This window comes from Echiichthys vipera (genome assembly GCF_963691815.1).
Source record: "Echiichthys vipera genome assembly, chromosome: 4".
In the NCBI taxonomy this organism is placed as follows: Eukaryota; Metazoa; Chordata; class Actinopteri; order Perciformes; family Trachinidae; genus Echiichthys; species Echiichthys vipera.
The window spans coordinates 15869845-15941709 of record NC_139829.1 but is presented as its reverse complement, the minus strand read 5'-3'; the positions used below and the strand labels follow the sequence as shown (position 1 = coordinate 15941709).

At 42.0% G+C, this 71865-nt stretch overlaps 4 protein-coding genes across 5 annotated transcripts; all 4 read left to right on the top strand.

Annotated features, from left to right (window-relative positions):
• The first annotated feature begins 7298 nt into the window (after positions 1 to 7298).
• Positions 7299 to 15070, top strand: znf131 (zinc finger protein 131). Of its 2 annotated transcripts, none has more exons than XM_083912720.1 (9): positions 7299 to 7393; positions 9731 to 9872; positions 9965 to 10066; positions 10340 to 10484; positions 10667 to 10775; positions 11831 to 11992; positions 12161 to 12536; positions 12695 to 12825; positions 14007 to 15070. In XM_083912720.1, exons 2-9 carry the CDS (start codon positions 9749 to 9751, stop codon positions 14514 to 14516), a joined length of 1659 nt encoding a protein of 552 aa, XP_083768846.1. In that variant the 5' UTR covers positions 7299 to 7393; positions 9731 to 9748; the 3' UTR covers positions 14517 to 15070. The 2 variants fall into 2 exon arrangements, with proteins under 2 accessions (XP_083768846.1, XP_083768847.1); XM_083912721.1 differs by lacking the exon at positions 7299 to 7393 and adding an exon at positions 7566 to 7626.
• Positions 15071 to 24178: 9108 nt separating this feature from the next.
• Positions 24179 to 28376, top strand: nim1ka (NIM1 serine/threonine protein kinase a; the record flags this gene model as incomplete). The annotated part of the gene is made up of 5 exons (XM_083911872.1): positions 24179 to 24489; positions 24673 to 24785; positions 26301 to 26422; positions 26565 to 26711; positions 27618 to 28376. 5 exons carry the CDS (start codon positions 24179 to 24181, stop codon positions 28374 to 28376), a joined length of 1452 nt encoding a protein of 483 aa, XP_083767998.1.
• Positions 28377 to 29949: 1573 nt separating this feature from the next.
• creb3l3l (cAMP responsive element binding protein 3-like 3 like) lies at positions 29950 to 36282 on the top strand. The gene is made up of 10 exons (XM_083912506.1): positions 29950 to 30065; positions 31745 to 31885; positions 31993 to 32386; positions 32625 to 32725; positions 32904 to 32996; positions 33331 to 33437; positions 33735 to 33803; positions 33921 to 34005; positions 34115 to 34208; positions 34720 to 36282. The coding sequence occupies exons 2-10, from the start codon at positions 31745 to 31747 to the stop codon at positions 35124 to 35126; spliced, it is 1491 nt and encodes a 496-aa protein (XP_083768632.1). The 5' UTR covers positions 29950 to 30065; the 3' UTR covers positions 35127 to 36282.
• A 2473-nt stretch (positions 36283 to 38755) lies between these two features.
• gadd45ga (growth arrest and DNA-damage-inducible, gamma a) lies at positions 38756 to 40355 on the top strand. The gene is made up of 4 exons (XM_083913201.1): positions 38756 to 38879; positions 38990 to 39091; positions 39198 to 39408; positions 39572 to 40355. The coding sequence occupies exons 1-4, from the start codon at positions 38827 to 38829 to the stop codon at positions 39683 to 39685; spliced, it is 480 nt and encodes a 159-aa protein (XP_083769327.1). The 5' UTR covers positions 38756 to 38826; the 3' UTR covers positions 39686 to 40355.
• Positions 40356 to 71865: the final 31510 nt, after the last annotated feature.

The following is a 71865-nucleotide window of genomic DNA, read 5'->3' as shown; positions in this document are numbered from 1 at the left end:
AAAGGGTCTGCACAAACACAGATAAACAGTATGCACAAGTGAGATGATTTAAGCATTCCTAAGAAAGTAGAATCATACAGTTTAATAAATATGGACAATAAATTTAGGGAAATATATTAAGAGAGCACTATATACTATACATGGGAGATCAAGTGAGCAAATGATTAAAGTCCAGGGCAGGCAAAAACAAAAAAGAAGTCCAAATACAAAAGAAGAAGAATTTTGCTCAACAAGCAGCAGGGTTGGATACAATGATGGACGTCATTTTGTAGAGATTTAGGAGGAATGAAAAATTACTAAAAGGCAGTGACTTCATAAAAAAGCGAATTCAAAGCTTCAGGTGCTTTATTATTATTAATTCTAGAGACACATTTGAATTCTTGTTTAAACTTGTCCCCCAGTTTTGTGTAATTATTGCACGATACTGCATTAAGTGGACAGTAATGTGACATCTGCAGTTTGCTGGCAACAGTTTCAAAGTCCAGTCAGGCTGGTTTTTCTGCAGATATAGGCCATTCAGTTTGGGACAGTGAGACCACTGTTATAAGATAACTGAGGTCAAAGGCTGGTTTTGACTAGGCCAGCAAATGTCAGTCACATGGTTTAACAAAGAAAAAATATTAATTTTATTTGATGGGAATATTTAAGTTATTATCTGAAACTATGGTGTACAGTACATGGGATGGATATAATAAAAAATCATATTAATATTTGAGACAATAGTTAGGACAAGTGGAACAATTAACTTCCTGTTGTTTATGTTGCCATGAACCCACTTGAGCCACACATGACAAAGTTAGTTGACTTGCTATTCTTTAACATTTGGGAACGTACCCTGCTGCCTGAATACACAAGCAGCTTTAGATACATTGCATATGGCAAATAACACCCCCCCCCCCCCAAAAAAAAAAAAAGTACAAGGAAACATACAAACAGCATAAAAACACATGTTGTTCAGTAGAAAACATGCACCAGAGTAATTGTTGGTATCAGTATCTATAAACAGCACCCAATCAGTGCAGTGACATGCAGTGACTGTGGTCTGGTGTCTGCTGATACAGCAGATCATGACATTTGACCTGCCAGGACTAGCTTTCTATGATCCGTGTTACTCATTTACAGTGTCTGGCACTGTAACATCGTTCTCTTTATCAGGGCACACTGACCTGCATAAGAATGCCAGTTTCAAGAGATCTGAATTGATAATATTAAACTCCAAATACTAACATTGAGAAGAACATAGTAGGCCCAACCCCTGCCCTTCATTTTCATTCATTCATGACATCAACATTTGCACCTACCTTTATTAGGGCCAGAGCACTGACAACATCATTTTTGGCTCATGCTTGGGTGTGGCAAAATGGCTTGATAGCGCTCCCTACCACACACACACACACACACACACACACACACACACACACACACACACACACACACACACACACACACACACTCACACACACACACACACACACACATACACACACACATACATATATATATATATACTACTGCCACTACTGCCTCGGAGCTTCGTTCTTTTCTTGGTTTCGCCAGTTATTATTGGCCGTTTGTGGAGGGATTCGCCAAGCTAGCAGCTCCTCTGCATAGGGCTGTGGCTGAGTGTGGTGGTACCAAGACCTCCAAGAAGACTGATCAGCCGCTTTCCGGGTGCTGGACTGATGAGTGCAACAAGAACTTTGAAACACTGAAAGCTATGCTTACCACTGCGCCGATGTGGGATTATGCAGACTTCTCTCTTCCCATCATTCTGGAGGTTGATGCAAGCCATGGTTCGCTTAGGCTACGGAAGAAAGTAAGGCTTTATCATGGAAAAAGTGTGTGTGCAACAAGAACAGTGGATAACAGGAAATAGAGGCTGATAAGAGCACATGCTGCCAAGTGAATAAAAGGACTATTTATGGGCATGTTTTGATGACGCACTGGACACACAAACACACTTTTGAGAGCCTGGGAAGTGATGGCCAATAAAAGGAGTGTATATATGAAATCATGGGGCGTGTAAACTTTGTCAACACACACACATAGGTATAAAGTGAGAGACTGGAAGGAGACATTTTGGGACTTGTGTGACGGAGGTGTAGCGAGAGCTTCTGTCAATCTGTGTTAATAATATATAATAATAATAATTCCCCCTTGATGGCTGAGACGGTCTCTGCTGACTCATTTCTAGATCTTTCTATTTTTATAATACATGGTTCTGCAATATGGCGCAGTTCTTTATTAGAATCATGCTGGCAAGACGAGACCAATAGCTTACATTGACTGGGGCCTGCGACCCACAGAGAGAAACATGGTGAATTACAGCTCAATCAAACTTGAGTTCTTGGCCCTTAAGTGGGCTATGACAGAGAAATTCAGAGAGTACTTGTTGGGTCATAAATGTGTTGTGTACACTGATAACAACCACCTCTGCTAAGCTAGTTGCTACTGAGTAGAGGTGGGCAGCCCAACTAGCTTCTTTTGATTTTGAGATAAAGTACCGATCTGGAAAAGGTTGCATCAATGCCGATACTTTCTCGTCAGCACCCATCTAGTCGTTGCGGTGACGCGTCCAGCTACAGCCATGCCGAAGTCTTTACAGCAAGCTTTGGGGTTGGGAAAGGCAGAGGCCACTCAAGCTGCCATTGCAGCCATGCAGCAGCACACTCCATCTAAACTTTGTCTCTCTCAGCAGGTTCCTGTATCATAACCCTGGAAACTTCATAATACAGGAACTGTTAGTGTTTTGGAGGAGGACGCAGCGTCCTAGTCATGAGGAATGGGCACAGCTCTCCCGGGCAACGCTGGTATTGCTGCAGCAGTGGGACCGCCTGCTTGAGAGGGATGGTGTCCTGTATGGAAGGGTGTTTTAACCGGATGGCCCTAAAGCCATGTTCCAGCTGTTGTTGTCAACTTCATTGAGAAGTGACGTTCTGACTCAAGTGCACCAGGAGCATGGTCACAAGGGGGTGGAGTAAACACTGGTGCTCCTTCAGTCCTGACGCTTTTGGCCTGGTATGTCCTCTGATGTAGCTCGTTGGTGTCAGAAATGTGAAAGTTGTAAATTGGCCAATGACATCCACCCAAAGGTGCACGGATTCATGTGACATGTCTTAGCTTCTCGCCCTTACCAAATCCTTGCCATTGACTATACTACTCTGGAGCCAGCCCAGAATTGTGTTTAGAACGTCTTGGTGCTCACTGATGTTTTTACTAAGTACACCATGGCTGTCCCTAACGGGGACCAGCGTGAGGCCACTGTAGGCTTTTGGGTGTCAGAGTGGTTTTACAAGTTTGGTGTCCCCGCTCGTTTGCATTCTGACCAGCTCTCTTCAACAGTTGTTTAACTTGTATGGTATCGTTAAGGTCAGACAGGTCGACCGCACTATGCTGAAGGCAGTCGTAGGAGTGGACTCACCTGGTCATGCCTCTTTCCATAACTCGTCACCCATTAAAGAATCACCCCCAGAAGAGGTGCTTTCATTTGAGTATGACTTTTTAGTCCTTGACCAACAACCTTCTGTGGCCAGTTCGGCCATGCCAAAGTGCCTTCATTTATTCCAGCGTCGGGAGCATCCTCATGTCCTCCTTTGCTCACTTGCCGTGATTCCAGCCACACGGGCCCACGCCGAACTCCACGTCAAACGGCTGGTCAGCCCTCAAATGTGCATCGTCTTCCACAGCCTGCTGGAAATGTACATGCGGCCAACACTTCTACTTCTGTGTCCAACTCAGTGTCTGTTTTGTTTAGACCTTGGAGGTAGGTTGTTGTGTTAGCCTTATTTTGTCGATCGTCAGGACGGGGTAGAATGTAGCAGCATAGATGTGCCTTCCATGTCCTTTAGGGTCATTGCTTATGTTTTGAGGTGGGCTGGTATAAAAAGCTGTCATCCTCCGCCGACTCGTCCTTTTGAGCTCCTGTCACTGGTCACATTTCTGGGTCTAGGCTTGTCTGGTCCAACAGGTATGGACGCAACACTGCTTCACCACATTGGTCGCCGGGTTCTCGGTGTGCTCACAGTATTTGTCTTGTCTTGTAGGGCGACTGCTTGTGCGCTGTTCCAGGTTCCCCATATGTGCTGTGGTGTATTTCTGGTTGGGTAAGTGACCTCTCTTTTGGTGATTTGTCTGCCGACGTTTTGTCGCCACGCTGCTTTGCCACGCTGCTTTGCCACGCTGCTTTTGCCACGCTGCTTTTGCCACGCTGCTTTGCCACGCTGCTTTTGCCACGCTGCTTTGCCACGCTGCTTTTGCAACCCTGCTTTTGCCACGCTGCTTTTGCCACGCTGCTTTTGCCACTCTGCTTTTGCCACGCAGCTTTTGCCACGCTGCTTTGCCCCGCTGCTTTGCCACGCTGCTTTGCCACGCTGCTTTTGCCACGCTGCTTTTGTCACGCTGCTTTTGCCACGCTGCTTTGCCACGCTGCTTTGCCACGCTGCTTTTGCAACCCTGCTTTTGCCACGCTGCTTTTGCCACGCTGCTTTGCCACGCTGCTTTTGCCACGCTGCTTTTGCCACGCTGCTTTTGCCACGCTGCTTTTGCCACGCTGCTTTTGCCACGCTGCTTTGCCACGCTGCTTTGACGCACACTGCCCCCGAGTTGCTTCACAGGGGGGGGGGGGGGGGGGGGGGGTGGGCTGTGATGTCTTAACCAGGGCCTACCCCCCCCCCCCCAATGTGTGAATGGGGGTCTGTTAAAGTGTGTTTTGGTTATTTCATTAGTTTTTGTCATTATTTTGGTTTGATTATTTATTCATTTTTATTTAGTTTATGTAATTATTTAGGTTGAATTTTGTTTGTTTTCTTTCGTTTGTTCCTAGTGTGAATGGTAAAAATATTATTTTTAATAAAATTGTAATGTCTTTTATAACATTTAAACCACGTCTCATGACTGATTAATGAGTGAACTTACCTGTGTGCCTGTGTTGTTGGCTGATTTTTCTTTTTTTTGGTCAGATTATTTATTTTAGTATCTTCCCTCTCTCCCTGCCTCGCCACATACAGTTAAAATTGTAGACATGAGAGCAGGTTAAAGAGATTTTTTTTTACTTCTGCTGTGCCCTCTCCCCTCTGTCAGTTGAGACCTGCACTCTGGGTCTGAACAGTCCACTCAAATGTAAAAAGCTGAGAAAGGTGTTTTTCCTAAGGCTTTAAAGAAGGCTGAATATCTTTAAAAGTTTTAATGGGATTTAAAAGTTGAACTGTACTTAGAATGAAGAATATTTTAGAGTTGGAATGGGGTTTCTATGTGTGTATGAATGAATGGTTATCTGTTGAATGTGCATGAAAATGCAGGGCTCCCAAGTTTTGAAGTGAGTTCAGAGTGGGATTTTACCAGCGGCAGCTGGGATTTGGTTGAGGTGGGGATGGATGTCTGACAAATGACGCATAAATTCATCCAAACAAAAATATTTATTGACATCAGATTAAACTTTGTGAGCATTTTACTGCATATGTGTGGGTGTGTGTGTTATGTTAGTGCATGTGTGCGTGTGTGTCTTATTTTAGTGCGTGTGTCTATGTGTGTGTTGTTTATTGTATGTGTTTGTGGCTTGCTTTGAGGCCTTTAGGACAGGGGTTGGTGGCTCCCACTTGAAGCATTGTGGTTCCAAACCAGCCATTTTCACTGTCATGATTGATGACAGAGTGTCATCAAGTGCCAAACTGTTCCTTGTTTTGGTCTTGTTTTGTCCAACCATGGAGAACACCCTCTCAGCGTCCACGTTTGAATGTGGGAGCACAAGCACTAATGCAGCTATCTTTGACAGCCTCGCAAACTGCCTCAAACCGGCCACCTTTGAAAAAAAGAAACCGAGAGTGTCTATTACTCGAATGCTTAGCTTTTATTATTTCATATTAATTATATATGTCATGTGGTGTAAACTATTTCTTACCTTGCTCTTTGTTGAAGTAGTTCCTGAAATCTAAAAAAAAGCACCATGTGTGAAGAATAAATTAAGGATTTGTTTTGTGACCATGATCAAAACTGAACTTAATACTTAAAGTATTAAATATGTGAAATCCTGGAAAATGTGGAAACCCTTGCCTGTCTACAAAGTATAGGGTGTCTTCCACCCCACACTCAGCCCTCTGCTGGACATAAACAAATCTTGCATGCCTCAGAAGGGCCTCATTGAAGGGGAGGTTCTTGAGCCCATACTCCACTGCCCTGACCAGAAACGCTTGTGCTGCCTGCTAGAATAGCTCCACCTCCAGAGCTGTGATGTCTCCAGCCTCAAGGAACCTGTTGAGGGTACCTCTAGTTGTAAAGCCAACATATAGCTTTTCTCCTACCAGACAGAAAACAGAAAGATATAAAGATAATTAAGTACACAAAACAATATCCCAGAAACAAAATCTGATTTTATTCACTAAATGCATAAGGGTAGACACAAAGGTATTTGACTTTGCAATCGTCATTTTAATGCAAGACTAGACAGACATACAGTGAGGGCACAGATTATGCAAGATATGCACAATAAGTGCAAGTGATTCCTCTGTAAGCATTCCATTTTACACATAGACTACATATACATTTTATGGCTTTTCCATCACATCAGATATATCACCCAACTCATATCAACAGTCTTCCCAAAAAGTATTTGAGGTCAATGAGACATTTATCTCCTAATATGAGACTTAATAGTATTACCTGGTAGTTGGTTTTGTGGGTCTTGGTAGGCGATGTCGTGGACTTCTCGGCCCTGGAGTGCTGATGGCTTCATGAACCTTGCACACAGCTTTTTGATGAACTTTGTCACCTGCAAAATTGGGGTGTAATAAAAACGTACATGGATTAAAGAAAAGGGGACTTATCAGCAAATCAAAAATAAGCAGACATATTAGACATTTTAAATGTATGTAATCTTTAATATTCCGCCCATAGACCGTGATGTTGTATGCTGAAAAATGCTGAATATTTCTGAATATCTGAATGGTATGAATAAGAAAAGACATTACAGGAAGATCCTAATGAGCTGAACATTTTAATGTTTGAATGAAGTTTCTAGGTCGAATACTGTTCAAGGAGTTGAGTGGCAAAAATGGCGGAAGAATAATAATAAATACGTAGAATAACATAGGTTGTGAAAGATTTCATCATTCACACATATTCAATCTATGGACACTTTCTTCCGTTTTGGTAGTTATACGTTTGCTTGATTCCATGATTCATAGCAGTTGACAAGAAGAAGATGTAAACGGTGACTTGCGGCTGCTGTCACTAAGCAACGCTACTCGGCGTCCTTGACTTCGCAAGGGTTTATGGGAATTTGAGTCCCGAGGGTTTAACGGCCGCCCTTTTCTGGAGCAACGAGAGAAGAACAACGCTACATGTGTCGAGGGAAATATATCATAAACCAACTTTCTGAAGCAGCGTAGCCAAACTCGGGGTACGTATACGGGCGTGTTGTAACGTTTATTTTGACTCACGGCGGATATAATTAGGACATCTGTCTGAGAAAAGTGTATTTTAATGCGCGGTTTGATGACGTAATGTTGATTGTCAAACGCGAAATGGCGAGCATGCTAGGAGGCCCGTTACCTACGACACTCTGGGGTTGTACCATGTTTATTTTCTTTATGTCACAGTATCGAGACGATTACATTGGTTTATCACGTCCTGGTAAGTTCGGCGTTGGCAGCATATATGTATCAGATATGTAAAATAATTTATTTTGTTCTGTTAGGGGCAGGATTGTATGTTTGCTATTTAAGCTAACATGGAGCCAGAGTACCGCAAGGCTAATGGAAGGAGGCTCGGATACCAAAACACTTGTCTGAGCTTTGGGGTATGACACATGCGCAGTAACATCTGGTCTGCAATTGCCGAGAGGCGCAATATCCTAGGCAAGGCAAGGCAGCATTATTTGTATAGCACTTTTCATACACAAGGCAGACTCAAAGTGCTTCACAGCACAACATGTCATGAATTAAAAAGCATTACAGAAAGACAAAGAGAATTAAAATATAGACAATAATAAAAAGTTTTCAGTCTAATTTTAAAAGTGGTCAGAGTGGGTGAAAGTCTTACATCTTCAGGAAGTTTATTCCAGCTGTTTGTTGCATAATGACTGAAAGATGCTTTCCCTTGATTTGAGTTTACTCTGTGACCCACTAACAGATTGGCCTCAGAGGATCTTAGTGATCTAGAAGGCTTATGTAGTGGGAGCAGATCAGTGATATACCTCGGCCCTAGACCATGTAGTGATTTATATGTGAGCAGGAGGATTTTGAAATCAATTCTCTGATGTACAGGAAGCCAGTGTAATGATTTAAGAATTGGTGTAATGTGCTCACATTTTTTGGTCTTTGTTAGAACTCTAGCAGTAGCGTTCTGAACAAGCTGTAGCTGCCTGACAGTTTTTTTGGGAAGACCTGCAAGGAGACCGTTACAGTGGTCTAGCCTACTGGTTATGAAGGCATGGACAAGTTTTTCTAAGTCTTGAGCTGACATGAGCCCTCTAAGTCTTGTTACATTTTTAAGGTGATAGTAGGCCGATTTTGTTGTGTTGATTTGATGTGACTGTCGAAATGTAAATCAGAATCCATAATAACCCCAAGATTTCTGGCTTTATTTGAGGTTTTCAGGGACAGTGATTGAAGGTGTTGGATGACTTTAAACCTTTCCTTCTTAGCACCAAAAACAATCCTAGAACAATTAAAAGTATTATGTGTGAGTTGTGACCTTGTTCTGGAAAGTAATCATACAAGGTTTGTAGAGCACACATGGTTAAAACTGTCCTTAACTGCATTTGTATGATTAATAAAGATGTAAAAAAAATGAAAGAAAGGAACAGCCCAAGCGCACCCAAAGAGCACCTGAGAAGGACAAACCAATAGCGAAGCACATACGATGTGGAAACCTCCAATAGCGCCGCCACAGTTCCACTGCGCAAGTGTCATACCCCAAAGCGCAGACCTTTTTTGGTGTCCCAGCCTTCTATCATTTGCCTTGTTTCTCACGGGCCCTCGCATTGACTTCCTCTTTCCGTGCAATGTTGTTGTTGCCCAGTTGTAGCCTTTTCTAACTTTGAACCGCAGATAATTAAACTTCCTTCAACGTAGTACAATTAAATTATATTCCTCCTTCGTTGTTCAGATGCAGGTATGCTCTGAAACTTTAATAGTGTGCAAAGGCTTAACATTCTTGACTAATCATTCAAAAGTTGCATGTAAAGCGACATGTTTACAAAATAAAGTGGAACCAGAGAGAGAGTATGTCATGTGATGTAAGGGTGGTGTAAATGCAGAGTGGGAATATATATGAAAAGGCAATAGTTGTCTCACTGTATATCACAATGTGAGGTTCAAAAGAGGTTACAGATGCACTCACCAAGGTCATGGACTTGTCCTGGGCTGACATCACTGCTGTCATGACAAGGCTGCAGTCTCACAAACTATTTCATCTGAGTGGGTCTGATCAGGGAGAATATCACTGTAGACATCATGTAGATGTATATGACAGTTAAGATATGGAGTCATTAACAGACTACCCAAGAATATTTGTCATTACTTTTATTTTCAGTTTCATTTATCACCACTAAATGACTGCAGGTGTGATGTGTGTTTAAAAAATAATGTTGACAGCCTTTTTGAGTAAGCTGTTTTTATAGCGTTTACAGTTGTCAATGGAGAAAACCATGACCGGGAATCCATGTCAATCAAAGTGACACGTTTCTCAAAAAATAACTGTTAATTGCATGTCCATCTTCCTCTGTTCTGTGCAGAGAAGGATAAGGCCAATAATGGCGGTGGAGGTGAAGTTGGAGGAAGGCAATGAGTACCCAGCGCATTACAAAGTCATGATGGACAAACTTAATGAACAACGACAGTTGGACCAGTTCACAGACATTACCTTGATTGTGGATGGTATGTAGGCCTACATTATTGGTCATCTTTATGATATCTTAGTGACATTCCAAAGCAATGCTTCTTATGTCCTTGTCTCTTGTCTCCTGCAGGACACCAGTTCAGAGCCCATAAAGCAGTGTTGGCAGCATGCAGTCAGTTTTTCCATAGGTTCTTCCAAGATTTTACCCAGGAGCCACTGGTTGAGATAGAAGGTATTCTGTGTTTAAATTTAATTTTTAAGTAAAAAAAATAAGTAATCAGACAGCTCTTCAGATAGAGGAAATACAACAAGACTGTAAACCTTTTATTTGCAAGTGAAAACAATGTGAATGTTAAGATTACCCCTAAACTGTCTGTTCAGAAAGCTAATTTTTAGATGAATTGAGTAATTCCTGTAATATTCCAAATATCTCTAGCCCCTCTTTATTACTGTGTAACATGAAACAGCTTTCATTCAACACTGCTGCTTTATCATACTTTAACAGGAGTGAGTAACACAGCCTTTCGCCAGCTGATGGAGTTCACATACACAGCTACACTGGTTGTAGTTGGAGAAGAGGAGGCCTATGATGTCTGGAAGGCAGCTGAATACCTCCAGATGCAGGAAGCCATCAAAGCGCTCAACATTAAGTGAGTTTTGCCTCTAGTTGACCTGTCACCTATCACTGCTGTTGAAGCTTAAATTGTGTCATGATCAGAATTTGAATGAAGTCAGATGCAGTGATGAAAATGTTTTATGAGCCAGCATTTGTCTCAGGACTTCTTCGTGTAAACATTGTTACCTCTGATCATTGAAATACCTTCTCTTGTAGGATAAATGAGAATCCCTCGCTGTCAGCAAAGAGCAAAGGCAAAAAGAGGAAAATTGCTGAGACATCGAATGTGATTACAGAAACACTACCTTCAGTGGAAGGGGAACCGGTCAGTATGTTCATGCTACTCACACTCGTAGAAATATAGTTCCTTGCAAAGTAGTGGAATAAATAGCTGATATTTCAGTGTGTTTTTTTTAACCACCAAGATTAGTTCTTGGTGCTACAACTAGTTAAAGATGTATTGTGTAACATCCCTGAAATTATGGTAAATGTAAATTCCAACTTCTGAGACAGAGCTACATTTAGCCTTAAGTTAGTGACAATAGTAGCGTATATTCAGCCAGCACATATCCCACCACAGTAATATAAAGTTTGCTGATCTGGAGGGGATGCGGTGCGGTCCAGGATCAGACCCCTGGAGCTTGGGTTTGAGTCTGGCTGAAGTTGAATTGCTACCCCGGCTAACTAAAGGTCTCCGCTCCGTCTGCAGAACTGTTATCCGCTCTTCTCCCAGCAAAGGAGTCTCTCAGTGTATAGTAGTGAGTCTCTTAGTGTATAATAATATAATACCTTATCCCTGGATGCTAGATGAGACACTGACATGTAACATTTATTGTGGTTTTAGCTGGCTAATGTTAGCTTGCTTTCTAACAAGCACATAATGCTAGCTAGCTAACATAGCAAAATGCTGTCTAACTAATTTATCCAGACTCCCAGGGCTGATCAGGCTGCTTTTGTCAGCTTACCATTTGCAAATTACTTAATTGGTTAACATTATGAATCAATCAACATCAAATCCATGCAGCGTAGTGCTTGCTCACTAGTCAGTCAGCTACCATCCCAAAATACAAATATATCCAATTCTGTGAGAAACAATGCAGTCATTTCATTAGAATGGCATAACATGAATTATTAGTACTAAACGTAACATGAACAAAACATTTAAGACAACGTCTATGAACATTATTTCTACCTGAGTCAAATGAAGTAAATTTTCATCAGTAATCGTGGTGGACAATAAAGACAACAACTTCCATGATCCCACGCTACATCATGACATCTTCAGAACATCTGTCTTTTATTAATTTGATAGAGACCCCAAACAGCAGAAATCTACATATTGTAAATTTAACAGGACTGAATGTTGTCAATGTTCGCCAGGTGGAGATTGAGGTGATGGATGAAGGGGCCATTAAGCTGGAGGAGACTGAACTGGAGGAGGTGGTCAATGCAGCAAAGAATGCTCAGGAGTCAGATGACTCTGCTTTGGCTCTTCTTGCTGACATAACCAGCAAATATCAACATGGGGAACCTACTGTACAGGTCAGTAAAAAGGGAGGAATAGAAGTTTATTGACTTGTTTGTACAGATCTTCATTGAAGCCAAGTTTCGTGTTCTTTTGGTCCATTGATTGTTAAATTGTGTATATTCAATACAAGTTGTAGATGTTAAAGCATTAACTCTGCGTTTACCTGTGTTTGTCCTTGGCAGGAGGTGGTGTATCAGGAGGAAACGGTGACTGCCTCCAAAGTGCTAGAGAATGTCGAGGTCGTGGAGGTCCAGATTTCCCAAGTGGACAACATGTTCCGCTGCAACAAGTGTGATCGTAGCTTCAAATTGTACTACCACCTCAAACAGCACTTGAAAACACACCTGGGCTTGCTGGAAAAACCCCATGTGTGCAACTACTGTGGGAAGGCCTACACAAGGGAGGGTGCCTTGAAGCAGCACATCACCACATTTCATTTTGATGCAGAAGAGCTGTCTCGAAACCAGAAACCCCAGAAGAAAGTGCATGTTTGTGAATACTGTAAAAAGCACTTTGACCACTTCGGCCACTTTAAGGAACACTTACGGAAGCACACTGGTGAGAATTTAAAAAAATTAAGCTGGTTGTGTTCAGTTTCTTAATTTGCAAATTACTCATGATTTATTATATTGTCATTATTATATATTGTTGACTTATTTTGTTGTTGCAAATATTGCATTGAATTGCACGCTTGGCTTTATATGTCTTTTCTGTAGGGGAAAAACCTTATGAGTGTCCAGATTGCCATGAGCATTTTGCAAGGAACAGCACACTGAAGTGCCATATGGCAGCCTGTCAGAATGGGGCCGGGGCCAAAAAGGGACGCAAGAAACTCTATGAATGCCAGGTACAGTTAGTCAAGTCCACCAAGCACACGCCTGTCAGTGCAGTGTCTACAGTAGAAAAAATATTTTTCAAATTATGTAAATGATTTTACTCACTTCATGCAGACCTTATTCCAAGACAGACAGCTGTGAAGAGAGATGTATTGAGCAGTGTACTAATAATGTAAGCATAGATGCATTTCATACAGTTAAGAGTGTGGTGGTTTACCTTAAGAAACAAATTCCTGAAGACCTTTCATGACACTGTGGTGGCATCAGCCATTTTACATGTAGTGGCATCAGCCATTTTAGTTGTAGTTGTCTGCTGGGGGAGCATATATATATATATTACATTACATTACATTACACTACACACCTTCTCACAGTCCTTGTGGTCGTAGGCCTCCTCTTCACCAGAGGCACATAGCAGGGTTTGAGGTGAACCAGGTTATGATCTGACCAGCCCAGAAGGAGGAGAGAAGAGGAGATGTATGCATCCTTAATGTTAGCATACATCAGGTCCAGAGTCCTCTCCTTTCTGGTAGGACAGCTCACGTACTGTTGGAAGGTCGGCAGAACTCGATCCAAGGTGACGAGAGCTCCTTTAGCGACAGGCTGCGTCACCTAAAGCGGTGACGGAGCGTTATCGCAGATCTTTCCTTCCTGCAGCTGTCAGACTGTACAATCAGCACTGCTCCCAGTAGATCACACACACCAAAAACAATAATTATAAATAATGACAATTTCAATCATAATGTGCAATACTTTTATTTTTTCTCTGTGCCTTAGTGAAAGAATAAAATACTTAAAAACTATGTATATATTGTTCCTGTTATTCTTATGTTTTTTATATTTCCCTGTGTTTATATTGTTCATAGTTTTTTCTTTATTTTTTTCTACAATTTATTGTTTGCTTCCTCTAAGTGTGCTATCCACGTTGCTGCTGTGAATAAGAGATTTCCCGTCTGTGGGACTAAAAGGAATATTGTATCTGAAATGATTTCTCAGTAAAGTGTCTCCTCCTAATGTAAATAATTGAATATTTGTTAAATTAATTATTTTTTGATTTCGGACTGCTGCTCTGACAAAACAGGACAGTTGATGACCTCACCTTGGGCTCAAGGATATTGTGACTGACATTTGTCACTGTTATACACCCCACAATTCCAATATGACCTATTTTCTTCTCCCCCTCCTCCATCAGGTCTGTAGCAGTGTATTCAACATTTGGGACCAGTTCAAAGACCATCTTGTGAGCCACACAGGTGTCAAGCCCAACCACTGCACCATGTGTGACATGTGGTTCACACACCCGAAAGAACTAAAGTCCCACCTCAAAGACGTCCATTCCATTGAGGACAAGTCAACTGAAGAACTGGTCGTCACTGACTCTCCCACCGCCATCGCAACTCAGAGCCTAGAAGGAGCCGAAACTGTCCTGCTGGATGATGGAATCCAGGTGGAACACGTCACAGTGGAGCCTGTGGACATGATGGAGATGGAGGAGACTGCAACAGTAGTGGTGGAGGACGGAGGGGTGGCAGAGATGTGTGAGGAGGACATGGAAAGATTAAAGCAGGCAGGGGTGCAGATCCAGGTGGTGCATGTGACCACGACTGAAGTTGAAGGGCAACAGGTGGTGAACTCTCAGGTAGTAGAGATGGAGGGTGAGATGGTGAGCATTGAAGAGGCAGTACAAGCAGTGGATTTATGAGAATATGAAAAGGACTTCGTCTTAAAGGGCCTGCAGGACACTCTCAGCTCTGAACGGCTGCTTTATCCTGTAGCTGACTTTTTTTCCATAAAGAGCACTGCATGTGGGATACAGCATGTCGCCTCAAAATATGTCCTACTCTTTGGATTCTGAGTTATTGACAGAGTTACAAAGATATAATGTCCTGCTAATGATCCTGTATTTATTTTAAATTAGTTGGCCACCATATCACATATTCTCAATGACCTTTCGGCGCTTCGTCAATCAGTTTTCATGTGTTGTGTTTGTGTCCTTATTTTACCTCAGATTTTTAATATTTTAGTTTTGGTCACTTGCCAAGACAATTTGACAATTAATGAAATTAAACAAGTATGGTGCTGATGTTCCCCAGTGCCAATGCTACAGTTTTATTCAAGCTTTTTTTTCATATATACCTTTTGGTATTTTTGCAGGAAAAACTCATATGGAATAAAAATAGTTTCCAGAATGGGCTACAAGCCTTACATCCATCTACTGAGAGATTACTTTCAAATCAACTCAGTCAGGGGGTAGATTAGCGCAATATAGCCAAAAATCTTGTATACTGATATACAGTTGGGCAAAATAGTATTTGGTCAGCCAACGATTTTGCAAGTCTCCCACTTAAAATGACAGGAGGTCTGTAATTTTCATCATAGGTACACTTTAACTGCGAGACACAGAATATTAAGCAAAAAACAAAATCCTGGAAATCACATTGTAGGTTGTTTTTTTTAAGAATTTACTTGTAAACTATGGTGGAAAATAAGTATTTGGTCAATAAAAAAGTGCAACTCTATACTTTTTAACATAAACTTTGTTGGTAATGACAGAAGTCAAACGTTTAATGTAGTTCTCCACCAGGTTTGCACACACTAGGTGGTATTTTGGCCCATTCCTCCATGCATATCTCCTCTAAAGCAGTGATGTTTTGGGGCTTTCACTGGGCAACACAGACTTTCATCTCCCTCCACACTTTTTTTTTATGGGGTTGAGGTCTGAAGACTGGCTAGGCCACTCCAGGACTTTGAAATGCTTCTTACGGAGCCACTCCTCCGTTGCCCGGGTGGTGTGTTTGGGGTCATTGTCATGCTGGAAGACCCAGCCACGTTTCATCTTCAATGCTCTCACTGATGGAAGGAGGTTTTGGCTCAAAATATCACGATACATGGGCCCCATTCATTCTTTCCTTAACACAGATCCTGTCCCCTTTGCAGAAAAACAGCCCCAAAGCATGATGTTTCCACCCCCATGCTTCACAGTAGGTTTGGTGTTCTTGGGATGCAACTCACCACATGACATTCTCCCAATCCTCTTCTGGATCGTCCATATGCTCTGGCAAACTTCAGACGGGCCTGGACATGTACTGGCTTAAGCAGGGGGACACATCTGGCACTGCAGGATTTGATTCCCTGTCGGCGTTGTGTGATGATAGCCTTTGTTACTTTGGTCCCAGCTCTCTGCAGGTCCTTCACCAGGTCCCCCTGTGTAGTTCTGGGATTTTTGCTCACTGTTCTCATCATTTTGACCCCAAGGGATGAGAGCTTGCGTGGAGCCCCATTTTCTAATAATTGCTCCCACAGTTGATGTATTCACACCAAGCTGCTTGCCATTGTAGATTCACTCTTCCCAGCCTGGTGCAGGTCTACAATTTAGTTCCTGGTGTCCTTCGACAGCTCTTTGGTCTTGGCCACGGTGGACTTTGGTGTCTGACTGTTTGAGGGTGTGGACAGGTGTCTTTTATACAGATAACAAGTTCAAACAGGGGCCATTAATACAGGTAATATGTGGAGGACAGAAGAGCTTCTTAAAGAAGGAGTTACAGGTCTGTGAGAGCTAGAGATCTTGCTTGTTTGTTGGCGACCAAATTTTCCACCATAAATTAAAAATAAATTCTTTAAAAAGCTTACAATGTGACTTCCAGGATTTCACTTCAACTGCAAGAGGTAACCTGACTCTCGCCAGATGAATTTCGTTCCGCCTTGCTTCACTCATCCATCTGGGATCGCTCGACTGGGAAGCGATTTCAGGAGGCCGGGCCTTGCATATGATTGGATTAACCACTTGTCCGTCATCTTTATTGACTATTTGCTATTTCAACCACTAAACCAACACTAAACAACCACCAAGCGATCATAATGAACTATTGCCCCGCTCTAGTATAGATACATTTAGAAATGCTGTTGAGTTTATTATACCTTCGCAATTACCCCCCTTTCTTAAACCTGCTGCTGTTCCTTAGGTGGCTGATTACAATATATGTCAATGTTGTGTTTACAGCCTGTTTCCACTGCCCCAAGTGGATAAAAAAATTAATGTAGTTTTGAGAAAGTTGGTTTAATGCATTAATGTAATTGTGTAATGCTCATAAACCCTACATTTAATATGTACAAACCAAAGCAGTCAAGCTACAATTCTCTACAACATTATGAGCATGCCAGCTACTAGTCTTCCTGCAATGTGTACGGCATATGTGCATATAATCCCAACTTTGAAATGCCTGTGATTGTCAAGAATCTGCATTTCATAAATGTACATTATGATCCATATTTGATCAGGTAAAGTGAACTTTAATTCTTGAACTTCCATCAGCCGAATAACACCAAGGAACACATGAAATATATATATTTTCCCTTGAGGCAGACACGGAAAAGCTTGTAAAGTAGACTTCTGTATGTTTTTGGTCAATTCGAGGAGGTTTTTGGCGTATTGAACCTCGTGTGTATATATTAAAATGAACGGTCACACACACACAAGAGAATGGTGAGCTTGAGACATGAACACTGAATGTTCTCCTGTCGGTCCCCTGACCCTACCTTGAACCTCTGCTGTGCTAATAGCCTGGAAGGTGACTATGGTGCGTGACACAGGTCAGGTTACCTGAGTCCCGCCGCCTCATCTGCACTGGACAGCTCCCGTGGTACTGAACTAAAGTGAGCCTGCGGCTTGAGCTGTAATTCTTGCGTCTGATTGGATAAGAGATGCACGGTGGACTCCTCAGTCCGTCGCCAATTGGTCGTTTCATTTGCCAGACAAGGCGGATTTCCTTCACAACAGACTGAACCGGGGGAACAGCTGCTGCAGAACCAGTGCGCGCAGTGACACCTGGCACCGGAGAAAGATGATTTTACAGCAAGGTCCGTAAAGCTTGTTGTCGCCACGGGCCCCATGAAGATATCCACCCAAGTAAGACTCGGTTCGAAGATGTAACATCGCAGGTGTTCTTGTGCTGATAGGATTACGGAGAGAAACGCGCCGGCTCATAGAGAGTGGCCTGCTGTGAGGAGGGGTTAACTGTTGACTGTCATTGAACACCGATAGACAAATCACTAAATGCACTGCTGGTTGATTTATGCCAAAGCGGGTTTGTGTTTGGAAAGTTTTCGCAAAAAAAAAAGAAGAAAAATTCTAACAGCATCACTATGACAAAATATATGGCGACTCAGCAGAAGGCTACCTTGAAAAACAATCTCTGAAGGTGAGCTCGTATCATATGGACCGAGAATAATTCATTTTTTATATTGCGTGGTATATTTTTAATCATAGGTAAGTCATATATTGCACTTGTTATTTTATATGTATACATGTTTTTGTTTTAATTCAATGCATCACTTCTAAAAATGAAAAAAAAAAGGATCACAATTCATCATCTGTTATGCACGCACATGACACACGTAATCAACTTTGTGGAACCACCGTGACTGATTAACTCCTGCGGTTTTAAACAGTGTTCATTGAGGCAATCGAAAAAAGGAAGCGTTTAGCTCTAACACCCTTTGCACTCTGATGGAGGGGTATATGCAGTCAGAAGGCTATACACATCATAGTTTGACTGATGCAATAACATTTGTCTTTAGTAGGCCCATAGTTTGATCAACAAGGATTTACACAAACAAATTAAGATTAGAAGTAAAAGATTAAAACAATGTTTTCAAAGAAAGAAGGAAAGGACACAGCCTGAAACTAGAACTGTTTATAGTTATACACACTGACTGACTGATTTATTTGCATGTTAGGCTTTTTGTGTTTGCTATTTGCAAAGAGAGAGAGGAGGTTTGAATGACTCAACAGCCAGATTTGGATCACAATTGCATTGCATGTCTTATCGAACTGAGACATCGAAATGCTCCATATTGACTCTTTAACTACATGGTCTGTGTCTTTTGGGCGATACTTCAAAATTAAGCAGGTAAGCTTTAATGTATTGCATTACAAAAGTAAAGTTTTCCCCATTTTCCTCTCAGTGTCGTAAAACTGGAGTTAAAGCTGAATATTTTTCCATATATTTGAAGCAAATATAGCCCTTGTTGGGGTCTGTTAACCTCCGCCTGAATGTAATTTGTTCTTAATTGTCATCCGTTTGATGGTCAATCAGTCAGAGCACATGAAACATTGTGCTTCATGTGTTCTTACTTTGATGCAAACCTCTTTGAAGCGATGGCAGTGAATAAAATGCAAAGTCAGATGGTTCTGAGCAGGAATAAGTAATTGACCAAATAGATTTGGATTTGAACCACCAGGATTTACAGTGTCTAACTTAATTATGTTATTGTGCTCCATACATACAGTGTCATGGTAACTTTGTTAAGGCCTCAGAGACGTCTCTGGATCTCTCTTGCTCCCTCTCCAAGATGTACTGGGAGCTGTACAGTATAGCAGTGGTTATCAAACGTTTTTCTCACAAGCCACATCATTACATATGATTCTATGTGAATGACCATAAATAAGATCATTTTAAAGCACACCTGGCCAGCTCTCAAGGCACATAAGTGTGCCATGGCACACAGTTTACTGCAGTATTGCACAGATTCTGTATTGTCAGGGAATAACAAATAAAGTGTGTACTATTTTTTAATAAAACCATATATAAATAAAATATGTCATGCTACATAAAAAGATCAAAGTAAAACAAAATAATCATATCATTGCATAGTATGCTAAGTGCTTTAGTTTTAGTGCATGTGTGCGTGTTTGTGCGTGTGTGTGTGTTTGTGTGTTTGTGTGTGTCAGGGGGAAGGGAAATAGAGGTCAGTCTGTGCTTTTCGGAAATGTGGAAATATTTGCCCCATTGACTCCAGAGAGGCCTGCCTCTCTGTTCCTATAGGGCCCGTAGTCTTCATTGTCACAGCTCTTTCACTCCTGAGCTCTTTATTCTTGTCAGCCGTGCGTCTCAATTAACACACTGGGGAGCTTTGTACGGATAGTGCTCGCTGACTGTGCGCATACACTTGTGTGAATGCACTTGCATGCTTTTGCAAACGGTGTGTGAATGTGTTTGTTGGCGTGTGCGTCATCTTTGTGCCTGAATGCATTACGGCAGTGAAAAAGAGAGGATGTGAGGGAGTGGACGTAAAGTGAATGGGATGGAAAGTAGGGGGCTGTTTTAGAGAAGAGACAAAACAGAAAGGGCAAAATATTTTAACAGATAGACGTTTTGTAGCTTGTGATGTGAGGAGCAATCTGTACTCTTACCCTGTCTAACTATAGGCAGATGGGCGTTAAGGAAACATTGTCTCAGTTTTGATCCACAGCTGCTGTTGATGGGCTCTCGTGTTATCCGTTGTTGGAGTGTGTGAAGAGGCTGCTGATGCTAGCAGTGTGGTCAGCAGCAGAGTGCACCAGGGAAAATGGGACAAATTATTGACTGCCTGGTGAGAAGGGACCTATACTTGGCAAAGCCGATTGTGCTTGTTGGTGAAGGGCTGGCTGTTTGCAGACTCATCAGCCTGTTTGTGGTAAGCACTATGCTGTTATTGAATGAGTTTGGATGGTACATCTTTCTGTAATTCAAACTTGAAACAGGAAACGTGAGGACTGGATACATCCATCTGCTGTCAGCTGCTTATACAGGGTCATGTCATGGTACAGTAGCAGCAGGCTGAGCAAGGTCGCTCTCCCCAGCAACGTTTTACAGCTCCTCCTTTGGGATCTTGAAGTGATCCCAAGCCAGATGAGATCTAAAATCTCCTCAGCATGTTCCGGGTATACCCCAGGGTCTCCTACCAAGCATATCTCTAAGGGTGATCCCAGCCACCCCACGGAGGAAACTTGTTTCGGCTGTTTGTAGCCGCAATCTCCTTCTCTCTAACTTTATCCAAATCTCATGACTTTAGATGCCTTTTTAAATTTTAGGAACACCTCTTTAATATAGGCTTGCTTGTTCTCTTAACCAATAAAGATTGCTTATTTGGTTACCGAAAAATATTTTAAACAGAGTACATACAGTACTGTATAATTAAAATTACTTTAAAAACACCAATCAATTTCAACTCTATGGTTTCTAATTTTATCACTTGTGCTCTCTTGTGCTCTGTCTTTGTCGTGCGTGTTGGTGTGTGTATAAATCCATCAGTTTGCACACACACATTATTAACAAGGGTACTCAGAGGCTCAATGCAGCATAACAATAACATTGCACTGTGTGCTCTCTTTCTTGACACACAGTGCCAGTTAATGCCTAATCCTAAAAAAAAGACAAACAAACACGCTCAGCCAGTGTTCATCACCAAGCAACCAGGTAGTTATGTTATCCAGTGGAAGCAAAGAAAAAAGCAATCTGGGTATCTATTACTCTGGACCCTCTGTGGAGATGCTCTCCACTTTAAGTAATTATCAGTACATCCAGTTAGTTATTTACAATGGCGAATGTGTCTCACTCTCTATTATAGACGTTTAAGAAAGTAATCATGAAATATGATATTTTGGAGGAAAAAAGACGACAATTGCAGGATGTGCAACAGCAAACAAGTGTCTGATAAGCTGTTTGACATTGTACTTTCTATATTCCGAGACATAATGGATCCTTATTCAGTAAATTGACTATTAAGTAAATATTAATTTTTAATTGAAAAATACAATTTCCTGATGGTCATTTTGACCCAAAACTCTTATTGCTTTGCTCTCATTATTGAATTTTTTATCTCATGCATGATTTACTTTTATTTACATATATAAAAGCTTTGTGCTGTAAAATGGAGGCCTCTCCTTTCTTAGCAAATCTTTTTAGGCTACCTGAGATCAATGCTTAGATATTCATGGCCCGATGGCAGGAAGGTGTTTGAAGGCTGGGAGACTGCAGGCCTAACAAAAGAGAATCGCTTTGATTTAGTGTGGCTTTAATATAGATGCATTCATCTTAATATAGAGATGGATGAGAGAACACCTCCCAAAGCGCCAAGTTAACCCTTTCCTTCCTCCCTTCCATTCCATGTCAAAACTTCCCCAGATGAGCTTTTAGCTATATCTTTGTAGAATGCATCACATTTAATTTATTGAAATGTATGTTTATTGTGTCGTCCCTTTCGAATGAACAAATTATTAACTTTGCAGTGTAACTTCATTACCCCAGAAAATTAGGCATTTTTGTCCCACACCAACAAGCTGAAATAACCTCTTAACTGCAACAACCATCTTTGCTATTATGTGGATGTGCCACAAGTTACCATACAAAGCTTTTTAGGATAAGGTGTTATTCTGTATTTTCCTTATAAACAAGTCCGTCTCTGATTTACTCCAGCTTCTCTATCAGTAGACACACTCAGGATCAAGCCCATTTGTTCCTGTGGAGATCTAGGTTATATATCAAAAGTTACAGGAATAAAAGAAGTAATTGGTGCATCTGTTTGGGACAATTTTCAGCCACGGCTAAATACATATTGACCATGTTCATCATAATGGAAAACGCATGCCAGTGTGATGGTGTTTTTAATAGATTTTGGACAATGAAGTAAACATCTTTATCTGGCTACAATACCACAGGCAGTTAGTGTTGGTAGGGGTAATTGATTCATTAGTTTTGAGCTTTTCATAAGTTTTGTTTATAAAATATAATATTGAATATTGCCAGTGTTATCCTTTAATGCAACATTAGACAGTTCAATTGCCACGTGTTCAAACAGTGACTGCAGATTAAGACTGGTCCAGGCTGGATTGTAGTTGGGGTCAAGTTTACTGTTTGTTTGCATCCACTTACTGTGGTATTTTCAATTCAGGTGTCAGGTTGAATGTTAAACAAAGGACTTGGTTGCATGCCATTATTCTGCATTACAAATAGGAGATCACCTAAAAAAGAATACTTACTAAAATACTAGGTACTTCAGACCACTCCAGTTGTGTTCAGATCACAGGGTTTAAACTCATATAATTCAGTGTCATAGATTGAAGTTGGACTCAGTTTGGCCAAATATTGTGGTGATAAAAAATATGAGTACACCATATTTAATTTTGCTGATTTGAATTGTCATTATAGAAAATATATACGTCTGCAAAGTCAGGGTTCACCTTAACCTCAGGTTCGCCTCATTACCCTCTCATGGGATATTGTTAGAGCCTTTTTTCTGAGCAGCATGCAATTATCACCTAATTACAAACTATTACACTCACGTACAGTACCCACACACAAGGGAGTGACAGTCATCCCTCACACTCTCTGTTAGAAATGGAATAGGTTATTCAGATTGTATCTATGTTCTTGCCGGTAGAAAGTGATGGGATCTCTGATTTGTTTATTTTGGTTCTCATGGCAACCTAAGTCTGCATTACCCTTAGAGCAGGACTCAAGCACTAAAGGATTACAATACACATTAATGGACACTCAAGCAGATACTGCACAGGCGCACTTGTGTTGAGAAAGGTACAGATTTAAACACAGTAATTCCAAAATAAAAAGGAAAGGGAGGGCTGACATGGGCACCAACATTAACATATATTTATTTTTGTATCTCTCTCTTGCTTCATTCCAGGTTGTCTCACTAAACACCTCCGGGCTGCACCCTGACAATATCATCTGTTCAACCTCTTTCCTCCAACTCCCCCATCCAGCTCCTCTTCCCTCCTCCTCAACCTGTGGCCTATTTATACCCTGGAGACTCAAAAGAGCCCAGTAGACCTCTTTACCAAGAGACAACCGGGAGCATGAATCCGACAACGCATGGCCGATATGACCTCCAGCCTCATTGCCTTTTTTTTGACAGCGACACATAAGGAAAACTAAGGTTTCAGCTAATGGGAATTCTTGAAATGAAACAAGACTACAACTGCCTCAAGCTTCAGATGAGAAACTGATTTTCCATTGTGGAGAGGACAGTTTGCAGCTGCAGCGAATTTGGGAAATTGTGGATGCAGCATGTACTTGGGTCCACAGACTGGAGGTGCTGTCCTGTTCTTTGAAATGCAGGAAATATATTCATAACATTTGTTTTTTGACTTAGTTGTCTAAATAGCTATGAAATTTGGGCACAGACAATGAAAAAAATTACCTTCAAAATGGCTCACACATCTGAAGGTAAGTCACGTTTTTTGTTCCGTTTGACTTTTCTCTATATCAACTTTTACATTGGATCTGTAATATTGGATCTGTGATAGTATGACAGTTATTAGACAAGAAAAATAGAACATATAATGTAGTGGTCTTAAAATAAATGTAGTACATGCAGTTAAATAGAAGCAGTTTAAAGCAGTTTTATTTATTGTTAGGCTTTTTTTAGTTTAAGAAGGGTATATTTTAATGGGCACTGCATACGATAGGAGCATCAATCATTTTGCAATTAGCCACAAAAAATATTATTTTTTCTTATTGGGCCTCTAGTCCTCCAGCACCCCCAGCTATGAGCTAAGACCACACCACCCTGGGTGTCCCTTGCAGGATGACTGCTGTCTGCCCCTTCGAGAGCAGCCCAGAAGGGGCTGAAGCCGGGGCTGGGACAGCAACCTCTAGGGGACCGGGGGCAGCAGGCACCGCTGGGAGCATCTCAGTTTCTGGGGCAGAGACCAGGGAGTCTAATGGAGACTCTGTCGGAGGTTCAGTTGGAAGCACAGCTGTGGTCAGTGGTAGCCAAAGGTACACACGCTGGAGCCACCAGGACAGCTCAGACATCAACACAGACGATGAGGGAGCCACCATCCGCCGTCTCACTCCACTGGAACGGCTGAACCTGGATATGTGCCAGGATGAAAGGTAGAAGTCGAGAGACGAATCAGTAATCATTTATTTATAGGTCTTTTGTGGCCTTATATTAAAATCTCAATTTTTTGTATTTGTATTTTGACTTACCAGGTGGTGACATTCTTACTATGGTGTCTGCACTGTAGTATATCATAAAGAATATTTAATGTTACATTTCATGTAATCTGGTCACAGAGTGGTCCGTGAGCTAACAGTGGGCAGAAGAATCGGCTTCTACAAAATTCGAGGAGAGATCGGCTGTGGAAATTTCTCCCATGTCAAGCTAGGAATTCATGCCCTCACTAAAGGTAAAAAAAAAAGTGAAAGACTTCAATGAAATACAACTGTTAAAACACCTGTGCTCAAGTACAGGAACACATCTATTGAAGAGTGTCAGTTACACTAACTATAAAGTGATAAAATGTACACAGCACACATCTTTAAAGACAAGAATCTTAGGAAAGCTTCAACTGGCTCTGGCATTTATTAGATTTAGGGGATAATTTGGCTGATGAGATGTTTCCACCAATAAGCTGAAACACTATGTGTCCTTATGCACCAGTTCACTAACAAGGCAATGAGTACATGGCGAGGGGGCTGATTCAGCCACCAAGAGACAGACTGTCTGCTGCCCTTGAACAGATGGATTGATTAGAGATCTCCAGTTTCCTTAGCGACGGCTGAAATTGCTGCATGCCTCATCAAAGACTAAAGAGACGATGGGGAAAGATTGTGTTGCTCTGTGTTCACTCTGTCTTTGAGGTTATATGTACTGTATGCCTGTCTCTGCCATGCTGTGTGTGTGTGTGTGTGTGTGTGTGTGTGTGTGTGTGTGTGTGTGTGTGTGTGTGTGTGTGTGTGTGTTTGTGTCTGTGTGGATGAAAGTGGTATCATTTGGTCCTCAAAGAACAATAAGAGCTGTGATGCATTTTGAATTCTCCTATTGAAAGCTATGTCACAGCTGAAAGGGAGCCTAAGACCTGAATGCCTGAATTATGCATACAGATGCACAATAAGATATCTCAACACCATTTTGCCCCTTAAGAACTTTTCTGTATTCAGTTACATGGGGTCTATTTAACCTTTCTTTATGAATCATTTAACAAAATACAGTAACTATGTTAGTTGTTTGAATTGAATATATGTAAATGATTTGAATCTTTATTAGTTGGAAAATTTGCATACGTCTAGAAATGTGCATTCCATTTACCTCTCAACACATTTTTAAAAGGTGGTAAGTCAAATTTTACTCCAGGAGAATGTAGCTAACTCACCACTCTGTGTCCTTATTATTTAATCACCTCCCCGACTCAACACTGCTCGCTCAGATCCGAAGTCACTGTAGTATGACAGAAAAAAAAGAGCAAGTTTCCTTTGTTTACAAAAGCAAAGTTCCAAAAGAGAACAAAAGAGAACTGACCCCCGGAGAGTACATAATCAAGAAAAGTGTTTTCCAGGGGCTGCTAATCCTCCAGCAAATTATCTAGAGAAGAGCATCAGGCTTGGTCACTTCAGGGGCAATTATGTGTTTCCTGCGTTCAACCAGGCTCACATCTATCGACATAAGATTTATGTAACACATGTAATGCATGATTTCTCAGAAAAGAAGGATTATTTTAACAATGATTGACACAAAGGGAGGACTTTTATTGTGATCTAAAAAAAAATCTGTATTTTTATCAGATATAAAAATAGCAGTTGAAACAGAATGCCACTTTGAAGTATTTACCTGCATGCTTTCAAATTATCTGTTGATTCTTCTGTAGAGATAAGTTATTTCCTTAGTGATTATTGACTTTAATGTTCTCCTTTGGAATCACCAGACAAAGTGGCCATAAAGATCCTCGACAAAACCAAGCTGGATCAGAAGACCCAGAGGCTGCTGTCCAGAGAGATCTCTAGCATGGAGAAACTACACCATCCCAACATCATACGCCTCTATGAGGTTTGATATATTGATTTATACTGTATATGAATTTTATCTGGTCCCAAAGGGCTTTCTCAATGATCTCTACATCTGGCCCGACATTTGATATACCTAAAACTGATGCACTCTGACATTCTGGTCATCCTTTTTTTTTCTTTAGGTGGTGGAGACGTTGTCACGGTTACACCTAGTGATGGAGTACGCAGGGGGAGGAGAGCTCTACACAAAGATTACTACAGAGGGGAAACTTTCTGACACTAATAGCAAGACCGTCTTCGCTCAGATCCTCTCTGCTGTTAAACACATGGTCAGTACAGTTTAAGTTTATATGTAAAGAATAATGTTGAGCGAGAGGGTGATGAATGCGAATCAAACTCGGACAGGGTGACGCAGGACGGAGGGGTCATGAATCACTTTGAAGGTGTGGAAAAATATATTTTTATTGTTTTAATTAATGGTCCTCCAGATCTATGATAAGAGCTGCATCCAATGATCTGAACTCAAAATCTCAAAACTGAGTATTCAGCATAGACTGTACCAGCATTGTGTCATCGCCTGCTGCAGTACAGTCGTCCTCTTGGACGGGGAAAGACTTAAGGGACATAAAGGCAGTCAACCTTCATCTATTGTAGCAAGGTACTGTATTTAGGTTCAGTTAAGGTCACAAGACAATGTTATTGTCAATGAAACAAAAGTCTGTTTAACAATAAATGCATAAAAACTTCAAAACTATGATCCAAACACACATCAAATTGCACAGACATCTAAAGCTTCTTCTGTTTTCTATCCCCCAAAGGGGGGGATGGTCTTGGTGATGATGCAACACTGGTCACGTCTATGTTAAAGTAAAATAACAAAAAACTAAATCTCAATCTGAATCTTAACCATATAAGATTTTAACACAATGTTATTAGGCGATGCAATATTTCGTCGACTTGCCTCTAACCCCCACCAGACATGTGTTTTAACACATTTGTGTCTGATTTGGTTTTTTTTCCACAAAAAAGATTGATCACCGGGTTAAGAATGCTTAAGATTAAATCTACTCCCTCATTGAAAAATCTAGGTCAATGCAAGTTTCTTCATTTCAAAAGTTTAACTGGTGGACAGAAGTCTTCTGCTTCTTTCGCAAAAAAGTCAATAGTCACTCTATGTGCACCGGAAGCTTTAAATTTCCACATTGCACTTACCGTTTCTCCTTGTTCTCCCACAGCATGAAAACAATATCATTCATCGTGACCTGAAGGCAGAAAATGTCTTCTACACCAGCAACTCTTGTGTCAAGGTGGGGGACTTTGGCTTTAGCACGCTGAGCCGCCGCAGTGAGACTCTTAACACATTCTGTGGTTCTCCGCCTTATGCAGCGCCTGAACTCTTTCGCGATGAGCACTATGTTGGCATCTTTGTAGACATCTGGGCCCTGGGGGTGATGCTGTTCTTTATGGTGACATGCACCATGCCATTCAGGGCAGACACTGTGGCCAAACTGAAGCGATGCATCCTGGAGGGGACATACATCCTGCCCTCCTGGGTGCCGGAGGCATGCCAGAAGCTGATCAGAGGAATTCTTCAACCCATACCATCTGAGCGTTGTACAGTAGAGCAGATGATGAGCTGTGAGTGGCTGCTTCCTGTGGACTTCCCACATGCCATGGAGCCATTTAAACTAGACCCATCCCACCTAGCAGAAAGTGATCCGTCAGAGCTTGGGGAGGAAGATCTGGAGGTAAAAGCAACACTTGAGACGCTAGGAATCACCTTAGAACATATCCTCAACAACCAGGGAAAGGACTGCAGGAGCTCCATCACAGGGGTCTATAGGATCCTGCTACACCGTTCTCACAAGAAACGAGCTGTTGAGAACGTGCCTGCTGTCACACATGTAGCTGGTCCAACTACAAAAAGTAAAAAGGAACGGCTAAAAGTGTACCGTAGTTTAAGGCACACATCTAAACTCTGTGTGATTCTGTGACATGATGCTCTGCTTCGCTAACAGACTATCAGTTAGACCTACTATAGTCTGGAATGATTGCATGGATTTCATTAGAAAATAAATGCTTTTCAATCCAGCAGTTTAAATTGAAATCATGGTATGTATAATCCCACTAAGCTCCTAAAATCTGGGATTTCTTACTTTAGTATCTTTCTTCTAGTAAGTAATTTTAGTCTCTGTGAGAATGTAGCTGACTATGAATCATTATTGCCTCCCTTTTTGACAGGGACAGGGACAGGGACCTGCTGTAATACTCATGAGATTTGGAAATGATATGAAATATAATTTATTTAAACATGGTGGTGATTAGATTGCAGACATAAGTTTTTATTTTGGTCACACAGGCCAGATATTTATAGCCCACCCATTCTATGCTCAGTTCTGCTGGAACACCGATAAACCCCATGAGAAATGAATGTAGCATAAATCTTACGGAAAAAAGTTTGGAAATCCCCAACATTATGCTGAGGTGATAAAGTTGTGAAACATGCAGTCAATACATGAGATATGGTGTATTTAATATTTAATCACACTTTACTTCGATGCCTTAGTTTTCTATTTTATGAAAACAGCCAGACTGGTTTCATTATGCTCTTTAATGTCTGATGACTTGAATTGAGATTTCACATCTTACCTTCTTACATGATGTATCTCTATAAGATGTTCCTACTGTTAGACTGATTAACCTGAATGACCTCACTCTATTTTTCCTGTGGCCTGACCCCCCCCCCCCCATTAATATCATTAAGTTATAAAAACCATCATACCAACCAATTTTATTGTGATTCAAATTAGTTTCTTTTAAATTTTTTGATGCCATGTTCATGTGTTGAAAAATTTAATTAATAAAAATGTAAATGCATCAGTCTTTTTTTATTATTTTTTTTAAAGCTTATTATACTTTTGTGTTTTTGTATAATGTTTTATCATTTCAACACTAAATGTGCATTCACTGGTATTTTGTGAGCACAGTGTCTAGCCTTTTTGTTGTGTTTTGCATCAAAAGATTATCATATAACATATTACAGCGTTAAGTCCAAGCTATAGCAGCACCGAAGATACTTCACTTGTGTATATTTTTTATAATATTTATATATTATAGTTTTTAAGGTCTAAAGGTGCATGCACTGGATTTGCGAATAGAAGGTCATTGCTTTATACCGTCTTGCTGTAAATGCAGCAAAATGGTATCAAGGGTCATCTTGATCTTGTATGTTAATTTGCTATATTTTCCTGAGCCACGGAGAAAGCATCATTGCACTGCGCTATTTTTAAAAACACATGCATTGAAAAGATTCAATATAAACATCTATTTCCGTGTATCTTCCAGAGTTATACACAATGCCAAAAAAGTATTTTTAAATGTTGAAATAATAATTAAGAGAAAATAAAACATAAACAAAGAATGAAGAATAACTAAAACATAAACTTACTTAGGTCTGTTAAACTAAGGGAGTAAATTGGTACTGCACTACACTTCCCAGAACCACCTAAGCTGAACACGTACTCACATCCGCTTTAACGTGATGACGCAATTTTTGCCTTGTTGGAAGGTAGTTTCAGGAGGAAGCGCTGTGACGATAGACTGGGTCGTCGTAGACAGTGGACGAACCGAAAGACACCCCGACGCACTCACTCTAATGGTATTTGGTCTCCTGTCATCAAACGGTAAGAACATTAATATCCACATTAACCGTGTTTTTGTTTCATGTTTAACGTCACGAGGGACCACACCCTCTTTATGACAAAGACCATGGCAGGATAAAGATAACCCTCACATTAGCTGGCTCGTCGATGTTGGCCTATGCCATTTCTTTCTTCCTGCCATTGCAAGTGCAGTCGCTTCTTCTGCTCGTCAAAATCAAAACCTCAGGATTCATATTGCGCAAAAGCATACGTCAACTGGGTCATTTAAATTGCTATGCTGCAAGACTATGCTTCTTATTTGACAAGACAAAAAAGACACCCCGCATCCGGACTGCATTCACGTGTTTCCTTTGCACACCTTTGCACAAACAATGCAGAATAATGAAATAGTAATTTCTTGGGATTATTAAAGGCTAATACACCCTATTTGTTTTGACACTTGATATTGTATTCAGATCTCGTGACAAAGGCGTGTAGGGGGCGGGGTTCAATATAAGATGAGGTCATGTTGTTAGCGTGGCAGTGATGCAATAGGAAGTCTTCAACATGGCACTTTCGTATACGTGTTTTTAAACTTAGTGTCATAATTTAGATCCCATTCTGAATATTGTGACTGCAAAAAAACAAAAACAACAACACATAACTCTTTACAGTCATTAAGGCGTCCACATGTAATTAGCCTTTATATGGCAACTTAGAGAGATGCTCCACAAAGCTTCCAACCTTATTTACCATACCTTTCTGTATTCCTGTCATACAAATGTCACTTTAATATCATCACAAATTCTGTAGCAGAGAGTGATGTTGAGCGAAATGATTATATAATGATTTTGTGGTGAGACTTTTGGGAACTTTTATACAACATTTAGTCGTGGCGGAGGTGTGTGTGGAAGGATCTTTGATAAAAACCAATGATACGAGTCAACAGTCCTGAACCCAAATATATTTCTGTAAAGTGACAATGAGAGAAAAAGTGTCAATAATAAATCATCATAATAATAAAAAACATGGATATTTTTAAATATTCTGACATACATTACGTAATAATAACACATTACAGCACAAAATGGCAAAACCCAACATTGCAGACAATGTCCACCCCGACATGACACTTGTATTATCGTCACACTAAGATAAGATACACCTATTGATTCTTGACATTCAGCGGGGGAATGTGGTCATTGCAGCAGTACGGTAGAAAGAACAGATACAGATGAGCACAGAAAAACAGACATAAATAAAAGCAGGTACATTAGCTAAATAGAATAGAATACACAAGGAAACTATACAAACTATACAACAGTAAATAAAAGGCAAAATGACATGTTAAAGTGGTAAAGTGAATGGTGCTGAAAAAGTGACAGTGCTGTGATTAATAGCAGCAGAGTCAGCAGGTCTACTCATATATAATATGATTAGTTTGTTTGAGTTAATATAATATAATATAAAGTGCGAGAGTCAATGTGACTAATTAACATAATATATTATGATATATTGAAGGGAATGAGACATAGTATAAGGTACAATAGAGTCATAATATAGTATAGAATAATGTAATATACTGTATAGTACAGTTTAACGGTTTAAAAATAGAATTTAGTCTGCTCAGCAATACAACAAACCAATATGTTATATGAAAATGTAACATAAATATTACATTTAATGCAAATGCTGTGGCCTATGCTGCTGTGTTGCTGCAGATGTCAGTTGCCGAGGACCTTCCCGACATGGATGGAGCAGACCTGTTGGGGCTGCTGTTCCACAATGGAGAGGATGGATCTACTGAGCCCCTCTTTGCTGATGAAAGTGAGCTCATTGAATCTTGGCTGTCTGAGCAAGATGTAAGACTTCTATTTACCCCTATTTTTCCTCTTTATGCTACTACTGTATATTTGCAAAATCCATGTAATCTTAGTGTAAAAGCTAACCGATTTTTTTTTTCTACCAGATGCTGACAGGAATGGATACTGAAGACTTTCTTTCCAGCTTGTTAGAGGGAGAGTACAACGTGGGGGATATCTGTCCCTCTCATTCTCCTTTGGGCAGTGACAGTGGCATTTCTGATGACAGCAGCACTGGGGTTGGAAACAACAACCCACTGGGATGCCCAAGTCCCCAGGGCAGCGATAGTGAAGTTGTGCCCAGTCCAAGCTACTCCCAGCCCAGCCCGGCGCACTCAGACCCTGCCCTGGCCCCTGAAGAGCTGCAGACAGAGAGCCTGGAAGTCTTAACAGTCCAGGCGGATCACAGCTACTCTCTGCTGCAGAGCGGAGGCAGGGATATGGATGCCCTGCAGAGTGTGAGGGCAGAGAAGCCAGATACAGATGTTTTCATTGATCTGGGTATGTGTAGTCCAAGAACACTCTGATTCTGAAGTCATTTGTGAGTTCTATAGGCTTAGGTTTATTTATATTTTGTAACTTAGCCACTCAACTCCTTGATAAATCCCCCATATAACCAGAGGATTTAGTGCACATTTTGTGGGAGGCTGATGCAAACAGTCAACAAATGGAGGCACTTTCTTGGTTAACAGATCAGTATGGCAGATGATGTTTATTTCAAATGTATTTCTCTCGTCAGATGACTTAGTGAGTGAGGAAATGGAGGAGGACATCACAGACGAGCTGCCCTGCACTTTGGCCATAGAGGAGTCCACACATGATTCAACTCAAACAGACCAGGTCAGTTTTTTCCACTTTTACTAATTTCTATAGTTTTTTTGGTCAAACTGAGCACACTAACTTTCAATTTGGTATGCCTCATTTATGTTTATGACATGACTGGCGAACTGATTCTTTGCATGTTGCAGGCCGCAACTCTGACACTGTTGTTTAAAATCTTTGTCTCTTCTCACTTTAGTTCCAGTTTAAAGAGATTGTACTCACTGAGGAGGAGAAGCGGCTTTTGGGGAAGGAGGGAGTAACTATTCCCACACACATGCCTCTCACGAAGGTAATTAATGCATGTATTTATATTAGTTCACTGGATAAGAAGTTCTGCCCAATATTGTAAATGTTTGTAAAATAATCACACAAAATGCTGCTTAGACGTGTATTTAATAATTATTGTACAATAATCCTGAACCGTGTTATCTTTTTTTATTGGCCATATTTGAATGTTTTTGTCTTATATATCGGTTTGATTGCTGTTTTGCAGTATGTTTTCTTTCTTAATTGAAAACATACTTTCTGTTTGGTCAGTCTGCGGCACAGCCGCACAAGGCTGTTAAACGCGTTGTCAACTGTCATGCCAACATTGTGGTGAAAGCCTCCTCTCTGTGTAACAGGCAGAGGAAAGGACCTTGAAGAGGGTCAGGAGGAAGATTCGCAACAAGCAATCTGCTCAGGAAAGCCGCAAAAAGAAGAAGGTGTATGTTGATGGACTGGAAAACAGGTGAGATGAAGAGGCCAAAATGAAAAATGCATTATCTCTATTAAATTCTTTACCATGGATACAGACATTTTTACATGTGTTCTTAGGCTAAGAAGTCTATGTTCTGCATTTCTGCTCATGACTAAAACAGTAATTTCATTATCAATTTTTTTTTCTATTAGTCAACTAATAAATGAATCCCTACAGCACTACAGTCAATGGACTTTTTTTTTCTAACAACATAGTTATTCATATATGTTGATATTTATACTAATCTTTTGATAAACATACTTATTACTGAATCAATGTCTATCACAGGGTTGCAATCTGTACTGCACACAACCTGGAACTACAGAAGAAAGTCCAAATGCTTCATAAACAGAACATGTAAGAACTTTTGAGATATTGATTCTGCATCAATATGTAATAATAGCATGTATCTAGAAAGTGTTTTTGAATCTGTTGACTGCCCTTACAGTAAATGTCTCTTCTTGGTTCTTACAGCTCCTTGATAGAGCAACTGCGGAAGCTACAGACAATGGTGAAGATGTCAACTATGAAGGCCAGCACAACCAGCACTTGTGTTATGGTAAACATGTTGACTTATTTTTCTCTCCTCCTTATTGCTATGAAGTGTCAAGTTTGTTGTCCTGCTGCAACTTTTTTTTCACACTCTGTCTTTGGGGTTTGCCCTTCAGGTGTTCTTGCTCTCTTTCTGTCTCATCATCTTCCCGTCAGTCAATCCATTTGGTGGAAACAGAGAACAGAAGGAACTCTACACACCCACCTCCAGTAAGTTTCCTCTTTTGTCATATTTCTACCTTTCTTTGCCACGTTTTTTGATACCCAATAATCAGTTTGATTCTTCATCAAGATTTTCAAGTCAATATCTTCCATGACTGCTTGACAGTATAGTGTTGATTCATAAATCATTGTGTAACTGAGGGAGTTCTCTCACCTGTAGAGTGTTTGCTTTATTCCGATGCAATAGTTGTATTTGTCTCTTGATTTGTTTGTGTTCATACGGCAACAGTCAACAGCAATCCAAATTGGTGGCGCAAAGTCGTGAACAAATGGCATGAAAGAGCAAACTGTTCTCTTATTGGTCAGATTTCTCTTTTTTTTTGCCAACCCATGACCCATCAACACCCTTTGTTAATGGTGATCTTGGCCTGCTTGTTTAGTACCGCGTCCGAGTGCAAATACTATGTTTATATTTGTCCAACAGAACCAATCTTTGGGGGAAAATGCTGAGATATCATGCGTTTCTTTGTTGATAACCAAGTTTCCTTCATTATTGCAGTCATCTCCCGGACCTTGCGCTCACTGCCACCAGAAAGCACAGATGCCATGGTACCCGATGCCTACCCTGAGCCTGAAGAAGAGGAGCTTCTCTTAGTACCCCAAGCAGAGGTGGAGAATGTTAAAGCCATATTCGCCGGTGGTCAGAAAAATCATACCCCGGACTACCAGAGAGTGGAGAAGCCCGACTCAGAAACAGGAGTCAACAGCAACTCCTCTGCAGACTTCCCCAGCCCCGCCCAGGCTTCAGAGATGAAGCCCGGACCCGCTGGCGGAGTAGGGGCTTTACAGGAAGGATCTATTGATGCATCTGCTGTGGCGTATGAGGTCACAGCATCCAAGGATAACTGGATAGACCGGAACCCCCCGTCTGTCATACTACAGCAGCATCGCTCAGATGAGATGTAGTAGGGCGATGTTGATCAATATAACCAATAGAGGGAGCCATATTCTTAATGTTTTAGGTAACAGAGGGAACTTATTAAAGGATGAAGGGAACATACAAGTAATTATCAAGATATAGGTGGGTCTATCTGTCCCTACTTTCCCCTCTAACATCCTTCTGATGTACTACTGTTACTTTTTTTGCACTTTGTTCTGATGACCTTGTTCCACATGGAACATAATTTTATTGCACAAATCGGTGCAGGTGATCAAAATTTGTTTCCACCACTACTGGAAACTTTAGAATGATATGGCAGATTAAGAAGACAGAAGTAGTATTTGATGGCATTATTATTTATCATCAAATCCTGGGGGCAGCTTTGCTTGACTTAAGTCTGTCTGATCACCTCCTGCAGATCTCAATGTGCTGCTCATGAATGACTCCCTTGGTAAATTATTGTGAAAATGAGTAAGTGTACTGCAAACTAGCCAGACACATCCATTGCATAGTAGAATATAGGCTGCTTAATTCTCATAAAGCTTGATCAAAGTGGTTGTTTGACCACCGTAATGCTTAAGCCATTGCAGGACATTTGGCCATTTAGAGGACTTGTAAAGTTTGTTAGTATTTCCCTTGTAACAAGGGTATCCATGCTCCTTTTTCATTTTGGAATGCTTTGTTTTTATGTTGTACAGTAAAGCAAGAAATAATGCAAAATATAGAACAATGAACCCTTGAATCTGTTAGCCAACCCCAGTGTACCCCTACAGTCTTCTTTTTTTCAACTTAATGGTACGGTTCTTACCTTTCTAAACATGTCTGAAATACCTTAGCACCTGTGTGCACAGAAGAAGGGGTTTGATATATTAGCTCAGTTAACTGTGTTGCAGTTAAATATGCTCAAAAATGTAATGACCTGTTTTGTCAGTGAGGCATTTATTTGGTGTATTTCTTATGTTACTGTCAGTAATACAGGGGATGAAAATTGTATTGGAAATGCTTTATGTTATAATAACAGTCAATGAGATTTTAAATGTTAAGCAAATGCACTGACATTTGATATAGTCCAAGAATGAAATGTAAATACACTTAAATGATTGTAGGTCTTCTGTACATTTGATCCCTTTATGTATAAGACATGTCTGGACGTCTATAATAAACTTTTTATATCAGAATAAATCTGAATTTTCGGTTTTATTGACTAAGCTATAGTAGAATACCTGTATGTCATGTACTTTACTTAATGTTTCAATTTGAGTAAGCTGTTGACTATACAAGACCTACATTGAAATCAAATATTACAAAAGAGACAATCGGCTAGACAGTAAAGTGGATAACATTTTAACTGTGTTCTGGAGGTTCAAAATGCTCTTCTCAGTTTCTGTAATCTTTATCCTGCACCTACTGTGCCATTTGAGTGACATTTTCATAGACAAAGTCTGGAACAGTTTCCCACAGCTTTCAACTTTTATAATATCTAGGAGTTAGGTGCCTTACTCAAGATCATGTGGGGTGAGTGTTTCTGATTTATCCTTCATTGGGATTTTCACAGGCAGTCTGGGATTTCCCTGATGTTCTTAGCTGAACTGCTACTGCATTCAAAACTGTAAAATCCCACAAAAATTTTATCTGACTACCATAGCACAATGATTGGCTTTTTTGTTTGTTTTAATGAAAATTAAATGTAAATGTGTCTGTATAGAATTCACATGCCCCATGACTGGCAAACAATACTTGCCTGGGTTTAGAAGTAACCTCAGCTGCAGGGGAATAACAACAAATACGGACTGGTGGTTGTTGATGACTCACAAGTGTGAGGTTGGACTCGTGAGTCATGATCTTATTCGACATGTTGAGACTAGCTGTGCAGTAAGGGAAAGGTCAATCTAAATGACCAGCAGGTGGCGGTGTAACACTGCGCTCTGCTCTATGCAGGACGAGTTGGCAGCTCAATAGATGGTGCAGATTAGATTTAGGTCATCCACTTATCGCGTGGCCTAGTCATCTTGCATTCGAATAAATGTCAGAGTGGTTTATTGTTTGACACATCATTTTACAAGAAAGTTGTAAAGAAAACGACAACCTTCAACGCAATGCCATCTTCCTGTAATTAACCAACTTTGTGGCAGTCAAAGGTTATACCCCCATTGTGTGTAATTAATGTCTGTGAATTACTCATAAGTGCTATTAATTAGTGTTTATATGCTAGCCATCATTTTCCAGTTAAAACAAGACCATCACCTGGTGTGTGAACATGCACAGACTTCGGCATCTTTTGAAAAGCGAATGATGTTGAATGTAAACACGATAAAAACTGCTGAAAACACTACTGGCCGCGGCACGTGGCGCTTTTCGGGAGGGGCCCACACGCGCATCTGTTGGGCATCTGTCGCGAGGCACTGAATGGAGTGCGGTGTACAGGCGCACGCAAGACGTACGCACACATGCAACCTCACATCCCCCCAGCCCAGCCTACTGAAAGGACTGGGGGCAGGTGGGGGACGTGCGTATTGTTGTGACACAAAAGTCGCCTTTTCTCCAGAAACGACACGCGTCAAGTCAGACCGGCAATTAAAGCTTCCTTTCAAAAAGGACGAACACAAAAAAAGCGGCGTGTGCCGGTAACAAGCTGTTTTGGTCACACGTCGCCAGACATCTCGCCCTATTCGTGTCAGGACAGATTTGCGGGACAGATCTGTAACTCATGGGCAGACAGAAGGATACGTTGAGTAACCGGTTGATAGGATGCATGCGCATGCAGGTGCTCCATCAACAAGCTGTTTATTGAGAGCAAAGCAGGACTGCAGGCATCAGGGGAAGTTTAGAAGGGCTATATATAACACGGCAGTGAATCCCCACGCTGGGGAAGTCCAGTCCTTAAAAGATTGTTTCAGAGATTATGGGATGGATTCAATTCCATCGTCGATTCCACTGCTGCTTTCCCCACAACTTTCCTTTGACTCTTTTGCATATTAAATTACATTGCCACCTGAATGACTGTCTGACATAGGTTTTATAACGACGGAAACAAACATAATGCGGGGTTCCTGGTAATCTGTAATTAAGTGGTAACATGGTGAATAAACTATCCACCTGTGATCATATAATGCATCGTCATCGTTATGCAAACAATAATATTGAATAAATACATTGGGATGTTAATTCATTATTATGTGTATTCTCCCTGTGATCTCACATTGACTCACATGTATGCATTATACAGCTAGGTGATAACATGCCATAAACTATTATTTAGCCCTTTGTGTGGCCAGTTGTATCCACAGTGTGGTTCAAGCTCATTGTGTCAGCTACTACCTGCAGTGACTCTACCTGCAGTGTGAGTACGCCCTCACACTGTCCGCTGTAAACAAGACTTTAGGTTTTTGTTCATTGTGGTGATGCTAGATGTTGACGAGGCAAGTAGGAATCGGTGGTGGGTGGGGGGCATTTCTTGAAAGGTTGTAATCGTGCCCCCACGTGGGGTTGTCAACAAGCTCGACGTAACAACCCGGGGACTTTTGCTTTCCTCTCCCCGGCTGTTCTGAGCCAATGGTAGGAAGCATGAGCGGAAAAGACCGCCCCTTGCCGAGAAACTACGCTGATCTGCTATAAATCCACCCACAGCCTGTTCCGAGCTCAGAATAACGCCAGAGACGACACAGAGAACCACGCAACCTTTTCTGTTCACTGCAAAAACAACCCGATCGCACTTGGATTATAACTATGACTCTGGAAGAGATCCGCGGACAAGACAACACAATGGAAAACGCAGACAGGTACATATTTTTCACATGGATACAACCTTATTCAAGCTGATGGTTAATGCTTTAAATACGTTTACCGAAATGTGCCCGGTGAACTGATGATGTGTATTTTTCTTTTCAAGGGTGCAAAGTGCAGGCGCAGCGCTGGAAGAGCTGCTGGTCGCTGCTAAGAAGCAGGACTATCTGACAGTTGGAGTATATGAATCTGCGAAAGTCATGAATGTGTAAGTATATTTTGTGAAACGTTTAACTATATATGCCTTTTCCTTCTTAGTGTTTTAAAGAATACGTATGAAAGAATGTTTTCTGACCACCGGTTTTTCCCCACAGTGACCCAGACAGCGTGGCATTCTGCGTCCTCGCCACCGATGAGGAGTACGAGTGTGACATTGCTCTCCAGATCCACTTCACCCTCATCCAGGCTTTCTGCTTCGACAACGACATTAACGTGGTGCGCGTCAATGACATCGAGCGCCTGGCCGACCTCGTGAGCGCAGACGAGACCGGCGAGCCCAAGGACGCGCACTGCATTCTTGTCACGGTACGTTCCCGGGTGCACCCACTCAGTCAGGAGCTGGCAGCCAGTGATTCATGCATGCATCACTCCTCTGTCTGAATATTCTGCACACGCTGCCAATTGACTGCGTAGCCTGTGTCTGTCTCAAGTGTTCTGACACTAAACATCTTATTCTTTTTTATTACAGAGCCCCAGTGCTAACCCGTGGAAAGACCCCGCTCTTGACAAGCTGGGACTGTTCTGTGAGGAGAGCCGCAGTGTGTACGACTGGGTTCCCACCATCACGCTCCCAGAGCGCTGAAGTGACATTCCACTAACAATGCTTCACATGATGATGATGAAGATGATGAAAAGAAAGTCAAGGAGCTGAGCCTCAGTTGGGGGGTGTACAGCCTTTTGCCTCACATGTCTGGATTAAGAGGCTGTGGTTGTAACCCCCTGCGAGAGCACAACCTTCCAGTGCATTCTGGTTCAGCACGTTGGTTCTGGATAACCCTGAGGAAGGGTTCAAGTTCAGAGGTCATGTGTGGACTGGGTCAGGTGGATGTGGAGTGGACAGAAAGCCTGATGGACACTGAGAAGGATTTGGAATGTACTGCATAGTGCATGAATAGACTATAAGTGGCAACAGTTGCTGTCCTCGATAAAAGGCAGTGGGGAACTGAGCAGAAGAGGTCACAGAGACTTTGCAAGAAATGGACTTATGAAAGTGCAGAGGCCGGGCTGAATCTCATCAGGAAGATGCTCGTCTGGAAGAGGGTGTCTGAAAATGTCTAAATGGACTTTACTTTTCTTTTCCAGCACAGCTATCAGGAAGTTCTTGGAATAAGCAGTTTCTGCTCGCAAAAAATTCTGATTTGAGCTGTGTCTGAACATGTGACACTTTCTCACGGACTATTATTTTTACTTTAAAATATGCAGACAAATATGCAAAATTGTTTGAATTGTACCCATTTTTTAATGTTTTGTGAATAAACACTTGAACTCAAACTCATACTATCTTGTCAGAAATGTTATTTGTCTTTAGAGACCATTGTCACCAAATCTTAGGTTAGCTAAGATGCAGCAGTGTGGGAAGTTACAGAAGATTGCACAGATATAGAGGTATCAGGAAGTGTTGCACGACATCAGTTAGACAGCCCAGTAAAAGAGAAGACATAAAGAGCAAAATGTGGGTGGCAGACAGAAAGTCAGGTGACTGGGAGAGAGAAAGATTAAATAGAGAGAGGAGAGTAGTTACAACACAAGGATGCTTGTGACATGCACTTTCCAGGCTGACCTTATACGGCTCATACACCAGCTGCCTTATACGACAGCTTGCACAATCCCTGAAGCCAGAGTCGCGGCCGAGGGTTGGGGGTCTGCAGGGGAGAGCTTTCTTTTGTTTTCTGTGCGCAGGCAGCTGAGACCAGAGGTCTGTACATCAGTGGATAGTGTTAGTTTTGTGCATCCAAGTGGAAATTGGAGACTGTATAGTGTTAATAACCCACTTCCTCTGCTGTAGACTGCTGAAACTTAAATTTAACATATCAGAGATGCGCTGTTGGGAAATGCAGCCTTGCATATTCGTTTCGTTTTTTTGATGCAGAAAAGGCAGCACACATGGGGAAAGTAGCCCTTTTTTTTATTGCTGTAGACACATGCACGCATCACACAATATGGACCAGAAATGGAACTGAGCTTTAGCAGAATGAGGGTCAGGGAGATCATCAGTGGCAGGTAAGGGGAAGTGTGTGAGGGTTGTGGTCGGCTCTGAGCTGAAGCTGACAGTAAAGGACGGCCCACATCAAAGAGATAGCAGACTTCAGAGGAACTCATCTCGCTTTTTCTTGGCAGCCCCTCGCTGGTCGCAGCCAACCGCTGGTCATACCCAGCATGTGTGCATGCATGAACACACAGGTGCATACAAGAATCAGACACATGTATGTGCACGCACAACCACATGCTCACAAACACACACACACACACACACACACACACACACACACACACACACACACACACACACACACACACACACACACACACACACACACACACACACACACACACACACACACACACAAGGAAAGGAGGCAGTCCTCTGCTAAGGCTGATCTCAGGTAATTGCTCAGTTTTCTAAGAACAGAGGAAGCTTTACTCAGACAGAATAACACAAAAACAGAGTTGTAGAGAAGCAATAAAGGGGCTTTCCATGTGCATTAATATCTGCACTGGTAGGCATATGGGAGATTCAAGTAAAAACTGAACTTTCATTTCCTTACTTTCAGGTGCTGTTAAAACTATAACTGGTTTGGGATTAACATTCTTGTGAGATACTCTCGCTTGAGATGACTATTTGTCTGTGGTTTTCTGCTGCACACTAGACTGATCAAACATCAAGTCTGGGTCTGAGTGAAAGTTGTAATATAATACATGTGAAAATTACCTATTCAAGTACTGGCAAACCCTCAGGGTAGAATGCAAGACAGCATATTCCTGCTATAAACAGCAAAACGCTGAAAAGAGAAAGTTATATTTTTTAATCAAGCACATTTCCAAATGCACCCAAAATATCCCAGGCTTTTTGTCTGTGCAGGTCAGTGTTGCTCAGGCAGCCTTTTGGGCCATGAAAAAAGAGCTACCAGCAACAAAAGCAGTGGCAATTCTGTCTAATCTTGACCTGATTTAAAAAAAATATATATTTTTTAAGAATGTACTATTTTGTGCCCCAGATAAGACCCATTTTCTCAAGTATTTAAATGTTGATTGTTGATTTATTATGTTTTCTGGGCAAACAAAGTATCATTTGCTCAGGGCATGGTATTTAAAACTAAGGCTGATGTGTGTTGTTGACTAAATCCTTGACCTACTTTGGATAAAAGCATTGATGGTCTTAGTGATAGATCAAATTCATCTTTGTGCTTTCTAACACTTAATTTCTCCATGTCTGTATCACTCAGGTTTGCATTATCTGCTAACTGCTGCAAGCTCTCTGCAAGACAAAACAACAAACAAAACAACATGCCTATTTTTTAGTCATGTTCCTTGGGGTGACAGGTATATGTGGGCCAGCAGAAAACAAAACAAAACAAAAAAACTGTACAGGCTACTGTAATCGGTTCCTTACAACTGCTGCTGCTGCTATTTATATGGAGTTAAACATATTCTCCCTGTGTTGGCTCAGGTGCCAGATCCTGGAGCAACAGTCCAGACTGTCGAAGCAGTCCGGCTGTCTGCACGACGTCTGAGCCAGAGATCTAGAGCTACGATAGACTGAAAGGGAGGGAGCAAGACCAGACATATGCGTGCTCTGACTTAGAAACATTTGTGTTCAACTGTGGCACAGAGAGATGGTAAACAACAAGCAGCAGTGTACTCCTGAGTGCTATCCAGACTGTTTTCTTTTTCTGCCTATAAGAAGTACTGATAATGAGATTTCCACTCTTCTGGGCTATAACCAAAGACAAAATAATCAGTGTATCCCTGATGGATCTACTACTACAGATACATTTCCTTAGATGATTAGCCTATTCAATTGATAACTTGAGTTCGTAAAGGAAATATTTGTCAGTTTGGGAAATATGCGTCGAGAGTTAGATGAAAGGATGGTTACCAAACTCATATCTATCAATATGAAGCTGAAGCTTGTAGCTCGTTAGCTTAGCTTAGCTTAGCATAAAGTCTGTGAACAGAGAAAAACAGATAACCTGGTTTTGGTCAAGGGTAAAATCTATAAAGAAAGAGAATAGGCTCATTCCCCGACATGCTGAAATATTCCTTTAACAAGTTATAAGCTGTTTTTCAGGGCAGAATTAGTTAGAGATTTAAGTAAAAATGTCCCAAAATGAACCTTGCAGTCACCAACTACAACTGTTTTTAACCTAGGAACGTTTTCATCCATTATCTGGTCTACTGAGGCAAATTCTGCAGCCCTTTTACGCTACGCCGACTGAATCTGAAACTGTATTTTCTTTCCTTCCACACTAACGTTTACAACATTTACAAGTGAAAATTCAAAAACACTTAAATCATCTTGTATCGTACATGCATGCAGAACACACAGGGAGGAAAGAAAATGCAGTGTTAATATGTTAATATTTTAGATATTTGTTTTAAGCTGCAAATTGTGTCCAGTCGTGAGGTGTCAAGTGTCCTTGAACAAGACAGCAGCCCACTATGTTGCGCGATTGCATTTAACAATGAATTTATAATAATACATAACTGTTTGACTACTTTAACCCTGGAGAAATGTTACAGTATGTGTTTCCATATTGGGATATGATTCCCAGACTTGTGGTTTAACTGTAAATGCTAAACGCTTCAGAGGTACTTTGGTAGAGTGATACTCCACCCTTCCCAGAGCCATTGCTTTCATGGGGAACTGTGTTCCCTTCTTCCCATTCCCTTCTCCATCTCACTTACAGTAACCACGGCACGATGAGATTACACGATGAGCTGGCAGGCAGCATCCCCACCCAGCTCTCTCTCTCTCTCTCTCTCTCTCTCTCTCTCTCTCGGAGTGCATGCTGGGAGTGAGTGTGCTGGGTGCGAGTGAATGGTGGAGCTGAGAGCGTTTGGTTTTTGTTTTCAAATTTCGTAAGTTTGTAAAAAAACATTTCCTTTTTCGTCGGTGTGAGTGTGTTTATGAGTTATTTGTTTGTCATTTTTGGGTGTAAGGGTTGTTTTTGTGTTTGTGTGTGAACGTGTGTGTGTAATTGTTTGGAGGGGCAGCGTGCTGCCTGCGGCATAATGCCGGCCGCTGAGGCTCTGGCTGCCGACTTTGAAAAGCTTACTCGCAGGCATGCGATTAAGCTTTTCCCCGCAGTGCAGTGTTCAGTGGAGGAAGCTGGACTAGCTGTAGGTGAGGTGGTGGGGTACGACAGTGTTAGGTCTGCCTCACGCATGAACGGGGCCATCGTCATGTTTTTAGATAGCACGGCTAAGGTTGGCGAGGTGGTGGAGAGGGGAGTGGTTATCAGAGACACCTTCACTCCCGTCTCCCCTCTCGTCAACCCGGCCACAAAAATCATGATTTCAAACGCTCCCCCGTTCATCAAAAATGAATTGCTGGGGAGAGAACTGTCAAAATACGGACAGATAGTCTCACCCATTAGAATGGTGTCGCTGGGATGTAAATCCCTGAAATTAAAACATGTTGTTTGTCACAGGAGACAGGTTTATATGGTTTTAAAAGAAAGAAACACCGATCTGAACCTGTCTTTTTCTTTTAAAATTGATGGTTTTAATTATGTCGTCTTTGTTTCATCAGAGACGATGAAATGTTTCGGTTGTGGGGGCGAGGGGCACTTGGTCCGGTCCTGCCCGAAGGACTGCGGAGCGCAGCGGGCTGCTGCGGGGGGAGGTCCGCCCGGTGCTGCTGCTGCGGCTCCGGCGGGCGGTCCGCCCGGTGCTGCTGCTGCGGCTCCGGGTGGGGGTCCGGCCGTTGCTGCTGCTGCGGCTCAGGGTGGAGATCCGCCCGTTGCTGCGGCTGCGGCTCCGGGTGGAGATCCGCCCGTTGCTGCGGCTGCGGCTCCGGGTGGAGATCCGCCCGTTGCTGCGGCTGCGGCTCCGGGCGGAGGACCGCCCGTTGCTGCGGCTGCGGCTCCGGGCGGAGGACCGCCCGTTGCTGCGGCTGCGGCTCCGGGCGGAGATCCGCCCGTTGCTGCGGCTGCGGCTCCGGGTGGGGATCCGCCCGTTGCTGCTGCGGCTGCGGCTCCGGGTGGGGATCCGCCCGTTGCTGCTGCGGCTGCGGCTCCGGGTGGGGACCCACCCGCGGATATCACCCCTGCCCCGGTTACCGTGTGGGGCACCCCCGTTGTTGTCGCAAGGCCGGTTTTTTCTGCTCCGGTGGGGCCGTCCGTCGCGGAGAATCCTCCCGCGGCGCCGGTCCCCGTGGTTGCGACCAATGAATCCACAAACAATAGTATGACTGAGAACAATGATATGTACCAAGAAATGATGGAGGAGGATCTGTCAGAAGACGATCTCCTCAAAATATCTCAGAAAAGAAAGAACATTGAAAGTGGAAAAATAAACAGTAAAGTAAAGAAAACGAGTTCCCAGAGGTCCACTGAGTCAGAGAGTGATCTCCTCCTGACTCAGCTGGACCCGCAGTCTCACTACTCTCCAGAGAAAATTAAAGCCTTCCTGGAGCAAACGAAAGGAGCCAGGCTGACTAATGTAGGTGAGTTCTTTCCCGACCTGCACCTTTTTATTAGTTCAGCCAAGCCGCTCACCAGGAAGAGCTATGGAGAGGAAATTTTAACCGAACAAGAAATATTTAGATTAAAAAAGTTAATACTGAAGGTGAGAGCTCAAATCGTCAATAATGAAGATGATTGTTAGATGTTTTTATCTTTTACTGACTGCTCTTTTTACTGTTGTTCTTTTTTTATCCATGTGTGATTTTAACATCAGCACCTTAAACCTGAACGGTGCCAGGTCTGATTTTAAAAGAGCCACCCTTTTTAAACTGATGGAGACTAAAAGAATTGATGTCATGTTTGTTCAGGAAACTCACAGCACTGTAGACAATGAAAGTGACTGGAAGAGGGTTTTTAAAGGGGAGGTGGTTTTAAGTCACAGGTCCAGTCTGAGTGGAGGAGTGGGGATTTTATTTGCTCAGAGCTTTTTACCTTTTTCTTTTACTGTTGATGAAGTCGTTCCAGGTGTTTTATTGAAAGTAAAATCTGTCTTTGAAAATGTAAAACTTGTGTTTTTAAATGTCTACACTCCCACTAACGCAGTGGACAGGGTAGCGTTTTTAAACATTTTAAGTGACTGTGTTAAAAATTGTGAGGATGATGGTTTTATGTTTTTAGGGGGGGATTTTAATTGCACAGTAAATCCAACCCTGGACAGGAACCATCCTGAGCCACACCCTCCTTCATCTCGCACACTCAAACAACTTATGGAGAACCATGAGCTGAGTGATGTGTGGAGGGCTTTTAACAGTCAGCACAGACAGTTCACCTGGAGCCACAGTAGGGAGGGGGTTTTATCTCTGGCCAGACTGGACCGCTTTTATTGTTTTAAACACCATTTAAATATTTTTAAGAGGTGTTTTATTCAGCCTGTGGGTTTTAGTGATCATTTTTTAGTCTCCTGTCATGTTTTTATCAAAAACATCCGTTTTAAGAGCGCCTATTGGCATTTTAACACGGCCCTTTTAGATGACCAGGCTTTTAGAACTGCTTTTAAGTTTTTTTGGGAGTCCCACAGAGAGAGCAGGCCTGCCTTCACTAACATACAACAGTGGTGGGACTTTGGTAAGACCCAGATAAAGCAACTCTGCCAGCAGTTCACTTGTGGTGTCACTACAGACTTAACCCGGTCCATGAAAGATCTGGAGTCGCAGGTGGTGGAGCTGCAGACCTTAGCAGACTCCACAGCAAACCGAGGGCTTTTAGACTCCCTCAAGTCAAAGAAGTCGGCCATAGCCAACCTGCTGGGAGTCTCAGCACAGGGGGCTCTGGTCAGGTCTAGGTTCATGAACATCACACAGATGGACGCCCCATCTCGCTTCTTCTTTGGGCTGGAGCGGAAAAATGGACAAAGGAAGACCATTCACTCTTTACGCACAGGTAGCTGCTCCCAAGTCTCAGACTCATCTGAGATTAGGAAGTATGCTGCCGGTTTCTACAGAGACCTCTTTAAGAGTGAGTGGACAAATAATCCAAATGTGTGCAGCAGCTTCCTCAGCGGTCTCCCTCAGGTCAGCGAGGCTGACAACAGGGAGTTGGCAGCAGAGGTGACGCTGCAAGAGCTCCACACTGCCACCATGAGCCTGCAGAGCGGCAGAGCTCCAGGCATGGACGGCCTTCCTGCAGATTTTTACAAGTCCTTCTGGTCCACCCTAGGACCAGATCTGCTAGAGGTCCTAAACGAAAGTCTAAAGACCGGCAGACTGCCCCTGAGCTGCAGGAGGGCCGCAATAACCCTGCTGCCAAAAAAGGGAGACCTGCAGGAGCTTAAAAACTGGAGGCCGGTCTCATTGCTGTGCACGGATTATAAGATCCTGTCCAAAGCTCTGGCCCTTAGACTGAGGGAGGTGATGGCGTCCATCATCCACCCTGACCAGACCTACTGTGTGCCCGGCAGGCTTATCAGTGACAACGTCACTTTAATTCGAGACGTTTTGGAGCTCTCCAGTTCATTGGGTATAGAGACTGGTCTGATTTCAATAGACCAGGAAAAGGCTTTTGACCGGGTTGAACACCAGTACCTGTGGCAGACTCTGGCTGCTTTTGGGTTCAACCCTGGTTTCATAGCCATGGTCCGGGTTCTCTATAGTGACATTGCAAGTGTTCTGAAAATTAACGGCGGACTGGGCGCACCGTTTGAGATCCAGAGAGGGGTGAGGCAGGGCTGCTCTCTCTCTGGGATGTTATATTCGATCGCCATCGAGCCTCTGCTCCACAAACTCAGAGCTAAACTGACAGGTGTGTGTTTCCCCCAGTGTCCTGTGTCTTTTAAATTGTCTGTGTACGCGGATGATCTCGTTGTTTTAGTTAAATCACAAACAGATATTGACTTTTTAACTAACACTGTAAAAGACTTTGGTTTTATTTCATCTGCTAGGGTGAACTGGGGGAAAAGCGAGGCTCTGATGGCTGGGGGAGAGCTGGGGGGTCGGCTCAGGCTGCCTGGTGGCCTACAGTGGAAAAAAGGAGGTTTCAGATATCTTGGAGTCTTCCTGGGGGATGAGACCAATAAAAATAAAAACTGGGACAATGTCCTGGAGAAGGTGAAAGGTCGGCTGGAGAAGTGGAGGTGGCTCCTCCCAAAGATGTCATATAGAGGCCGAACCTTAATAGCCAACAACCTGGTCTCATCCTCCTTGTGGCACCGGCTGGCCTGCGTCGATCCTCCAGTTTCTCTCCTGTCAAAAGTTCAGTCGGTTTTAGTTGATTTTATTTGGGACAAATTACACTGGGTCCCACAGAGTGTCCTTTTTTTACCCAAAGAAGAGGGGGGGCAAGGCCTGGTCCATCTGGCCAGCAGGGGAGCGGCTTTCCGCCTCCAGTTTATTCAAAGACTGCTGACCGGGCCAAAGGACACTCTGTGGAGACCCCTGTCCCGCTGCATTCTGCAGGGTTTTAAAGGCCTTGGTCATGATTTTAATTTGTTTTTAATGAACATACCAAACATGAGCACATCTCCTTTGCCTGCTTTTTATAAAAGTGTTTTTAGAGTGTGGAGCCTGCTGAAGAAGGAGAGGAGAGATAACGCAGACTCCCTTTACTGGATCCTTCAGGAGCCGGTCCTGTGGGGGACCCGTCTGGACCTTCCCAGCTGGGCAGGTACGAATCTAACTACGAGACTGCAGACTGGGGGGGTTGTTACTCTGGGGCAGGTGGTGGCGCTGACTGGGCCCCAGATGGATGACCCCTCCAGACTCGCTGCCCAGCTGGGACTGACATCAGTGAGGGTCACACAGAAACTCCTGCAACACTGGAGAGAGAGACTCACGGGACACGACCGCCTGCTTTTAAACTCCTCCTTTAATCCAGCAGTGAATGATGACGATCCCTTTCCTGCCATTTTCCTGGCACCGGATTTTAAAGACTGCTCTGGGTTTTTAATGGATTACACACACCCCGCACCACTGGATGGTACAACAGGAAAAACATTTTACAGAATACTGGTAAAAGCAATAAACAAAACAAAACTGGACAGAAGACCTGACACTCCATGGAGGAGTTATCTGCAACTGGCTCCTGCAGCCAGACCAGAGTGGAGGTCCTTCTACAAGCCTCCACTCTCCAAAAGACATGCAGACATTCACTGGCGACTCCTCCATGGAGTAATCGCAGTAAACTCCTTTGTGTCCACCATAAACCCTGCAGTAGAGGACAAGTGTCCCTACTGCGACCAAAGAGAGACTGTGTTTCACTGTTTTTATGAGTGTCTTCGTCTTTTACCCTTGTTTCTGTTTTTACAAACTGTTTTTACCAAATGTGGGGAGGTTTTTACCAAACAGCTTTTTATCCTAGGTTTTAAATACACACGCCAACACAAGAACAAATGCCAGCTTTTAAACTTTGTTTTAGGGCAGGCCAAGATGGCTGTGTATTTTAGCCGGAGGAGAAAGGTGGAGGATGGTTTTATTGTTGAACCTGTGACTGTGTGTATTAATATGATGAAGTCCAGACTCCTCATTGATTTTAAGTATTTTAACGCAGCAGGAGATCTGGACTCCTTTCAGCAGGTTTGGTGTTTTAATCAGGCGTTGTGTTCTGTGGAAAACCACACACTGCAGTTTGGAGATGTGCTCATGTGAATCAAGTATTTATTTATTTATTCTTTCACTAATTTATTTACTCTAAGAGTAACAGTGTTAAGTTTTGAATATAATATATCGTTGTTTTTGAAAAAATGAACGAAAAATAAAGTTGATTCAAAAATCAAAAAATCTCTCTCTCTCTCTCTCTCTCTCTCTCTCTCTCTCTCTCTCTCTCTCTCTCTCTCTCTCTCTCTCTCTCTCTCTCTCTCTCTCTCTCTCTCTCTCGCCCTCTCAAGAAAGGCCAGATTTGTACCATGAGCTCATGGCCTGGCTGGCTCTGGCAGGCAGAGGAGAGGGATAGATAGATGGATGGCTGGTGTCGGGTGTCTCTAATCTAAGTATGTGTCACTCACTGTAGAAACGAGCTGCACCCATAGCTGCTTCTGCTGTTGCTCAATACAATGAGCTCACGCCTCAGAGGCCATGTGGTGAGCCAGCACAATGTGCATCTTTCAGAAGTTTCTTAGATTCACAGTGCAGGGAATTTCTCATCGCTGCGGTGGCCAGGATGATTCCAGTTCATCAACATGTACACACACCGAGGCTACTGCTTGTGAGCAATCACTATGAGTCTTGCAGTATGACCTTATGCAGGTGGTTTGTGAGTTTTGTGGTTGCGGTTAGGCTGAGATAGCTTTCAATTTTGAAGCATACCGAGTACACACACACACACACACACACACATACACACACACGCTCACACACACACACACACAGAAACACACACACCAAAAACACACCTGACCTACACTTAGAGATCCACTGTGTCCCCTCGGGGGTAGAGTGACACACACACAGCAGGTCATTGCAGATTAGGTAATGACACGCTTAACTGTTGTTACTAAGAAATACTACTCTTGGTTCTCTGGTTAAATCTAATTAGACAATTATCTTAAATATATCAGCTGAGCAGAGTATTACATTTGGAGAATAAGCCCTCCACTATTTGTGCAGGATGTAATCATTTGGGTGTTTGTTTTCAAACTGGTATGTCTGCAAAAACTGACCTGGGATTGCATCAGGGTTCAGCAGCAACTGAATAGACTGACTGGATGAAATGTGTGATTTACGAGTATAAAACATAATCAAGATGTGTGTGCCCTCGTTGCCTTTTTTCGCCATAAAGCTCTAGCTCTGGTCACTGGGTTTAAAAAAAATATCGTACAAGATATGGTGGCAGCGACCTTGCATGAACCTCAACAACTAAACTTAGATCACATCCAAGTGCCAGATTTCTTATTGGATCCCACCTCATAGTATTTCACATGAAGATGAACGCCATCACAACAATCATAACAAAATACTGAAAAACAAGAAACACTCTGAGGTGGGTAAACACTAGGGTGAATGATGCCAAATGCATTGATCAAATGAGGTTAGGGCTTTGGGCCTGCCTCTCAACATAAGCTGCAATGAGATGTAAAAGGCAAAGGCTATTTCAGGATATCTGAAACAGCTCAGAGAGTCTCAGAGTCTTATAGTCTCACCTGGTTTGTTCTAGCGCAGAAGAAGGAAGAGGAGGCTATAGACAATGAAAAAAGACAATTAGCCAAATATAGTGTCAAATGATTTAAAACAAAACCTCCATGTTTGTTTTCATTCACTCAAGACTGTGGTATTCAATGAATGTAAGCATGTCTTTTTCACTCATGCGTTCCCCCTCATCCTCTTTCTGCCGTTGCATTCTATGAATATTTTTGGGTTTACTGTGGCTGCCAGTCTGGCTGAGGTGGGGCAATGTTAAGTGATTTGCCAAATATGGGGAGCAGCCTGTAACCTCCGCGGGGTTGACACATTACTAACATAGCAGAGCTTATCCTTCCAGAAGCACATGTACTCAAAGCCATGCCAGGAATCCCCTCTCTCACAGCCTGCAATCCTCAAGTATAGAGCAGCAGACCGGAAAGCATGGCCATAGAAGTGCAGACTGGAGAAAGGGAGATGCATACTGCTGACAGACAGCCATACAAATACAACTTGGGGAAGTTGCAAGCTATTTGCTCATCTGATAGTAAAGAATCGGCTCTGTGCTGGCATGCAGACAGAGGGGGCAGACACGATGACCTGTTTGATTCAAGGATAGATAGAAAGAAGCCTAAAACAAAAGAGATAGACACATTGCATGCATGGTGTAAATTCCAAATTCCATCACGCTGATGTGTAAGACTATGTAAGGCTAAACAAAATAGTATCTGCACTTATACTCACTTGTTTATTTCAAGAGCCTTGTTGGAGCATGTATGTGCCACATACACTAAAAAAACAAGCAGAGGAACAAGAAGACATTGTAAACTCTGAGTGTTAATTGTTTAGTCACATCAGGAGTCTGTGCAAACATTAAAACAAAGAAAGTAAAAGAAAAAATACAATAAAACTGGAACGAGTAACAAGCTGTATGTTCTTTCTTTAATGAAGTTCATAGTGTTTGGGTATAGCTGGTGGAAAGGTGTCAAAGCAGTGTGACTTTTGAGAGAGAGAGAGAGAGAGAAAGATAGAAAGAGAGAGAGAGTAAACATTGACTGCCAGACAGCCTCTCTGCTTTCAGTGCACATGCTAATTAGAAACCTGGAGAGAGACTGAGCAGTCGAGGACACGGCCTGCCTTGACACGGGCAGAAAAGGAGAAAGGAGTGAGAGAGAGTGAAAGAGATGAAGGGAACAGAAGAGATAGAACAGATTTGTAAAGTAAAGGGCATAGGAGGATCCCTGACGGAGGCCTTGTTTGCTTGTGCAGTGTCGTCACTCCATTACAGGTCAGGGTTATTAGAGGAATGATGATGCAGCATGACAGCCTCCTGTTCATGCACAAACAAGTTGACTCTCTTTTTAACAGTGTGTGTAGGTGTGTAATGGTAGATGATAAACACTCTTGAAACACACACACACACACACACACACACACACACACGCACACACACACACACACACACACACACACACACACACACACACACACACACACACACACACACACACACACACACACGCACACACACACACACACGCACACGCACACACACACACACACACACACACACACTGTGACAATGGTTGACACTGAATTGACCACAACATGTTTTCAGTTTTCCTATATGCATCTGGAGCTTTCATGTTTTTTAGAAGTTAAAAACATGCTCCTTGGACCATTAAGGTATTGCATAACAACGTCAGACCTGGACTGGCCATGTTCTTGGCAACATATCTTATCTAATGCGGCCTTTACTCTTACAACAGCCTCACTGACAGATCAAAACAAACTGCAGCTGGCTGCATGTTCACGCTCTTTGCCTTAACTGCCAGCAGCAAAGAGGAACAATGAAACTCAGTACAGATAAACATGCATCATGCAAGAAAAACAATGATCTAAAGTCAAAAGCAGAAATACTGAGAATAATATGAGTCTCTATAATGCACAAGAGAAGATTTCTAAGTATGCCCAGTGTAGCAGCATGTGCAGCATTTCAATTTGAAATCCCTCCCGGAGGATGATTTGAAAGTGCAATTAGAATTTTGCAGAGGATACAAAAGGAGAGAGACATGTTTTTCAAGGACTTTTCAAGAGAGTGATGCAATTGCCCCTCTTCGTTGCACATGTTTTTTTTTTCATAGCAACATACCATACTTAACCTAGTAACACAGTGAGAGTGCATGGCAACAGTGGTTCAATGTATCCCGCCTCCTCTCCCACTCTCCTATCTCTGTGTCTCTACATTTCTCTTTGCCATCATAAAGCAGATACCTTTGCATCTAAACAAGCCCTGTTTTTGTGTGTGTGCATGTGTGCTGTCATTGATGGAAAACAAAAATAAGCCCTTTTTGTTTTGCCTATGTTACTTAATCTGTTGGGATGGAGTGACAGGCAGAGAGAGAGCAGGAGAGGGTGGGGGGTGGGGGGCTGTGCTCCAAGGCTCGGGTACCAACCAATCATAGGGCAGGATTAGCTACAGGCAGGCATAAACAGGAGTTGTTGCTGTTGGTAACAGAAATCTGATTGGTTGTTGGGAGTTCTTGCTCAATGGGATAGGTGTCTCTGTGTGTGGGTATTTTGATCACTGTTATGAATGTGTTTGTCTGCTGTGATGTTCTCTAATAACCTTGTTATTCTTCCCCTTTCTGGTTTTACTTACTGAGGAGGACTTTATAGTCCAGCCCCTGAGGCCATAGCATAGTAAAATGTCTGAGCTGTTATTGAGTGCTACATGTTCTGAACTTTGTTACCTTTAGCTTCTGTTCTGCAGAGGAAAGGCCATATTGCGTTATCTGCTGCAGAAGTAAACACACGCAAAAAGGCTGGACATCCCGTAATATGACAAGGGTAGGGAAAAGATGTGACGCTGGAGAACAGGTCACTGACACTACCGTTGTGGTGCAAACTGCTTTCCCGCACTGATGTAGTACTGTTGTTGACATGGAGCACACTTTTAGGTCACCTTACATACATATAAATAAACAGTTAAACACACAATTTCATCGCACCTTTTCATTTGTTTTTTTCTGTTTTTAAAGGTTAGCTCAGGTTTGAGGACTCCATGTCATACAGTCACACACAAACAGCGTGTCCTACAAATATGCAAAGTCCTCAAAGGTAGCAGAATAACATGTAATCCTAGGGGTTTGCCTGCACCCAGAGTCAGACTCTGTTTACCACAGAGTGAGACGGAGCACACAGTGCTGCACATGACATGGATTGTTTACATGCGGTTCCTTCCTGAAAGGGGCCGTGCCACACAGCCGGCATTCCAATGTTGCTTTGGAAACAGGGCATCCAGAGTAGCCAATGGGAGGGCAGGGATTATGACATGTGTGTTTATGTGTGTAAATTAATCAAACAGTGGAATCTATCTGGCAACGTGTTGTCGGGGGGATTTTTTAATCAGCTCACTCAGGGAAGAAAACACACTGTGCAATAATAGCAGGATCAAACAAACACACGCCGCTAATCCAATTAAAAATCAACAGTCTAATCTCCCAATAACGGGTTATGAGGAGTGTATGCGTGCATCTGTCTGTGTATTTGTGTGTGCCTGGTTTGTTTGTGAAACATTCTGAGCACACTCAACTCACTTAAGATTGCTCTTATTGTTGTTGTCACAGAAACATTTTCATAATTTTTCTTTTCTGGACCTCAGGCTTGCGTAGAGGCTTTGTGTTTGCGCATGAGCGACTGTCCCACTAAAAGAAATATCCTGAGTGTGTGTTTTTGTGTTCGTGTTCCACGAGTGTAGATGTGGTTACAAGTATATTTTCCCTATATAGCTGTTATTGTTACAGACGACAGAGGTTGATTGCTGGTTCTGTCACCTGTTTTAGGTTTCTTTACCACCAGGAACTCGCCGTCTTCCAGTTAACACTCACTTTATCACTGTGGGCACACACAGAAAACAGGAGCTCTGTTATCTACCTAATTATAAAATGCGGTAAACTCACACATGATAGAACACAAACAAAATTCAATGTGGACCTTTTTGACCTGCAAACACTTTATTTTATATTTGCAGAGATGAAAACATTGGAAGCGTGTGTTTTCTGTGTATGTAAGCGAGAACCGATATATAGGAGCCACGTGTTACCTGCCACACAGGATGCAGCTGCAGCAAGTAAACAGTAGCTTCATCATAGTGTGTAAGTGTCTGTTATACTGTTTATTTCCTTAAAACAGGGGCGTCTTTGTTATCTCTATCCTTTGTTACTTATGTCTTAAATCCACGTATAGCTCTTCAGCTGAACGTGCCCTCAGGGCAGGAGGGAAAGCTAATCAGTAATCCACTTTTTTCCACACACAATCCACACAGCATGTGAATGCAATCATGTTTGCTTAATCACTGGATGTAGTAATTGAAAGACAGTTCATCCTTAGCACTAATATAGACAGGGAAATGTAATACTGGATCGATCTCTTGAGGAAAAGTTTCTTTCTATGTCCACAGGGAAGACAAATGAGTTTCACACTTCAGAAACTTGAGTGGTGGCTGACAGAGAAATTGAACCCAGGTTAAGTTTTGTGTACTGAATTTGTTAGAGAAAAGCAGATGAGGTGGGAGAAAAACAACAAAAATAAAGCAGGCACCTCTTCAGGGGCTCCTGTGTCCCGGTCTAACAGTAGAGTATCAGACAGACAGTTTGGGAAACAAAGACAGAGGCTAGCCAACCACAACATCCTCTGCAGACTCCTCAACTCTACCCAGCAACTACTGTAGACTGGCAATCTGTTTCTGTTGCAAGCAAACACAGGCATGCATATGTGCTCACAGACATGGACACACGCCACAGACAAAAGATCTCACAAGGTTTGTGAGTCAAACAGTATCTATAGGTCAGTTTGCATGAATGTGTCTTTTTGTGGATCATGTGTATCCCCGTGTGCGCCTGCCCTTCGATCGCATGCCGGCATGTAATGTACGGTATGTGTGCAAGGAGGATTGGGAAGTTTTGCATCTGTTGTTTGTCTTGATTAAATAATCATTTCTATTACAGTATCTTGTACTGTGTGCTGTGTGTGTACGTGTTTGTGTGTTGTGTGTGTGTGTGTGTGTGTGTGTGTGTGTGTGTGTGTGTGTGTGTGTGTGTGTGTGTGTGTGTGTGTGTTAGTGTGAGTGTGGGTGGTCACTAATATGCATGGGGCTTCGTGTGGGCCAACTTCATTCACAACCCCGGAGGAAGGCAGACGCTCACTGACGTCTGACTTGGAAAGTGACAAAGGCAGACTTTGTTGCCGTTGTGGGCGAACCGAAAGAAGCCAGCCTTTGAGCATCCCTGTTTGATTGCGTATGTGTGCATTTGTGAGTAGGTCGGTGGGTGTGTATTTGAATGTTAGAGAGCCTTAATTGGAACAACAAATAAAGTAAAGTATCTCAAGCATTATTACTGTAATAAGGACATAATGCTAAAATCCATTGACTGAAGATGGTGATAAGCCCTTTCTTTTTCTTTCTTTCTTTCTTTCTTTCTTTCTTTCTTTCTTTCTTTCTTTCTTTCTTTCTTTCTTTCTTTCTTTCTTTCTTTCTTTCTTTCTTTCTTCCTGCATCATCTCACGATACTTTAAATGAACAACTGAGGTGAGTTTGCAATTTCTCTTGCCCATGCTGCCTCCTCCTCCTCCTATCAAGTGTACTATATAAGTCTATCTATAGTGTGTGTGTCTGTGTGTGTGTGCGCATTCATGCCATATTACACCCTTTCAGCTCTCCTAGCTCTCTATCTTAGCAAAGCCAGACATGAGTCGCCGCTCATTGAAATACAAATCCTCTTTGTTGGCGTAGATTCAGAAGCAGTGAATGTCTCTTCAAACACACGCAAACACGCATAAATGCACGCACACACAAGTCCCTGAGGGCTTGCTTCCTTTGATCTGGATCTTACTCAGCCATAGACAGTGCAGCAGGTGTGAGGCAGCCGTCAGGTGTGCGTGTACGAGAACAAGTGTGTGTCATCAGCCATATGGCCTTTTAGTTGCTAACTACACACCTAACCCACCCCATGCACCCACTCAAGCAAATCAGCCTCCATACAAACCCACGCTTGCTTTCACCCTGTCTCCAAAGCAGCTGCAGTATTTAGAAAACAGCCTGACTGGTGAGCACACAACCAAGGGCAAATCACAGCCATTTCTAGGTGGATACTCTACCAATCAGGTAGCTGAGACTGAATGCAATCACCAGCTGAGCCAATCAGGGAGGAGAGAGAGAGGACTAACCAATAGCAGCAGGAGCCAGAAACTGAAGCAGTTAGAGATAGAGATAAACCAATCAAAAGCATGGAGATTGAATCCATTGATGTGCTGTTTTTGAAGCTCTGCTGAGAACTTTTCCTTTAAAGTCAACCATGCAAGATCTTAATGCCCTTACTTTGAAATCCTAACTTTATAGCTATTAATACACAGGGAAATACAGAGAAAATCCTTCAATGTTTTGAACTGAAAAACTGAAAACAGACAGGTCTTTTGCAGATGTCGCAAGATGATGAAATCCTAGGACTTGGCGGAGCAAACAAGATATTGTTTTTCTGTGTGGCAGGTTGTGTTTTCAAACATACTTGCCATAGTTACGTTACCATACTTCATAACTGTCTATCTACACATGCTCATTTGTTCGTGTGCATGCATCTCTTTATGTTTCTGGAAGTGTGTCAGTGTGTTTGTCCCAGGTCAGCCTAAACTCTCCGACTTCACGGACAATAAAGCAGAGAGGCATGTCATTGACACACGTGCTGCCAACTGTTGCTGAGACACAAAGCGTAAAAACATAAAAAACACTTTACTGGCTGTGAGGGCCCCCCTCCCCATGACCATGGCACACTCCAAAATCATGAACCCCCTCCCCATCCTGGCTCCATTGTCCCAAATGAATGAGTAGAGGGCTGCTTGTGTGTGTGTGTGTGTGTGTGTGTGTGTGTGTGTGTGTGTGTGTGTGTGTGTGTGTGTGTGTGTGTGTGTGTGTGTGTGTGTGTGTGTGTGTGTGTGAGGACAGCTGGCTCTCTGGCTCCATCAGTAGCAGCTGCCCCAGCCTCAGGCCCTCAGGGTGGAACAGTGCAGATTAGAGGGTGGCTGGAGTGGGGGGTGTGTATGTGTGTATGTGTGTGGCAAGGGAAGTGTGGCCCAGTCTGGGTGAATAGAGGAGAGGACATCTCTCTTTGTCCAAACCCCTGTGTCATCTTCTTTTGATGGCATTTTTTTCTTTTTATGTTTCTTGTTACCTCAAAAAATAAAAGGAAGAACATGTTTCCTAAATGAGAAATTAGGAAGGAATGTAATGAAAGCAAAAGAAGGGGACACGGAAAGCTAAAGAGGAAGACAGACAGTGAAAGTAGCCAGCGACAGCCAGTCCGAAGGCGAGACAGTGGGATGGTGACAGTGACAGACATGGAGAGTTTTGGGTCCCCACTGGGTGCTGAGTGGGGGCCAGCTACGGTGGCTTAGCAGCAGCTGTTACCCCTGCCTATAGGATATCTGAGCCAGGCCCTTTCAAAAAATACAAGGCTGTGATGAAGAATAGAGGGTCCACTTTTCTGCAGAGTGGGTGTGCAGAAGGGAAAAATAAAGCGCTTTTGAAATAGATGAGTGTGGATTCTTGCCAAGACATAAAGAGTGGCACACTTCACCCGAATGTCTCCGCAAATAAAAAGAGCATTCTGGCTAGACTGATAAGGGGGAGGGAGACGGGCAGACGTTCCCCACCTTAAGAGCTGTTTATAGCCCTGTTTTCATCCATGGTGATTTATGAAGACACAATGGCATCCCCAGGACAGAGCCACAGTTTGTTGACACAGAGGAGTCATTCAGAGCTCCACAACAACATGATATTTACACAGCAGCGAGGGCTTGTGAGACTCGTGCAAATCTCTGTTAATCAAAAGCCCCATTCTGGTGCGATCCAGCCTTTACCTTGAAACACCATGAAAAGTACACAGAACTGGATGTTAAAAGCCTTGAAGTGCATTGAGTCATATGTTTGCAAAATCCAGGTAATGGAGATGAAGGATGGAAAGGGATAAATGAGGTGGATTCTAACCCGAGAGTCAATATATGACACATTGTAAATATCATTTTGAGATAACTTGACCTTCATAGAGAATTGTGCAAAGTCTGCCTCCATGCTTTGTTTAACTCCTTCCATCAGATGTTAATGCAAGACTGACACCCAGCTCATTATTGGATCAAGATTCTCTTTACACCTTCCACACTTCTGTCCTCCTCCTCCTCCTCCTGCTCCTCCTCTTCTTTCTCCTCCCATCTTACATCCTCCACATGTACTGCAAACCCATTGACCCTTGTTGCCAAAGCAACACGTCAGTCTGATCCAGAGTGACAGCTCTATTGAGGTTGTCATTGTCTCCAATGACAACTGATGAGCAATGCTTAATTGGGGTGAGGGATGCCCCAGAAATTAGAACAACGGTCAATTCAATTAAGGGGACTTTGTCTGCTCTTTGTTTATTAAACACATTGTTATTAGCCGTAACGAAAAAGTCGTTTGTATCAAAACATAACTTTGCCAAGAAATGCAAATAGAGAACAATGCTCCTTTTTTTGATTTTTTGTAAATGTGTTACAGGAGAGTATTTGATCCCATGTAGTGAGACAAGGATAATGACTGCCTTTGAATGGCACATTCAGGGGATGCCAGAGAATGTGCTCTGAGTTATATTAACAGCAGCAACTGTCTGGGGGTGTCTGAGCAGAGTCTATGAGCCAATCAGCTGGACGGAAACATCCAGCAGAGGACAAAAATGGGAGAGAGAAGATCTTATTTTCACTCATAATAAAGACATAGATCTTTATATGTATTAGAATATTATATGTATTATTCTAATGAAGAATAATACCCTATGTTGTACTGTACTGTAATGATCACATTCTATCAAACACCTGGTTGAAGTCCATCTCACAAGCCTCTTCACAAAACAGTTTATTCTGCACTTAAGTTTTTAAAAGTTTGGATCTTGAATAGAGAAAGACTTAGAACAGCTGCATCTACTACGCTTAATCTCTGAAAACACATTAGTAAATTGAGGTTAATTACACCCTCAGCTGTCAGGGAAGCTTCTGCATGTTTGGCAGATATAATCGGAAACTATTCAGCAGGTAATCACAAAGTAAACAGGACATGGCATGTAATAATGTGTTTATTTGTAGTTTTATGCTCTTAGCGGAATAAAAGCAAGGGAGTACTCTATTTGAAAGTTACAAGAGATGGCAGCGTCCGTCACCTGGGGCCAGGATGAAAAGTTAAAACATGTACGAGTGACTGTTTGTCTTGGCTGCATGATCAATTGTATTTAAATAGAAACTTGGATTCATACCTCTATGCAATCTCACTCTAACATGACGACTCTGCCGTATTTACATTAGCAGGTTCATGAGATCCAGTCAAAGGCAAAGGGGCAGAAATGGAAACAAATCTAATGTATCCCAAGTAAAACACTGGATGATTTTTCATTTCAATCATATAATGATATACTTGTAATGCAACAATGTAAAATGTTTGGAACTCATTACACGCTCCAATGTATTATGTCAAAGAAAAGTGACTTTGACAGCCATTAATCCAAGTGTATTTTGTACCCTTCACCTTCACACTTCACACCCTCACTTTTTCACCCTTAATCATCCTCTAATAATCCAGTGAAACAACCCCAAAATAAAAATAATTCTCCTGTTTACCACTTTGCATTTGCGCACCACAGTTGGCAGCTGCATATATGTACTTCTATATTTTAAGGAGTGACAAGCCAAAAATATCGAGGTTCAGTGATGTAACATACAACAAATCGCTCTCTTGAAAAAGACACAGATATAAACCCATGACAAACCCTTGCTATCTCTCGCTGTCAGGGGTCATTCCCATCAGCATACTGATGAAAATCATCATGTGATATCCCTATTTACCACAGAATTATTATTAACAAGCAGAGAGAAACCATTTCAGCTGATTGTGTGATGACCTTTGACACAGAGGAACTCGGGCACCTGGTCTGGTTTTCCTGACACACTCCACTGTCTGTTTCTACTACAATTAAGTCAGATTGGTATCTGACTCAGATGACAGATTGGGTGAGCCAAATACTGCAAAATACACTCAAACACACACACACACACACACACACCTGTTCACAACAAATAAAAGGCATGCTTCAGCTGTTGTGTATGCAAACATACACATATGGATGTGGTGTCTTGCACGTGTGTAAACACAAACAGTACTGTCAGGAGTTTACTTGTCATTTTTCTCCCCTATCTTGACTGTTTGCATTTACAACAGCACACATTGGTGCTTGGCTGATAACAATCTTTCTACCTCGCTATCTAACTTTGTACCTGCATCTACCTGTCGGACCTCCTGGTTTACTGCCGACCCAGCATCAGCCTGCCTGACTGAAACTGCCAAAGCCCTGATATAACTAGACAAGTTTATTACTGTGAGACCCCATCCTTATATTTACAACAACACACAGTTGTAATCACAATTGGAGGGAGAACCTGTCTGTCTTATACAACACTATGTCTATGTAGCCATCAATTGACCATGGTGTACATGGTTGTATTCTGACTGGCTGATCCAATCAACATGATCCAACTGCCTAACTTCTGAGTACGTAATTTATGATATCATGAGTTGAAAAGCACTTTCCAAAATGCATTGAGGTTATTTGTGTTAACAAAGGTGTGTTTATGCTTGTGAAAGCTGAGCACTTACATCTTGCATTGTTATGTAAATGTATGTATTTCATCATAATCGTAGTTACTAAAAGACACACACACACACACACAAACACACACCAGACACAGACACACACACACACACATACACACACACACACACACACACACACACACACACACACACACACACACACACACACACACACACACACACACACACACACACACATACACACACACACACACACACATACACACACACACACACACACACACACACACACACACACACACACACACACACACACACACACACACACACACACACACACACACACACACACACACACACACACCACACAAGTGCTTGGTTGTGTCTTCATGTTATGTCTTTGTGTGCAGCCTGACAAAATCCCACTAATCCTGGAGAATCTGCAACAAAACTTTATACTTCATGTGATCAGCTGGTTTCAGAAGCTTGCAGGCATCACAAAAGTAAGTGCAGATAGACAGCAGGGAGCACACACACATGCACAAAGATGTGCAAACACAAAGTTGACACGCTAGCAAGTTTACAGTGACCTGAGGCAGAAATTTTGTCTTGTAATCAAGATATTTACTGTGAAATTGCCGCAACAAAGACAGGTGCATGTATTTGAGTTTGTGTGTGTGTGTGTGTGTGTGTGTGTGTGTGTGTGTGTCATGGGTGCATGGATGTTTGATGCAAACACTGAACAGCATACCCAGTTGTGCATATACTGAAGCCTTTTTTCTAAATCAATACAACATTTGATATACCTGTTTTATTGGACTAAGATGATTTCAAAAATAAAATATTGATCATTAGAAGTGCTTGACCTAAATTCTGACTGCAGGTTTAACTTCTCTGGTTCCACCAGCATAAACACTTTGAGTTTGCATACAATATGTAAAGTACATAAAAGTACATAAAGATGCATTGCTTTCCTAAGAATGCAGATTTAATTATGAAAACATACTTCAGCAATAACTTGAAGGTAGCAAGTAGCAATCATTTGACTTGGTTAGCAAATCTGCACAATAGGACATGGTGAAATATGAAATGTTATACATTCCTGCAGAACTTTTCTTGGAAGCATATAAATGTCTCTGGAAATATAAAAATACTTTCTACATGGCATGTAAGAGCAGTTGTCATTAAGGTAATCTGATTTATGATGTGAACTTACTTATGCATGACTAAACTTCTTCTATTAGCCTACGTGTGCACTTTTGTCTAGCATATGTGCACCACAGTACACATGCACACGTGACAGGTAGCGATGACTTATCAAAGCCCAGGTATGGAGTGTTTTGTTTACTTACCATATCTAAGAAACACTAAATATTTCTCAGATAGGGTTCGTGTTAGGGTGTGAAACTGGACTCCGCATTGGCACACTCTCACACCCAAGTAACACTCAACTAGACCCTGAGTCCCATGGCAGAAAACTGAAAGAAAGGGTGAAAGATCATCTTCACACTGCCCTGAGACATGAGGCTGTGCGGGCAGAGGCCTTAATCCTCAACCCAGGGGGGATTCCAGTGGCCTTTCGATGGTCTAGAAGCCCCTGCTTCAGGGAAGAAGTCGAGTATTGAAGAGAAGAGAGAAGCAGAGGTGTTAAATACCTGTGTGAAATTTGGTCTTTCGCAGAAAAGAGAGAAATGGTTGAATGCTGAAGAGTGAGTATGTGTGTGTTTTCAGCAGATGGCAAGAAAAGGCCCTACAAGGTGAGTTCCAGAGAGATCAGAGGAGATGCTGGAAAGTCCAATCTGACTCAGCACACTGTCACCTTCACAAAATGAGACCCAGCAGGAGAGACAGAAAAGGAAAGAGAAAACAACTGAAAAGGCAGACAGGCTGCTAGCACGCAGTCTGACAATCCAGCTGGAGTATTATTACTTGTGTCTATGTTTGCTGCCAGCTTTCACCATCCCGTCTGCTGCTGGGAGCAGCCGCACAGCAAATGCTTTTTTGCCCCTTTTTTTGTTAAGCAGAAGAGCGTAAGATGTTTAAGGGCTTTGAAGTCTGAAAGACAGAAGGGAGAAAAAAAGGCTCTTAAGAAGAACAAGTCCTTTGATCATGTGTCAGGGAGTTTTGGTCTTTGTTTAAGAGATGAGTGAGTTAAAATATCTTAAATGATCTAGTGTCATCCACCGGTAGCATACAATGCTTTTCTGTGAACTCATCTCTGTCATTGAATCACTTTTGGATATAGATTAGTTGATGCATTTGAGCTTTGGAAGATCTTCTCTAAACGTAAAGACAACAAAGAGATAGAGAGTAATCCTTTATCAAATGATACATTTACTGGAGGATTAATCACATTAGAAGGGCCGATAAGCTTAACCTCCCTAAATACCTTTCCAGCACAAAGCAAAAAATAATCTTGAGGCACTGCTGCTGGAACACCATCACACATCAAAAGTCTCCTTTGATTGGCGGAGTTTAAGACATATATTATTATTTTGTGATATTGTTTTGTGTTGCTTCAGCTTTAACCTAAAAAACCTCAATAATCATAATAAAACCAGAGAACTTGCTGAAGTGTGATTTTTATTGCTCTCTTTGATATGATCATCAGCAGTGTTGAACTCAAACACCATCTAATGTGAGCCAGACATCCCCTTTCTCAGCAGAGCAAAATTTACTTACATCCTGTTCTCCTCCATGGCCAGTTCTGCAAGAGAGGGGGAATGGGTTGCTGTTATAAAGCACAAAATGACAGATTTCTAGCACACAAACATTCTTGTGGGGACCTGTAAGGCTAAAAATTAGCCATGAATGTGTATTATGTTAGCTAGGATCAAGCGGCAATCTCCTGGGCTGAAAAATGAAGCCAACTCTGAAGTGCCAAAACTGCAGTTCTTTAAATGACCACTCGAGGCTAGCTCCAGAAGTGAGTTAATCCCCATAAACCCCCATGTTAATATGTTCAACTTTACAGCAGAAATAAATATGTTTACAGTCTGGTACAAAACACAGTTTTAGTCACAATAGATATTTTCCCTATTCCCTATTCATGTCATGGGCTGTAATCTGCATTCGGCCCACCTCAGCTACATCCAAGCTCCACATCTTTGACAATTTTTGGATTAGAAGGGAGCAGCGAAGTCAGTCACTGTCAAAAAATGATGGCAACTTGTCTCCATTACAATTAATTAAACTCCTGATGAAGATGAGAGTACCCTGAGTGTGAAAAATGTGTTGAAAAGGGGCCCTGACAAAGTGGTGATGAGTTGGGAGTGAAAATGTGTTGTTCTATAAACCTGGATTTCCCTTTGTGCTCACATTTGGGAAAACATATTAAAATATCTGGTAAACAAAAGGAGGGAATAAAGCTACAAGGGCAAATCAGAAAGGTCAAAGAGTGCAGCATCTCCTGAACAAAGGTTACACAGTGTAACCAGCGTTCTATGAACATAGGCAGGCAGAGTTAAAGAGAACTGCATCAAACATCCGAAACTGCCACACACTCTTCCTTTTTTCTCCTGCAATTACCTCCTCACTGGCACGTGGGCGGGCATGCTTGTTTGAAGTGGCAGCCAGACCTGGCTGTAAACTGGGCTGAGGAAAAGGAAGACAGAGGAAGCTGAGTCCAGCTGAGTACATACAGTCAAGCCTACAACCAGCATCATAGTGAGTAATCTGCTGAGAAAAAGAGGTCGGAAGTTAAAACTGAACAGTAATTGCATAAATTCTCTCTGCATCTAAACCTACATCCTCATATACATTTTATATGCCCCATAACAGGCAACACGTGGCCTATGCCCTCCCACACAGGATAATTAAATTGAGGAAGTAGAGGTGATAAGAGCTAAGAGGAGTTGAATTTGATGTCAATGCTACTGAGAAAAATAGTCTCCAGTGCAGCAGTGTCCTGTAAACTGAGGCGAACTCACAGCCAAGCATTTCCCCTAAGAGGATATGATTACTTTCTTAGCAGCACTCAGTGTATCTTTCTTCTGAGTAGTACTCAATGTCTCCCTCCTCCAGTGAAAAACAAAAGAAACAATATGTTCCCGCTAAATAAAAAGTTGTAAGTTCAGTTTTTGTCCAGTTCTTTTTTATTATTATTATTTACTGCTGTGTTTTGCTAACAAAGATCCAACTAATCCACTCTGTAGTGTGAAGATGCATAGAAACCATCCTCTCTTTGTACACTCTTATGAAGACAACACATTTTGAGACATTACATTTAATAGCAGCAAAATACAATACGCCTAGATCAAGTAGAGTATCCAAAGGATTCAAAACAGAATCATCTGACTGCATGTTCTTTCTGGGAAACCTCCAAATACACCTCTGAATCATCATGCAAGACCATCCCTGCAGTGAGTCTGGCACCTCAGAAAGGTCTAGTTGAGCCAAGTCCTATACTTCTTTGACTCATTTGTACTTGTATCATTCACATACAGGCTGCACATACAGTATATTTCCAGAGATACATAATCAGGTAGTCACACTAAACAATATATTCTCTTACCAGTATCACTTTATTAGCTCCCTCCACTGTCGTGCTACCCCTCCTTCCTGTCCCTTTCCCCCACATCCATCAGCTCACTAAGTCCTCTGTGCAGTGTCTCTAGAGGACCTACTGTGTGGCAGCAGTCAGTGGTAAAGTTTCATAAACACAGACACACTTGGGATGACAGACTTCATCTTAACTTATTCTCTCCTTTCCTGACATGTCCAGACACATGTGGCTAACTGCCAGAAATGGATAGAGAGATAACTGAACGGTTGAAGGGCTATAGAATGGAGAAATACATACGTCTAAGATCTAAGAGGGGCACTTTTACAGCCTCTCCCTCCTTTTTCACCCCCTCCTTATCAAGTCTTACAAGCCACAGCAGCTGCCCCACGCGCATAAAATCTTCAAATCCACACTGGACAGGTAGTGCCACATGTGTGGAATTAAAAGCCGCTTGGTGAGCCCAGTCTCGGGTTACCAGCTGCACGCGACAGCTGCCTGAAAAAGGATCTGGTTTCTGGTGGTTTTTGTACAGTTGGTGATAGATGTGCAGCAAAAGAAGGGATTGTTAACCCCCTCCACAGCCCTCCTAGTGAGTAAATGACAGTTTGACTGCCAGGGACAGAAGGAGCATTATCTAACCTCTATGAACTCAACATACTCTTTAGAGAGAAAAAATATGGCACTCAAAAAAAGATAATAACACAGTAATGTGGCATGTTTAGGCTTCTTGAGTAAGTATAAAAAACGTGTAACATATTTGCAATGTTTTATAAGTTACATGTAGACCATATTATGTTTTGCACTTTCCCACAAACAGTATGGTTTACAAACGCAAAACGGAAGCTGAGTGGTCCTGATGATGCCGACAGCATACCAAACATATGAGCTTTTCACTATTTTGCATTCATTCTTATCTGATATAACCAGAAAAGACACACACACTACAGCTTAATCTCCTCTCCTCCACAAGAATGACTGAGTGTCTGTACAGGCTGGCCTTTTCTTTAACAACAAGTAAGTTCTAAGGCGCATGGAGAACAGACTCTTGTCTAAGAACATGGTGCAGGTTATGAGATAATGCGGAGATGACGAGCTGTAAGCGTTTATGTAAGGAGAACTCTGATGTGTGATGCTGTCTCTGACTGCTGTACTATATTAGCTATCTCTGAAGAAATTATCTGTGCACTCCATATCTCCTGTTTACTGTACAGGGAGATTACTGATACTGCCAAAAGAAGATGATGTCATGTTTCCACTTGCATTATTGTCTGAGAATCATCTAAGGGTTGAATATTGTCAAGAAAAGAACAATGTTGGCATCTGGAATAGTTTCTTAGATAGGGTGATACACCATGGCAAATTGTTGAGCCATGTATAACACATGTAGGCTTGTGTATTAAATGCAAAAAAACATCTGATGATACTCAAGATGGATGTAAGGGAAATACTGTTTTTAATGGATAAGGGGAAAAGCTGGGGTTGACTTTATCCTCTAAATGTGCTGCATGTTCACTGTACCTAATGTATTTTCATGGTGTGAATCACTCTTCATCAAGTTGCAATAGAAAGAAAATAAAAATTTCACTTTTTTCCATTTTAAAGACATCATGAGGTAACCTGGCTGAGAATGATTGAGTATGGATTAGAAGAGTTGGATGCCAGTTTGTCCCAGTGGCCTGCAACAAAAAACAAATCCCCTGCAGGCCAGAAAGTATTTTCCCATAGACAACCATTGACACCAGCTTTTAAAATGGCAAAACAGCAACCTCAATTAGTGAGGGTGAAGTAAATTAATGTGAATCTTTTGCACCAAGCTAAACTTTGGTGAACTTTGACGGGTGAATTTGTGGCGATGATCAGTAGCAAACTATCTCTCAGAAATATAAATTTAAAAAGTCTAGGCCCAATTGATATCAAGCACACCTGTCTGGTTAGCACGTTTTAGTGGTTAGTGGTTAGCTTGCTAGCTTGCCAGCCAACTACCTCTGCCATAAAGATGGTGAAATGACTCAGTAATGACAGTAACACAGCAATATATATATATATATATATATATATATATATATATATATATATATATATATATACATTTTCTTGGATTAGATTAGATTAGCCACTCTAGGTCAGAGATCATTCCATTTCAATATTGTAAAATTCAACTTTTTTATATGGAAGTTTTTTTTATTTCTTCTTTCAGAAGTTACATTGTCTCACTTTAAACTTCAATGTTGACATTTAAGAAAATGACAAACTTTTTTTTATATAGTCATGATGGTGAGTTTGCACATTTGACTAGAATTTGCAATGGAATCACAAGACAGTTAGATGACACCCTCTGAAAACAGACTGGCACTTGTCTGTGGTGTAGCCTGGCTTTTTATGTGAGCCTGAGACAGAAAGCATTGTATCTTAAGAGCAGTGTCCCAAATGCTTTCATAACATGCAAAAAGCATGTTTACACTTATATAACATTAAGAGTAGATTGAAAAAATCCCTGCTTGTGTCTGCAGTAGAGCTGGGTTATCTTGTAATCGAGCTAACTAACAATTCACTGATTTACACCTGGAGTGGCAGGTGAATGCAATTAATTAACTCTTGGGATAAGAAGGCTAACTCCTGTAGGTCGTTATTGTGGAGCACATGTTTTCATGTTGCCTGTCCACAGTGTACCATTTGACTCTGTGATCCAGGGTTGTGTAACTTTATGGGAGCACGGGGACACATCATGCTGTTTGTTGGGCAAGGTGCTGCTGTGCATGATCTTCCATATGTAAGCACGGAGAGGAAACCTGAACTGTCACATGGCATCTGCACTAGGCAACAGGGCTCCATTGTTGCATGTAACAACTTCCCCATTCGCCCCAACTGAAGAGGGAGGGATACAGAGGGGACAGAAATGATAAATGAACTTGCATTTATGCAGCACCTTCCAACCACCCAAGGCACTTTCCAGTACACGCCACATTCACCTATTTACACATATATTCTAAAAAAAAGAAGTCCCTCCTGTGCTGCTGACTCTCCTGCCAGCAACATGTGCAGAAAAATCCCCTGCTGATGCATATCTGCATCAGCTGTTCACAGGATGAGCTGTTTTTTTTCTTAAGGATAGCCCAGCCTTGACCTTGTCATACTAAATTTACATGTATTTAATATATGATTAGATGCTTTGCTGTGTACCTGAAGTGTACATTTCACACACATTAATTCACAATAAATAAATTATTTTCTTGTTTTTTCAGACAATAACAAGTACTGATCAAAGGCTATTTGATACATTGGAAAAATAGATTACCCAAGATGTCTATTTTCTAGCCTAGAATATAATAATATATTGCTCTAAGACTAAAAATGTCACCAAAAAATACAAAGTGGTGAAATATGTACTGCTGACTAAATTCATTGACTTAATACGTGCTAGAAAGCCTTCATCTTTTGTTCAGAATCAGCTACTTATCACAGGTAACCGGCGTAAGATCCTTTTCATTCATCCCCACAGCGCTTTACAGAGTCGGACGCTCAGGTTTACTGACTTCAATGGGGAAGCGTAAAGCGGGTTGTTCCACTGCAGCGAAACTAGACAGTCATTGGATAAATGCTAGGCTTTGTCCCCCTCAGCGTCTCTGGGGGTCTATGGGGCAGTGGGCTGGCCCGGACGCTCAGCTTCTGCATGATGATTGGATGAGCTGTCTGAGGCGGAAACCTTTTTGGATTGACAGCTAAATGAGCGAATCAGCGATCTTGAAGAATAAACATCCATCAGAGCATTTTCCAAATTTTTAATTCCATTGTTCTGAACTGATCTGGAGACTTTACCGATCCCCAGCGACTTTGTCTTTGTTAAAAAACGACTAGCGTTGTGTTTGGCGACTCTGTTCTGTCACTCTGCGGTTTCTTTCCCCAACGAGCAGCAGCAGCTGCGGAGCTTCTTCCCCCGTCGCTCACACTCACACTCACAGGCGGTCACACTTCACAGTAATCTCTGGCGCAGAAGCTCCAGCTGGGCCAAGGCCATTTAAGCAGCCTAGCTCTGCTGGCCATTGAGAGGACACTGGTCAAGTCCCTGGAAAAGACGCCTAGTTGGTACGACAAGGTCATAGATGATTTTCTTGAAAAGGAACGAAGGGTAGAATTTACATATAAATATACAAACACATTTATGACATAGGCTGGAAAAATGAGCTTCCCCTCCTTGAAAGACCTGCAGCCGCCACTGATCTGTATGTAGCAACTGCAACACTCTTTTCTTAATATTTAGAAATGACATACTTTTTGTTTCCATTGGAACAGAGCCAGCAAAAATGTTTGCTTTGGGCCACAGAGCCTTTTATAAACGAATCATGTTTTCTATATTAGGTATGCCTTATTTTTTTGTGACAAGATGCTCTGTTGCTTGGCTGCTTGGTTGGTTCACTTATTATATATTTAGCTTGATTGTGTGAATTTCTTTTCTTTTTTCTTTTTTTTTGCAATAGGACTGGAAACAGAATGTAGGGCGAAACAATTTGTCTCCAAGCAAATATTTCTGCAGATCCAGGCCAACCGTTGTCCCCGTTCTTTTCAGAAGCAGAGAGAAATCATAGAAAAATGAGCACACAAGACCTGCCCATGTTGAGCATCTACTTGGGTTTTTCTACCACAGTGCTTTAAACAACATACACTGATGACAGAAAATAATTTTAATTTGTGTTCAAAGATGTGTGATGTTATGTGATTATTTGGGCACATTTTAAAGCATGTGAGTGTTTAAATAGATGGGTATTTTGGTCTTGTCATTCATGAATCACAAATGCATGCAAAATTCAGCTCCAGACCCTCAGATATATTTGTAAAAGTCTATTGCCAGTAAAATCCTGATTCATAAACACGTGCTCATGTTGATTCGAGGGGGGAGAAGCAACAGGGCCACATTAGCCTACCACATGAGTCGCAATTATTCCAGGAAGCAATTAGTTGACTGAAAAGTGTGGAAAGATTATAATGAATCTAACTGTGAGGCTGGCTAAAGCAACGCTTTGTGAATGAAATGGGGTTTGTTAAAATAGAACTCCAAAAGGAACAAAGGGGAACAGGTACATGTAAAATTCCAGTGAGTCATGAGTGCCTGAAATATGTGTCTATTTCTAAACTCTTTGGCTTTGAATTAAGGCAGTGTGTTGCTTGTTAATAATTCCTGTGATGATTCTGCCTCAGGGGGAAGTATACAGTTAAAGAATAGACTGCTTTAGGGGAGTTTTGTGTTTCCTACTTGTGACATGGAGGTCATGGATGCATGTATGCCTTTTTGTGGAGTTGGAGGGTACGTAGGGTGGCAATCTTAGCTAAGCTTAATTCTTTTTCATGGATAAATAGACCCTCTACATCACTGAGGGGCTTAGAGTTCTATTCATTAAAGCCACAATGTAGACTACATTTGTGACAGGCAGCACACGCTGTTGACATGCTACGTTTAATTTTTCTACACACAAAAACTTGTACTATCAAATGAATTAGCTTTATTCACATGAAAATTCTACACATAGTAGATCTGATCAGCTATAGCATTTATCATTTTTCCTACTT

What these genes read in the sequence shown, in the direction of transcription:
- znf131 (XM_083912720.1), top strand. Translation starts at nt 9,749, where the DNA reads ATGGCGGTGGAGGTGAAGTTGGAGGAAGGCAATGAGTACCCAGCGCAT. An exon ending in CATTACCTTGATTGTGGATG is followed by an intron (nt 9,873 to 9,964) that starts GTATGTAGGCCT and finishes TGTCTCCTGCAG; the next exon opens with GACACCAGTTCAGAGCCCAT. An exon ending in ATGGGGAACCTACTGTACAG is followed by an intron (nt 11,993 to 12,160) that starts GTCAGTAAAAAG and finishes TGTCCTTGGCAG; the next exon opens with GAGGTGGTGTATCAGGAGGA.
- gadd45ga (XM_083913201.1), top strand. Translation starts at nt 38,827, where the DNA reads ATGACTCTGGAAGAGATCCGCGGACAAGACAACACAATGGAAAACGCA. An exon ending in ACAATGGAAAACGCAGACAG is followed by an intron (nt 38,880 to 38,989) that starts GTACATATTTTT and finishes TTTCTTTTCAAG; the next exon opens with GGTGCAAAGTGCAGGCGCAG. An exon ending in TCTGCGAAAGTCATGAATGT is followed by an intron (nt 39,092 to 39,197) that starts GTAAGTATATTT and finishes TTTTCCCCACAG; the next exon opens with TGACCCAGACAGCGTGGCAT.
- creb3l3l (XM_083912506.1), top strand. Translation starts at nt 31,745, where the DNA reads ATGTCAGTTGCCGAGGACCTTCCCGACATGGATGGAGCAGACCTGTTG. An exon ending in ATTCAACTCAAACAGACCAG is followed by an intron (nt 32,726 to 32,903) that starts GTCAGTTTTTTC and finishes TTCTCACTTTAG; the next exon opens with TTCCAGTTTAAAGAGATTGT. An exon ending in ATGCTTCATAAACAGAACAT is followed by an intron (nt 33,804 to 33,920) that starts GTAAGAACTTTT and finishes TGGTTCTTACAG; the next exon opens with CTCCTTGATAGAGCAACTGC.